This window comes from Haliotis asinina, chromosome 4 (genome assembly GCF_037392515.1).
Source record: "Haliotis asinina isolate JCU_RB_2024 chromosome 4, JCU_Hal_asi_v2, whole genome shotgun sequence".
NCBI classification, from domain to species: domain Eukaryota; kingdom Metazoa; phylum Mollusca; class Gastropoda; order Lepetellida; family Haliotidae; genus Haliotis; species Haliotis asinina.
In genome coordinates, this window is record NC_090283.1 from 81,863,610 (window position 1) to 81,935,698 (window position 72,089).

The following is a 72,089-nucleotide window of genomic DNA, read 5'->3' on the forward strand; positions in this document are numbered from 1 at the left end:
GGACACGTCGGATACTGCTCTAGACACTTCAGGATCGTGTGCGTGCATGCGTGGGTCTGTAGTGAGCGTTGGTCCCTCTCTCCGTTTGTGTCTGTGTGAGTTTGGGTACGTGTGTCTGTGTATGTTTGTCGATGTGTTTGGAGTGGGGGTAGGGGTGGGTGGCTACACGTGTATGCATACAAGAATGTGTTAGTAGGGGGATGGGGGAGGTGAGGGTAGATACTAGATACCGGTTGTTTCCTGTTTGTTTGGCTGTATCCTGTAGATATAACTTTTGTATTGTTGATCGATTTGAGGTGTCGGTTCTCGAAAAGCTGCAACGTTGCCGCCATTAACGGCAATAGACGTTGGGTAAATGGTCGGTAGGACATTGTGTCGGTAGCACATAGCCAGTCATTTAATACAGGAAATACGGTATACCCGTTGTATATCAATTTAAATCCCTTAACATATCTCTATGACCACTGTCTGTCACGAGTCTGGGTTGAACGGAAGCTGACAGGCACATGTATTCACTTCTGCTTGATGTCGGCTAAAACTGAAACTTTAAGGGACGGTACTTATGAACTCATGCACCCCTCATATTTTTGCCTTGGATGCTTTCATACCGAAAGTTGATAAGTAAAAATGCAATACCTCTGCAAAACAAACACATATTCGGGTTTATCGGAAATGTCAGTCTCATCATTATTATATAAATCCTGTGTGGCAGCCATGGAGGCCAGAGATGCGATACGTCTTTGGTGGTGGTGCTGTAGTAGTTTGGGTCGTACACCACACTGCCATCTATACATAGCACACCGATGTAACGTTAGTGAAGAGACGGCTTCAGGTCAAGTCAGGTCAGGTGGAAGGTTAAGACCTACAGGGCCACGTGTTCAATGTCTCTCGTGGAAACTGGGAGGCGTATTTCTGTTGTCACCAACACTGGAAATATTGATAAAGTGGCACAAAAGATTAACTAAAAGTGTTAAAAACTGCTGGGACATATTTGAAAGAGGTTTTCTGTCGCTCTTGGTAATCAGTGTCATCAATCACCGGATCGTCTGGCGGAAAGTCGAATATTTACACGTCGCGGGTGGGAAAGTGCCGAGCGTTGTGTTAAACATGGCACAAACAACTCAAACTAAGACTGTACCTGCTTCTGTTCAGTGGTTCAGTGAAGATGCTGTGTATAAGATGCAGTGCACATGGACACGATCCATCAAGAAAACACTCATCTTCGGATCTGTATCCGATTCATGTAGTTTCCATGGCAACAACAAACTGCGAAGAGAATGAACAACGCCAAGCTCGCAGCATCCACCGCCCCCTGCTTTGCACACGGCCCAGAACTCGGGCACATTTACGCACAAAAATAACTCCACCACTTGTTTGGGGCGAGGAGAAGCGCCGAGCAACAGGTTAGTGTTACTTTCTCAACTTTTCTCACCTGCAATAAAATTGTAATGAATATTGAGCATGAAAAGAATATATATTTGACACGTTTCTCATTGCCCCTTTCTTGGTCAGGCTTGTTATGCGATCTGAAATCCGCCATGTAATATTGTCACACATATCATAACTTTGAATATGATATATTTATAGTAAATAAAGGATTCTTCTGACATCGACATCGTATGATGTGCATTAGCTACTTTATTTGTTGCTGTTACTGTTCTGTAAATCATGTTCTTGGTGTTTAGCATGTGTGTCCGCATCGCCGTGGCTGTTACATACACGTCCACACACTCATCATGTGTATATATGTGCTAGGTATATTAGCATACCTCAACATAAGAAAATAATGGTCAAATCAGCATAATTTTGTGCGGAGTGGCACTTTATAGTTCCCAGAAGTATATCAACTGCCGGGAGGGGTGTTTGTCAGCGGTCCAGTACCAGTTGCAACCGCGTAGAACAAATGTGTTGAAGTGTCAAGGTCTTTCTGAGAGCACATCCTCCCGTCCCACTGGAATCAGTTCCCCGTCTGGCCTGTCGTCCAGGGCGTGCTGGCTCTGTGGCGGGACATGTGCTCCAAACAAACATAGTGAGTTATGCCTGGATACAAATATAAACACTGAACGTACAGGCCAGTGAGCAGGACGAGGTGACTTGTACTGTTATAACGGGAGCATGTGTTCCACAATAGCATCACATCAACAGATCCAGTGGTTGTATGTAGGTGGCCGTCAGGTCAAGGTTTGGATACACAAATATCGGCACTCCTGACTACCGCCCACAATCATTGGATAACTCGGGTTATCCATCATCGGGTAACTCAGGTTATCATTCGCCGGATTTATGTGTGAATGCCTGGTCTTTTAAACTTATATTATCCGTCAGAGGGTTGTATAGATACGAGGCCTATTGGGATATTAGGCCTTATATTAGGTCTGTCAGGTGGTCAGTTACCGGACACAGCTGTAAATAATACGCCTCATTACTGAGCATTTCGGGTGTTTATAGTCCTAGGCCAAATGCTAGAAAAGTCCTTATCTTTTAGGATCTCTCAGCAGCAGTAAACGTGTTGTTCAGTTATTAGTATGACACCTCCCACCCGCCAAAAATTCTTGTTGATGTGGAACTAGCAACAGGAGGTATCAGGTTACTAAAACTACCTGGGTTCAGTCCACTGTTGAGACAGTGTCCACATGTTCATAGACAAACTGTTTGAGAATTGATCACATTGTCTGATGGGTCGTGACAAGCACTGGTGTTCAACATGGTCAAGATATGCAGTATGTGTGATAAGGCTGGGTGTATCATATTACCTGGTTTTGATGCTATCTCTACATTTGACCTAGGAGTATTTATAAGGTAAGGATAGCCAATTATTATTCATCTACGAGATTTACAAGGGATCGGAAAGTTTGTACTACAACAGAGGTCTAACAGTCAAGTATTTGATGGAAAGTCGGTGTGGTACAGTGGGGTAGTCGACTGGTTGGAGTGTTCGCCTAACACGCTGACACCAAGGTTCGATGTACCCCATGTGAATTGTTCTCAGCCCATTTCAGCGAAAATCCCAGATGACTTATTGCATATCCACTTTATGGTACAGAGCGATCGGAATAATCAGCGAGAGAGTTGTGCTTGACACTGGTACAATAGGTGGGAACTGACTTGCAAGGCAGCTGAATATCTACATCTCTGAAGAGGCTCTCGCCATGCCTGCATAACGATGACTGAATACATTACCGTGTTGCTATGTGAACTGACATGATGAAGAGGGCTAGATGCAGTGAAATAGGGGAAAATGTACCACTATAATATATGTGTATCGGCACACACGGAACTGTAGGATACAGATGCTACAGATATGTGTATCCACACGGGAATGTACGGTAAACTACCTGTTACTGTCTCTGTCGACAGGTACAATTAAGCTCTGTGAATGGTTTCAATAGTTCCCCATTCTCAGTGTGCGTCTTAATTAGAAGCAGGCCGGGATAAGCTCCGACTGACGTCCGACTGCAGGCGGAACCCGAAGCCCAGTGATTAATGCCTGAGTGAGCACAAGTAGCAACTGATCATTAGAGACTAAACAGTTATTGGTGTGTTTACCCCGGCGAGTAAATACAAACATTTTTCATGCTTGGGGTCAAAGGCATGTTTACTTTCGGAGTTCACGTATATTTGTGAATGGAGGCTATTATTAGCATCACTCGAGTAGTTTCCGATTCAAGGCGAGCAAGCCCATGTTAGTGTTGATCCCTGGTTTACACTGATAAGTTAATTATGATGGCGAGTGTGTGTTAAATGGGTATATTATATCATAACCACAGGTGCGGGCACGCTTTCCTGTACACGTGACAATGATGGGTAAGATTCCTACACGGAGACACTTAATTCTCTGACCGAATTTCAAAAGTGTGTATGTTTTTTATCATCTCTATCACCGTCTGTTGTGTTGAAGACAAATCAGCAACACAGATGGCCCTAGCTGAGACTCTTGTGTATGGTGAAAAGAACTATCGTAATGTTTGGTTCAAAAAGATGGTTGAATTCAACTGTCTGTTTGCAGAATGCCAGTGTCAATACGAAGGAAAAGCAAGTTCCACAGATAGTCAGCTTAATTCCTTTATTGCAATGAGTTCGATTGACGTTTCGGTGTAGGTATCAATGCTATTATCTACAATGTACGTCTCTCAAGGACGTCTGTGCAATATGGTTGTACCAAGAACGGTTGAGTCAACACGACAGGAATAGTAAAGTTATGATTATACACAGATGTTGAACACAAAGATGGAGAGGAACAGTCGAGATATTTATTACTTCGATTTATAACCTGTGGAATTGATGGAAAACGACTTGTTCGAGAAACTGAAACATGACGACATAGAGGTGGAAGGGGATTTACGGTAGTCAATTAGCGTTATTGCAATACCGTCTCGCCATCTCGTTGGCCAGTTGCCGTCTTGTGAAAACATCCACGCTCCGCGGAGCGACTATTTAACATCCATCACACAACCAAATGGATGTCAGCATATCACGTGACCGGGCTTTTCTTTCGTGTGTAAACAAATTGACTTATTCTGAAATAACAGTAGATTGGCCTGACCGAGGCAGTTCAGTGTTCTGTAATACTGCTGTGTACAGCTATATGTTATACGACTGCGAAAGCCTAATACTGACACTTTTGTAACATAAATTATTTCTTTACAAAAGAGGCATTTGTTTCAAGTATTATCTCGAAAATTTTCTCGTTTCAGTGATTTTTTCTCTCTCGTTTCATCGATGTCCTAAAATATTACGAAATGTGAAGTGTTTTCTCATTCGTTTGAGTAATTACTGTCGAATGTTTGAAAAAAAAACTGGAAAGAGCAAGAAAATAAACAAGAAACGGGAAAATTCGTCTTAAATATAGCTCATGCAATCAAAGGGACAGCTTCCGTGTACAAAGTCACTGCAACTGGGAGGCGAGTAATACTCCTTACAACGTAGAGTAGTCTCGTTTCGTCAGGAGTTAAGGAACGTCCTCACATTGAGCCGCACATGGCCTACACATTCTAAACAAAGGGCGATTACTCTGGGGAAATGGGTTTAATGACATATTCTCAACGAATGACAGTAAGGAGCTCTGGCAATTGGTAAAACATGATTACGCAATGTCATTTAGAAAGCGGTCAATACGGGTGCGGCTTCGAATCCCGTACGCTACTCAACCAAAAATGTACTGGAATTTGCATTTTACTAAGAAAGGGTAATCCCAAATATCACATGTGCTACAGTTGGTAAAACACTAGACTGGTTCCCGAATCCTCCACTTGGTTCCATTCAGGTGCGATCGCATGTGCGAAATGGAACCAGTCTACGAAAACACAAGACCTACTAACCATGACGCCATGATATTTGTTATGATGTTTTTGGGTACCTTGTCACCTTAAGTTAGAATGAAAAGAATGGACCAGGATTTATGATGTCATTGAATATTAAAACGCAAGAAGACTTGATTGCTTAACCTTTGCTTATCCATTTAACTTGCATGGTACCAAGTGACAAGACGTGACGTCATGAGTTTCAAAGCGAGGCTGACAACCAGATAACAGAACAAATGGGTTTATTACAGAATATTTATTTTTCTCATAATGATAATATTAACGAAACGCATCTTGCAATAGTTACTTCTCTTTAGGACCGTTTAAAAGTATCGTTTGAAACGTGTGATATTAATTATTACCGAAAGGTTTGATTCCGTTATTCGTCTGGTTTCATGCAATATCTGCTCCTTGTGATGGATGATGCCGAGGTTTGACACACAAACATACCACGTCCCGTGTTTTCCTACAGCAGGATAAAGCCGAGTCATCAGATGATTAGCAAAATTGGCGATCGTAAATGAAGTGCCGATCGCACTCGTAAATAGTCTATTGAAATAGTAAAGAGCCCCTGGAGATAGTTGGGATTCCATGGAAATACATGATGGAGAATGTCACGTCACCCAGCAGCGGCAGTTCCATCCCACAGTCTCCGTGTCAGCAGATGTAAGGTCCGTGTCCGTGTCAGCAGATGTAAGGTCGCTGTACAACATGACACACCTAGTGCTCGGGGACTGGTTACTCTACCAGTAACCTGGATGTACTGTCTGGGGGTGGCTTGGCCACCATGTGCAACATGGTTCACGTTTCCAGTAGAAATACCGGCTCTGCTGCACGTATCGCATTCCTCTTCTAATATCAACACAATCATCTTAAAACAAACAGCATCACTACATTGCTCGGCTATGATCGCAGCAGAAGTAACTACAGCTTCGCATTAAACAAGCATGAAACATGGTACATTGCCGGAGGATGGAAACTTGCTATATGGCGGAAGTCGTTATGTAGAAACACGCATGAGGATAGGTTGTGTGATTCCGGCAGGTCTTGCTTTGTAATAATGTGCTGAAGGGTGGATGACTGAATGTAGCTTTACGCCAGGCAGTGTTTAGTTTGTACCACGGGAAGTAGAAGGTGTTATCATGGTTGGATGGGTTGGCCTGTGGTTGATACCACGACACCAGTGTACGATGACACACAGCCAGGTAGCTCTGACATCGTAATGACCTGATCCCCATATTCCCGCTTCCCTAACAACTGCACCGTGGCATAGTGGCCAGATTGTTGCCAGGACAAGTGAAGGTCGGTTGACCTTCACCTAGCTTCGTCAGAGGAAACACCTCACACGCATGTTACTTGTTGTTTCCCTGCCTGGTGATTCACAATTTCGGGGTATCTGTGTTGATTTTCAACGCGTTAAAAAACAATTGATATTGTTGTCATTGCTAACCATGGTTCAAATCTATATTGTTATTTACACTGCGTGTTTACTTACACTGCGCTCCATTTACAAGGTGTGTGCACAGAGATATAACTGAATACGAAGTTGAGCAGGTGCCACCTCCCCCACCCGTGTCTCACAAGGAAGCTCGTGTTTGCCTTGATCAGCTGATTAGCTATTACGAGTGTGACAGTGAGAACCTTGAACTGTTACTTAAAGTAAAGCCCTCTCGCTTTTCTACACAGCCAGTGCAAAAGGCTATGACTGATTTCTTCAAGCGAGCATGAACAGGTATGAGACATTGTAATTTTTGTATGCACTGATTTTTATTTATGTGTATCAATAACGATTATGTCTGATGCCGACTATGTTCGTTTCTTTGTACGTTTCTTTCTGCATTTGGCCCGTGATTCAGATATCCGAAAATTCGCTTATCCGGACGATTTCAATAAATACACAGGCGTTCGGATAAACGGGGCACGACTGTATAATGAGTCAATGAGTTCGTGTGCAGTTAATGCCGTGTCGAGTATACAACGCAAGCTGTCTCTGTGGCGCTGGAATGTGTCATCCTACCGAGGACCTAGTTGTATTGCTAGTACACCTGAGATATATACCACGAGCAACAATGTGCCCTAGGAGAAACATGGTCAGGAATCTGGAGTAGGAGTACAGTCTGGATAGGAGTTGAACTGATAAATGTGGTTACCCATCCAACTACATACTGCAACCGACCTTGCTTAACCTACCCGAGTGATACCCTTACACTGTGAAAAGTACTTGGTTACAGTCCTAACTGACTGCCGGAAGTGCAATGATATGGCGCACACAGTGTTAATCAAGGGCACCCCAGGGCAAACACATTGCACGGATACACCGCGGTGACATTGATACAACACGAAAAACACATCAGCTCTCAGTCGTTCTGGAACACGCAACTTTCAGACATTATCTGCTGGATGAAGATGACTTTGTGACTGCTGTGTTGCAGCTACTGCTTCAGCGACAACTACCGCCCCTACGCCCCCTCCCCTTCCGTCAGTACAACCACTACTACATGCATAACAGTGTGTTATTTGTCTTTTCAGAATGGGGTCCGTTACATTCCAGCTAGTCGTGCTGTGTGTCATCACGCTGTACTCGCAAGGTAAGCAATAATCAAGAGACACTTCCCAGTATTGTCAGAAACTCTGCTGAAAGCACAGCCCAGACTGAGATACCGTTAACATGCGTACGCGCATGTGTGTGATGCATGGCGACACTTAATGTTTGGGAAAGGTTGAGTGTATCATGCGTCCTTCCTGACAAATCAGTGCGTCACAAACACACGTGTAGGTGAAGTGTAACATCACTAATCTCGGGCACATCTTCAGTTTCATCACTGATGAGTGGAATATGAAAACATCGTCAGCATATTTTCTTTACATCTTTGTGAAAGCTTTACTTGAATGATATAACCCAATTTAACAGCTCTGTGGCAAACGTAGCATGAAACTGTAGGGATGTCAGACGACTAAACGGGCATTTGAGGGACGGCGGTGAATCTCCAGGCCAGGACAATGACCGGGGCGGGGCAAATGGGGCCAGACGGCATTATAGTCGCTGCTCGCTAAAGCCTCGATAGGTTTCTCCAGATCAATGTGTACACCTAGCTCCTTGTGGTGGTCCCCAATATCACCCCGCTCATGAGTCCATCCCCCGGCCGCTCACGTTCCCTCTCTCAATCACGTTCCCTCTCTCAATCATGTTCCCTCTCTCAATCACGTTCCCTCTCTCAATCATGGTCCCTCTCTCAATCATGTTCCCTCTCTCAATCATGTTCCCTCTCTGTTCCAGTGGAGAGCGAATCAGCGGAGCTGTACGCTCTGGGAAATAGGTTCTTCGACTGGCGCATGAGCGAACGGCCTCTCCAGGCCACCAAGAGGAACATCTACAACTACAACGATGACCTAGAGGTCCTGACCCTGGACAAACTGAAGGACAATAAGGTAAGGAGAGGGCGACAGGGCAAATCAGACCCTGGCGTAAACACCCAGATACACTCAGAAGGATTATGATGAGTCTTTGATGAGTAGATTCTATGGTCACTCATCTAAACACACATCAGATCGTCTGCAGTGTGGGGCAAACAGGCCTCTCTACTGTATTATGAAACATCACTTCATATCTGTAGATAAGCCCCATTGCACTGCTGCACACATCACATGCTTGATAACATTGGTAGATTCTGCAGCGAAAAGTAATACAAAAGTTGCTCATCCATATATGTCAGTGTCATCCTTACTTAGTACTCCAACTGCTAAATTGTTTTCAAAGACGTTAGAGAAAGTGACCTTAGACGCAATGTGGGCGAGACAACCAATCACCTCACACATATGGTGGTGGGGCTTGACGTAGCATACTACATGGCGGGTATATGGCGACGTGTTTGTCCGTACGTGCGTATGCTTGCTGTTACCGCGCTAGTGAATACAACTACGGTTATTATAGTGTGAGCTCACCAAGCTAGACCTTGGATACCCGTGTGGACACACGTACTCTACACTGTACACTATTCCCGAGCCGATTAGACCCAATGTCCTACCTTAATGCCGAGCGTCAGACAAGTTCACAATAAATAGCATATGTTAACGTCTTAAAGATAGGCGGGGCCGTGGTTTTCACCCACACGTATCTGAGCACTCGCACTCACTATTTCACTGTGAGGTTGTTTCCCGTAGCCCAAATCATCAACAACGAGGTTGCCTTGTCTTACTCTAACAGACCAATCATACCCCCAGGCCGTAGCTGACGACATGATGACGCAACTGAAAAATATCTCCTTTGAGGATTTGGAGGAAGCGGACATGACGTCGTACAGCATCCTGTACGACATGCTCAACACCTTCATCGAAGGATACGCCTTCCTAAAGTAGGTTTGCTGCATCCAATGTTCAATGATATTTTTAATTATTGATGTATAACAGACATTATATTCTTTGGTGCCAAATTGATCATGAAATGAGAACATATTTGGCAAATATTCCGTTGGCTTCTTTCAAACCTAAGTTTGGGTTTCATGTGTACGTATTGTATGTGTAATTTCGTGATATGTAATGCGTAGTACGTCATGCCTTAGATCAAGTCTTTCTTCCCTGAGCGTGCAATGAAAGCCATGTGACGTTGGGAAACCCATTAAGAATCCCTGCTTTCGGCCTCCATAGACCTGCGTCATGCGCATTTTTACACTTACTGAGCGTCTGCAAATTCATGCGCTACGGATTATGCACCACGCATCACGCATCACGCATGCATGGAAATCGCTATTACTATTTTAGTATAAAGTGTTGTATACGCATCACGCGTGGAAATCCGACTAGAAACAGTTACCATCAGTACACGTGTTTATGTGCTACCAAAAGATGCTCTGCAAGCAATAAGATTACGGTTTTCTTTTCTAAATCGACTTAACGATTGCAGTTTAATGTAAGACGTAATGGCAGTCTATGCAGGTTTTGCTCACGCAGTGACTCTTGGTATTATGAAGAATAGAACTGATCTTCACCAACTCATGCTTAGTCAGCTCGCTGACGTGTTTGACACGTCATCGTATCCCAATTGCGTAGATCGATGCTAATGACATTGATCACTGGATTGTCGGGCCCATACTGCCGCCATATAGCTGGAATATTTCTTAGTTTTGATGTTGTATCCCAGTTGTGTAGATCGATGGTCTGAGTATCCACTTCTGTGTTGTCTGGTCCAGGGGAGAATAGTCGACGGCCATGTTGCCGAAATATTGCTGAGTGTGGCACAAAATACGTAAACTTACAAATATTGACATGTAAACATAATACATGATTCAAAACCGCCAGTGACCCGTGTCACGGGCAACTTCCCTACAACTGAAATACAGCTGTTTCAGACACCTGAAATATACTGAACAGTGGGAGATACGTAAGTTTCGAAAATGTGAAATTTCAAGAAGCGTTCACATATATGTCTTCTATTTAAACACTTGGCAAAAAGCCAGGGCTGTGTTTCTTTTGATGTTCCGTATACGTTTTAAAGCGGCGATAAGCTCACTCACTCGCTCACTCACTCCCTAGCTCACTCACTGTTTGTAGCTATAGTCTGAACCCAGTGAACTTCATGGAGGGAATACAGAGGAATCCCCTCGCGTTCGTCAATATGATGCCGTTCAACACGGTCGGGGACTTCGAAAACTACATCGCCCGGCTCCGACTACTTCCTCAGCAGGTAAGTACCATGTCGTCGGTAGAGACGTCACAAACACAGTTCATCGGTAGAGACGTCACAAACACAGTTCGTCGGTAGAGACGTCACAAAAACAGTTCATCGGTAGAGACGTCACAAACACAGTTTTACTAACAAATGAATGTGAAACGTTTTGACGTGCTTCTTGTCACATGTAACGCTCCTGTAACATATCTGCTACACACGTCGTTATCATAGAGATGTTCAGGTTAGTATCCCAGCATCACGTTGTGCGTTATCCCGACTAGATATTGATGTGTACATGTATGTTCTATGTGTGATGTATATAGGATTAATGACTTATACATTTATCTGTGTCCTCATCTACCCTAACGCGCCACTGTCATTTACCTCAACCTCGCCGTTTATTAGGAATTGTTTAGATTCAGGAGGCGTCTACCACATATTCACGGGTTATGTTGTTGTTGTTTCAAGTTGAAGCAGATGGAGTCGCTGATGTTGGAGGCGATCAGAAGGAACACGACGTTGCACAAAGTCTCAGTGGTAAGTAGCTGCATCTCTCTCCTCCCTGTGTCATCAACAATACTGTCTGCTGTACTACACTACCCCCCACCCCTTCCCACCTCCCCAGCATCATCGTCATCAGCACCACATCGTCGTCATCCTCACACATCACATTGCATCGTCATCGTCGTCATCATCATCCACATCTGATCATCACATCAGCGTCATCCCCGCCACATCACATCGCATTACCATTGTCATCTACATCACCATCGTCGTCATCCCCGCCACATCACATCGCATTACCATTGTCATCTACATCACCATCGTCGTCATCCCCGCCACATCACATCGCATTACCATTGTCATCTACATCACCATCGTCGTCATCCCCGCCACATCACATCGCATTACCATTGTCATCTACAACGCCATCGTCGTCATCCCCGCCACATCACATCGCATTACCATTGTCATCTACATCACCATCGTCGTCATCCCCGCCACATCACATCGCATTACCATTGTCATCTACAACGCCATCGTCGTCATCCCCGCCACAATCACATCGTCGTCATCCCCGCCACATCACATCGTCGTCATCCCCGCCACATCACATCGTCGTCATCCCCGCCACATCACATCGCATTACCATTGTCATCTACAACACCATCGTCGTCATCCCCGCCACATCACATCGTCGTCATCCCCGCCACATCACATCGTCGTCATCCCCGCCACATCACATCGCATTACCATTGTCATCTACAACACCATCGTCGTCATCCCCGCCACAATCACATCGTCGTCATCCCCGCCACACCATCGTGATCACATTACATCATCATGCTAGTTGTCGATGACAGGTCACTAAATGTTTGACGTGCTCTATTCTTCATGCAAAGGATTTTGGCTTATAGTTAGCAGTAATAATGATAAATTGATTAATCTTTCTACAGTATTAATATTAAATGTAATATTTCATCAGTATTATATTCTGTGTTTGTGTAGAGTCGGCTAGAGCGTCAGATTGAGCTCCTGTCTGTCGGTGACGTCACCAAGTCGGTGTTCTTCTTGCCCTTCATTACGCTGAAAGACTCCAGCATCCCGGGGGAGCAGTGGTAGGTGAAGAAATGTTCTTGCCATCCGTACTTCCTCGGGGAGCAGGGGAGGAGAAGGAGGGGGGAGGAGGAGAGAGGGTGGGGGGGTGACATTGTTCCCAGAAATTTATGCTGATCGGAGCCAATAATATGATTGTCATAGCCATGCGTCGAACGCCAGGATGTAATATGCTTCCATTATATCCCGTGTTAAGAGCCAGCCTTTTAGAAAAAAAAATCATCCCGTAACTTCTCTAACGAGTAAACCTGTAACGGATAACAGTGAACGGGTATGAGCTTGAACGTCTCCCTGTCGGCAGGTAGGAATACCATTGTCGTTCTTGCCAAACCTGCATCAGTACCAAACGATACAGAATTTGTGGACATACCTTTGACACTACATATGGGTGTGCCACGATTCCTGATGTAAAATCATACAGATTTCTATATTGTCATATTAACAGTGACTTATGACAACTCACCACAAATCATGTTATCTTTTCGCATTTAAAATGGGTTAACATAAAATAATGCACAATAACTATCCCCTACAAGCATAACATGCTACAACGTTGTTTTGGTAATATTTCAAACTTAACGCCACTGTAAAACAAAAGCTTACAACACTATTATACTGATTCGATACACATACGCACGAATTAAACAGTGACACCCCACGAGAAATCAAGCCTCAAACCAAACCAAGAATCGCAGCGCCGCGCCGCGCCACGCCATGCCACGCCATACTACACCACACACAACCATACTACACCACATCACACACAGCCACACCACAGAAACACTACATCACACACAGCCACATCACATCACACACAGTTTCACCATACCACACACAGCCACAGTCACATCACATCACACTCAGCCACACCTCAGTTACACCACATCACATGCAGCCACACCAGGTCACACCTCAGCCACACCACACGCAGTTACGCCGCGCCATACACCGAGCGTTAAGTAACGCCACACACGACTGCGTCACGCCATACACCGAGCGTTAAGTAACGCCACACACGGCTGCGCAGGGCCATACACCGAGTGTTAAGTAACGCCACACACGGCTGCGCCACGCCATACACCGAGTGTTAAGTAACGCCACACACGGCTGCGCAGGGCCATACACCGAGTGTTAAGTAACGCCACACACAGATGAGCCGCACCACACTGTGACACCCCACGACAAATCAAGCTACAAACCAAACCAAGCACCACCGCGCCACGCCACGCCACGCCACGCCACATGCAGCCATACTACACCGCATCACACACAACCACACCAAAGGAACACCACATCACACACAGCCACACCACGCCACGTGTCAGCCACGCTACAGCCACACCACATACAGCCGCTCTGTACACCGAGCATTCAGTCACGTCACATACACGAAGCGTTAAGTCGCACCACGCAAAGCTGCCCCCTGTCCGTCCTGGTCCGAGTAGAATATTTAGCTGACTCAACACGCCTGTGTTCTGATAGCGATTGTGTAACATTAGTGTATAGACAGTGTTATTCCTCGTATCGCAGCCAGCTTGAATCCCGACCAGCATGGGGGAGGTATCTACTATCTACACCGCCTGCATATGGGAAAATATGTTGTTAGGAATAGAATCCAAGCACAACTCAAAAACAAAAATGAAACTAGCATCGTATCTTCAAGTAGCAACACGGTGTATTTACATTCAAGCTACATGTCATGTTTTTAACTGTCTTTAAATGATACACACCAGCATCAACTGTATCAATTCCATACCTGACACTTGTGCTCCATTTTCCACTGCAGATTCCAGAAACAGGTAAAACTTCGTGATTTGTGAAACTCTCCTCCACCTCCTACTCCCCCCACCCCGCCACTCCCAATCCCTTTTACCTCCATAACAAAGGCACCTCTCCCTCCCACCTGGACCAGCAAGACAGGTGTACCTACACTTACCCGGAGTAAGCAAAACTTTTCACAGATAATATATATATACATACATTAACTTCGGGTTAAAGATGGCATGAAGTGAGGGCAGTAGTTGGGGTGCGAACATTTTCTATAATTTTGTTACGTTCGAATGAGTTGCTCCTCATTAGTTCCGAGGTTCCGAGGTAAAAGAGTATCTTATCTCACAAACAGTTCAATATCAACACCAACGACGCTTTGCTTTTCTCTAGCAACACGGATGGAAAATTTGATAGGGCATTTATTCACTCACCATGTATTTATTTTGTGGAATGGTTTCATCTTTGTGTTGACATGATGGGCTGGGTTGAATTTCGTCGATATGTCCCTGGCAAAACTTCATGCAATTGCCGTCCAAAAGAGGTAAAACTCTAAATACTTATATACTGGTCATCTCCTTGTCTCATAACATAAACCAAACAACATTGCATAAAACACGATCAGAAGGGCTTATATTATGTTACAAATCAACAGTTTAGATTCACTAGTGTAAATGTAGCCACTTAAGTCAATCAACTGTTCTAAACTAGATCTAACAGATCAACTAGGTGTAATATTCAATACTGTTTATAGGTACTGTTTACACCTGAACTGATGTAATGTAAGACAAATCCGTAACCTTGAAAATATTATCATCATAGGGTCAGTAAATTATGAAACTCGGTGAAAATTGGCGAAACTTTACACTAAAACTCAGCTGTTCACATGCACGATATTTGCACATTTTCCATCAATTTTATACATGATCCTCGTGTAGGTTATCCACATAAGGTTTGAAGCTGGTTCCCCCAAGTTGATGTAACCAGATACGTATATATATAACATATAGTGAGTGTTTTAAGTGCGTCTAAACTTTTGATAGGCAGTATATTTCACCGCTACAGCATCCAGTCGAACAACCCTAAATGATGCAATTACCTTGACAACGGTCCGTGGTGCGAGGAACAGAACGCAGTATACAATTAGAGATGTACCGTGCCAGTGGTTCAGTGTGCAGCTAATGTTATTACCTCGTGGACTGTTCTAGAGTTGTGTGTGAACACCGCACACTATGCATCAGCGGTGCAGACAGACATGGTGGTGCAGAAAGTAGAGCCATGGTTTATCTTGGCACCCCCCACGTTTATAACTGAACACAAAGTTAGACGTTTTCGTGGATGTTCCATTGTTTTGAGGTAGATGAAGGAGGGTAATTGGACAGGATGGCCTTGAACTGGAACACAGGGGTGACATTCTCTGTGACTTATCTCATACCTGCAGCTAGTAGGTATCGGACCTCAATCGTCGTTTCATCGTCTATTAAGTTTGGTATTCTGCCAGTAAGTGGTCTCAGGGCAGAGTTACCATGTTTCGTTAGTGCTGTCGTGTTGTCTATTGCTGTTTCTGGGTTGATGTTGATGGCTCGAGCTCTGTCATCACTGGCAACGATGAAAGAGTTGTATTTCAAAACGGCAGACTATAACAAAGAACTAATACATGTGTATTTCTGCTGCTTCTCGGCTCTCATGTCCGCGCTACCTGGGCGCTCGTTGGTCTGTCCAAGTTTTTGTTGCGCTGATTACTGCTTACTGACGTGCGATTGATTTGGGAAGTGGTTGGTGCAGCGACTGAACGAGACTGGGCTAGTGATTGCGCTAGTGATTAGATTAGTGATTGAATCAGTGATGGGGCGAGCTATTGGGTCAGTGACGGGGCGAGCTATTGGGTCAGTGACGGGGCGACTGGTCGAATCAGTGATGGGGCGTGTGGTTGGGTCAGTGTTTGGGCGAGTGATTGGGTTGGTGAATGGAGGTATCGGCTTAGTGAATGGGGGAATGATTGTAGTTTGTCACTCATAGGGAGACCGATATTCAACCATTTACAGCTTCAGTCATCCACCCTTCAACAGTTCAAGGGAGTTACCAATGTTCCGGTACGAAAGTCAAGGGGAGGCAACTCAGTAGGCCCTGACTTACCTAGGCCAAAGTTACACAACACCTAATGCTTTCTAATATATTTCTGTAGTTACGTTATATCGTTTCTAAAACCACTCAGGCTGTCAGAAACCATTCCATGTACGCATAGGTACAGTCAGGTCTAACTACAATAGGAATACAAATTCCGACTAAGTGTGCCAATTTTGCGAGCGCAAGAATCTGAACACATCAACCCCAGTTCCGCACCAAATGTCACCTACTTGAAACTATCTGTACACACAAGCATGTGTGTGCGTGCTTGTGTTTGTAAAGATTTATTTTGTACATTACATGGAAGGGGTGGGGTTGGGAAGGGGCTGTTCGCGCACACTGTACATGCCTCTCCATTAAAATGATCACGAGTGCCACACCATTGATGTTCATTTGGAGCTGAATGAATCACTGACGCACACATTATTGAGTGACATGTACATGATGGCATTGCGTGACAGGTACATGATGGCATTGCATGAAAGGTATATGATGACATAGAGTGACAGGTACATGATGGCATTGCGTAAAAGGTATATGATGACATAGGGTGACAGGTTCATGATGGCAAAGGGTGACAGGTATATGATGACATATGGTGACAGGTACATGATGACATAGGGTGACAGGTACATGATGACATAGGGTGACAGGTTCACGATGACATAGGGTGGCAGGTACATGATGACACAGGGCTACAGGTACATGGTGACATAGTGTGACAGGTATATGATGACATAGTATGACAGGTATATGATGGCTTAGTGTGACAGGTCCATGATGACATAGGGTGACAGGTACATGATGACATAGGGCTACAGGTACATGGTGACATAGTGTGACAGGTATATGATGGCATATGGTGACAGGTACTTGATGACTTAGTGTGACAGGTACATGATGACATAGGGTGACAGGTATATGATGGCATATGGTGACAGGTATATGATGACATAGGGTGACAGGTACATGATGACATAGGGTGACAGGTTCATGATGACATAGGGCTACAGGTACATGGTGACATAGTGTGACAGGTACATGGTGACATAGTGTGACAGGTATATGATGGCATATGGTGACAGGTACGTGATGACTTAGTGTGACAGGTATATGATGACATAGGGTGGCAGGTATATGATGACATAGGGTGACAGGTATATGATGACATAGGGTGACAGGTACATGATGACATAGGGTGACAGGTTCATGATGACAGGGCTACAGGTACATGGTGACATAGTGTGACAGGTACATGGTGACATAGTGTGACAGGTATATGATGACATATGGTGACAGGTATATGATGACATAGGGTGACAGGTTCATGATGACATAGGGCTACAGGTACATGGTGACATAGTGTGACAGGTACATGGTGACATAGTGTGACAGGTATATGATGGCATATGGTGACAGGTACGTGATGACTTAGTGTGACAGGTATATGATGACATAGGGTGGCAGGTATATGATGACATAGGGTGACAGGTATATGATGACATAGGGTGACAGGTACATGATGACATAGGGTGACAGGTTCATGATGACAGGGCTACAGGTACATGGTGACATAGTGTGACAGGTACATGGTGACATAGTGTGACAGGTATATGATGACATATGGTGACAGGTACATGATGACATAGGGTGACAGGTTCATGATGACATAGGGCTACAGGTACATGTGACATAGTGTGACAGGTATATGATGACATAGTATGACAGGTATATGATGGCTTAGTGTGACAGGCCCATGATGACATAGGGTGACAGGTACATGATGACATAGGGCTACAGGTACATGGTGACATAGTGTGACAGGTATATGATGGCATATGGTGACAGGTACTTGATGACATAGTGTGACAGGTATATGATGACATAGGGTGACAGGTATATGATGGCATATGGTGACAGGTATATGATGACATAGGGTGACAGGTACATGATGACATAGGGTGACAGGTTCATGATGACATAGGGCTACAGGTACATGGTGACATAGTGTGACAGGTACATGGTGACATAGTGTGACAGGTATATGATGGCATATGGTGACAGGTACTTGATGACTTAGTGTGACAGGTATATGATGACATAGGGTGGCAGGTATATGATGACATAGGGTGACAGGTATATGATGACATAGGGTGACAGGTACATGATGACATAGGGTGACAGGTTCATGATGACAGGGCTACAGGTACATGGTGACATAGTGTGACAGGTACATGGTGACATAGTGTGACAGGTATATGATGACATATGGTGACAGGTATATGATGACATAGGGTGACAGGTACATGATGACATAGGGTGACAGGTTCATGATGACATAGGGCTACAGGTACATGGTGACATAGTGTGACAGGTATATGATGGCATATGGTGACAGGTATATGATGACATAGGGTGACAGGTACATGATGACATAGGGTGACAGGTTCATGATGACATAGGGCTACAGGTACATGGTGACATAGTGTGACAGGTATATGATGGCATATGGTGACAGGTACTTGATGACTTAGTGTGACAGGTACATGATGACATAGGGTGACAGGTATATGATGGCATATGGTGACAGGTACGTGATGACTTAGTGTGACAGGTATATGATGACATAGGGTGGCAGGTATATGATGACATAGGGTGACAGGTACATGGTGACATAGTGTGACAGGTATATGATGACATAGGGTGACAGGTTCATGATGACATAGGGCTACAGGTACATGGTGACATAGTGTGACAGGTACATGGTGACATAGTGTGACAGGTATATGATGGCATATGGTGACAGGTACGTGATGACTTAGTGTGACAGGTATATGATGACATAGGGTGGCAGGTATATGATGACATAGGGTGACAGGTATATGATGACATAGGGTGACAGGTACATGATGACATAGGGTGACAGGTTCATGATGACAGGGCTACAGGTACATGGTGACATAGTGTGACAGGTACATGGTGACATAGTGTGACAGGTATATGATGACATATGGTGACAGGTACATGATGACATAGGGTGACAGGTTCATGATGACATAGGGCTACAGGTACATGTGACATAGTGTGACAGGTATATGATGACATAGTATGACAGGTATATGATGGCTTAGTGTGACAGGCCCATGATGACATAGGGTGACAGGTACATGATGACATAGGGCTACAGGTACATGGTGACATAGTGTGACAGGTATATGATGGCATATGGTGACAGGTACTTGATGACATAGTGTGACAGGTATATGATGACATAGGGTGACAGGTATATGATGGCATATGGTGACAGGTATATGATGACATAGGGTGACAGGTACATGATGACATAGGGTGACAGGTTCATGATGACATAGGGCTACAGGTACATGGTGACATAGTGTGACAGGTACATGGTGACATAGTGTGACAGGTATATGATGGCATATGGTGACAGGTACTTGATGACTTAGTGTGACAGGTATATGATGACATAGGGTGGCAGGTATATGATGACATAGGGTGACAGGTATATGATGACATAGGGTGACAGGTACATGATGACATAGGGTGACAGGTTCATGATGACAGGGCTACAGGTACATGGTGACATAGTGTGACAGGTACATGGTGACATAGTGTGACAGGTATATGATGACATATGGTGACAGGTATATGATGACATAGGGTGACAGGTACATGATGACATAGGGTGACAGGTTCATGATGACATAGGGCTACAGGTACATGGTGACATAGTGTGACAGGTACATGGTGACATAGTGTGACAGGTATATGATGGCATATGGTGACAGGTACTTGATGACTTAGTGTGACAGATACTTGATGACTTAGTGTGACAGGTATATGATGACATAGGGTGGCAGGTATATGATGACATAGGGTGACAGGTAATTGAAAGACAATGTGGTAACGTGAAATGTGCCTGTTGTATGTCTCCAGGAGTGACATCAGGCGCCATGGCTACGAGGCGACCCGGAAGTTACTGCAGGCATACCGGATGTTCCTCAGCTGGCTCCGATCGGTAAGATAAATGTAACCCATCTGTTGTCTCGTCATGACCGTTAGCAGTGAAATAACCCTTCAGTTTGCAAACTAACAATAAACGAATTACAAAGATGTAAACTTTTTATCACTCAGAAACTACCACCATCACGATGCCAATGTTTGTATTTCTACATGACACGTATATCGCCCAGATGTACATCCCAAGAACTCGGCGCAACTACGGTGTCAACAAAGACTACTACGAAGCCTGTTTGAGGTGGTACACGTCCGTCAACATCACCGCCGAGGAGGTGCATGAACTTGGCTTGAAGGAAGTAGAGCGAATCAAGGGGAGGATGAGTGAGGTGAGTGACCGGATTTGTCTCCCTTGCTCATGAATGCAAGAGACAGCTGCCCTAGAACTATGGGTGAGTGCAACTGTACGCAACACTTAGAAATATTCCAGCTATATGGCGGCAGTATGGACCCGACAGTCCAGTGATCAATACCATTAGCATCGATCTACGCAACTGGGATACGATGACAAGTCAGCCAGTCTGATCATCCTATCCCGATCATTGCTGCCTCTTACGACAAGCATGGGATACTTAAGATCAGTTTTAGCCCGAATCCTCACGGGTAATATAAACTAGGGAAACCTTTAAAGCTTGTTCATACACGATTTCATCCAAGGTGTTGACTGAGGTGGTCATGACCAGCAGAGAGAGGACCGGCGTCTTAAGAGTTGTGTCCCTTGCTATGGTCACAATCACTTAATTAAGTGAGGAGTATGGTTTGGTAAATATTGCTGGGCGGTCACCATGGATACCAACTGTTGGGAAAACCAATCCTTGTTGATATTACCTATATGTTATTATGAATACAATCCTCTATTGTTTCATTTTTAGATAATGGAAAGGCAGAATTTCACGGGTACAATCGCGGAATATTTCCAGTCACTTAGCGAAGACCAACGTTTCTTCAAGAGTAGTCCGGTATGTCAGCATTAAATGAAACTATACAACGAAGAATGAGTCCACGTTTATCCACAACCCGAGCTGTCGGGGATATTCATGAAGGGTCGTTATGAGGGTTTGATCACTTCCTTGCTTCCATTCACCTCCATACACTTGTTCCATTTGTCCTTCAAGAGTGTGATACTATGTTTATAGAAATCCACAGGACTCCTCTATGGCAACCTCTATGTCCTCGACATCCTTGAACCGTCGTCCACGGAGGACAGATTTCATTTGCTGGAACGGAAAATAGTCACAGGGGGCGAGATCTCGGCTGTAGGGTGTAACTGATCGAATCCATTGTCACGTATAGCGGATTGGGCAATTCTCGTCTTGTGAACCGGGGCGTTGTCATGCAAAAGTAGAACGCCACGGGTTTCACAAATCTGTCATTAGAGTAGAATATCACTGTCCATTGATTGTGGCATGTAATCAGTCAGTAATATGTCTCTTGCTTCCCAGAATATGGTGACCATTGCCGTGCCAGCCGATGGTTGAGTGCAAAACGTCTTCCGAGACGGAGAAGTGTGTTGCCACCACTGCATAGATCTCATTTTAGTTTCTGGGTCCCAATGGTGGAGGATCCATGTTAAATGATTGAATCCATGGCACGTGTCAGCATGTTATATCTAGTGTCACACCTGCCACAAGCTAACATTGTTTAAACATTAATGCCCATGTTGCAAAACGTATTGAACGCCACTCGTACATGTCTGCAGGGTTCGTTGTGCAAATGAATAGGATGGCTCTTGTTGTCAGACAAAAGAAATTATTTGTCTGGCACCGGAAAAAAAACAACATTTGTCTGAGAGAAACATCAGCATTTTACTCATGATTCTGTGTGCAGGCTGACATTCTACAAGAGTATCGGGATATCATCACGCACAGAATCAACCCACACCTCCCACAGATGTTCTACGAAATGCCCAAGTTTGAATTAGAGTGAGTGTCATCTACATCAGGACTGGGTGTGTAGTGATGGGGGTCAAGGTCTCACTGCCACACTAGTCATCACAGTCCTGGCACCGATTTCTCGAAACAAACTTAAGTCTGAGTTTTGACTTAAGTCAGAGTTTGCACTAAAATTTGAGAACATACATTTCTCACAATGTACTGAAATTGACATTACTCTGAAAAATAGAAGACAGTTTGCGTTTTGTGAATACATGTGTATTGCTCAAGTTGTTTGGGCATTTCTATTTTCAAAATGCAGTTTAATTAAAATTTCATCTGTTTCCAGTTGTCAAAGTCAATTTGAAATTTGAGAAATCGGGACCTGTACTTGGTCATAATATCGTCTACTGGTTTGACAGAGATAGTGAAATGATACGGTTACTGCATGATGTGGACGGGTCGCGACTCTAACAGTTCCTGTTTAAAATAGTGATGTTATTAATATCTGGTAGGCCTATTTTCCTGTTTCAAACAGGTGTCAGTATTGTTGTTTCAGAGTGGTGCCGATGATGTCTGACGGTCCAGCAGGCCGCTACTCACGTCCCTCCCCAGACGGATCCATCCCTGCCACCTTCATCGCCAACGTGATGCACCCTCGTAACATGTAGGTGTACACTTCTGGTGTCCCATCTGATGTGACTGTGTTATCCTGAGGGTCATGTAGGTGTACACTTCCGGTATCCCATCTAATGTGACTATGCTATCCTATAACAAAAAGAAATCCTGGAACAGATGAAAGGGACTGTGTGGTGTCTGAGGTTTGTCACATTTATCATTTAACCCACCTGCATCATGCAATCCAGCACACTTGTAAGGCCAGTAACCGGAAGTTATTATATGTGCAGAAATGGCAATCGCTTGTTGGACACCCGGTGTTGATCGTTGTGATTATTTCCAGGCCGGTGTACACGTTCATGTCGCTGGCGATGCACGAGGCCAACCCAGGGCATCACTTCCAGGTAATCGGTTGTGTTGTGAATCCAGGTTCACATACTTCACGTATTTACAGGAATTAGGTAGAGCCATGCAGCACTTGGTCAGAATAGAACCTCAACAGTTTGCATGTAAATGTTAACTGGAATAGAGAGTACAAGGTTCAAACGAAACACTTCACCCATGTTCGCGACGATAGTGAAAGCCTTATCACTGCTGTTCCTTCAGCAGGTCACACCCACTGATCTACATGCTTGAAGAGGACTATTGTGATAGTAACAGAATGTGTCCACATGTTGATATCTGGATTGAGGTTTGTCAGGTGGATATTTCAATATCTTCACTTGACATTCATTACGGAGTATCTAAAGACAAAGGTTACTTGTGTACTTCAACTGTTTGTTTGCCAGATCAGCGCTGCCATGTCTGCCAACACCCCCCGGTTCATGAAGTACATGGAACATCCCCACTACTATCAGGTGCCCTACGCCTTCCCCTCATACTCAGCCTACACGGAGGTAAGTCTGGACATACAGAGTAGCCTCCCTTCTCGCTCACCATCGATGAGTGAGTGATTGTTGTCTTACCCCTCTGTCAGCTAAATCTGGCCAGGATAAATAAATACAGAAGATATATAGTTGGCGAACACTGTTAGTACCGTAGAGTAAGAACAGGAGGTATTGAGGTCACCTTGGCAAAGTCAAGATCGTCAATGTCGAACGGATCTCTTTAACGAACAGTTTAGGTTTCGCCTTGCGTTAGACAAGGACATAAAGTATGCTGTGGCGGTGTGTGATTCAAATGGTACACAATCAGTTGAAGTTGACAACGTCGGTGACGGAGAGACGTGGATAGATATCAATGTTTGGCAGCTAGGGGCCGACGATTTCTAGAATTTCAATTCTACCACACAACGAAGTCCAGATCTGGTCTCACCATAGGCAAGGCAAATGGGTATCAGACAGGGTATGTGATGTGACTATGAACACTCTAACTTCAAGTGAACCTTCTAATTACAAGAATGATTAGATACTGTTGTGAACCAAGAAGAATATGTCCTCGTACGATTAGAGATTGTTGTTTACGTCGGTACATCTGTTGCGATAGTCCTGGATGTAATGTGGACACAGAGATAAGTCTCAGCAGCCTCCTTAGTGTCCGTCACATTAGTCTCTTGTAGTGAATATCAGCATGTGGAATAACCGAAAATAGGAAGTTCGTTCTACAGTGAGTGTACTTGATAGTTCCCATTTTATTTAGGTTTTGAAATATTTGAAACGTTGTTATCCTGCTCGCTTACCAAAGTTGTAGGACAATGCTCAAAATGTATCAGTAAGAATCAGTGGCAGCTGTCCGCCTTCCTGCTTCCCCGGCACACACACACACACACACACACACACACACACACACACACACACACACACACACACACTCTCTCTCTCTCTCTCTCTCTGTCTGTCTCTCTCACACACACACACTCTCTCTTTCTGTCTCTCACACACACATACACTCTCTCTCTCTCTCTCTCTCACACACACACACGCGCGCGCGCACACACACGCACACATACACACACACATGGGCTCCCGACGGCTCTGGATACCACACACTGCGGGACGGATGAGTTCAACGTTCGAAGTAATCGCCGACCCGGAGGCCAAGCTCCGGTTCTTATGGTCTCGGACCGGCAGTTTCACATATGTGCAGGTCCATTTGACCTTCAGTAAATTATTTTCAGGTGGAATGTTTCCCCTTTTCTTCTTTATGAACGCTCGGGAATCATCCACGATCCATCATGTTACAATAACTAAGTTTCACTTCCGGGTATTTCAGCGCTTTGGCCTAGTATTGCCCACAACAGCCCAACAAATAAAAACTTATGTGTGTGCCGTAGGCTTCGCTTAATCTTGTAAAAGCAGTGTGAAACTGTGCACATTGTAGTTTATTTTGTATTTATTGTACCTGCAGATTTCGTTCAGGGCCTGTATATTTTAAAACCTGCAGGTAGCAACAGGCCCTGACGGCCACCTTGTAAATTAAAGTATTGCGAACACGGGGAGAGTTTGTCTTACTTGTCTCTCTGCTCTACTGCAGGTAGCAACAGGCCCTGACGGCCACCTGGTAAATTAAAGTATTGCGAATAGGGGAGAGTTTGTCTTACTTGTCTCTCTGCTCTACTGCAGGTAGCAACAGGCCCTGACGGCCACCTGGTAAATCAAAGTATTGCGAATAGGGGAGAGTTTGTCTTACTTGTCTCTCTGCTCTACTGCAGGTAGCAACAGGCCCTGACGGCCACCTGGTAAATTAAAGTATTGCGAACACGGGGAGAGTTCGTCTTACTTGTTTCTCTGCTCTACTGCAGGTAGCAACAGGCCCTGACGGCCACCTTGTAAATTAAAGTATTGCGAACACGGGGAGAGTTTGTCTTACTTGTCTCTCTGCTCTACTGCAGGTAGCAACAGGCCCTGACGGCCACCTGGTAAATCAAAGTATTGCGAACACGGGAGAGTTTGTCTTACTTGTCTCTCTGCTCTACTGCAGGTAGCAACAGGCCCTGACGGCCACCTTGTAAATTAAAGTATTGCGAACACGGGGAGAGTTTGTCTTACTTGTCTCTCTGCTCTACTGCAGGTAGCAACAGGCCCTGACGGCCACCTGGTAAATTAAAGTATTGCGAACACGGGAGAGTTTGTCTTACTTGTCTCTCTGCTCTACTGCAGGTAGCAACAGGCCCTGACGGCCACCTGGTAAATTAAAGTATTGCGAACACGGGGAGAGTTTGTCTTACTTGTCTCTCTGCTCTACTGCAGGGCTGGGCACTGTACGCGGAGTCGCTGGGTGAGGAGTTTGGACTGTTCCGTGACGACTATGAACTGTGAGTATCTATGCTGTATAAAAACGACTCTGGTTATTTAGACAGCACTGCTATAATCACATTCTCCTGTAAAGCTGGCGTCCTGTTTATGGCAGTGTAAAGTAGGACCTTGAAAGGTTATCACCAACAGTACCCTCCACCATTTTACTATCTTCTGATATTCCTAAACTTCTAAACTTCTGAAAGTTCACCGGAATTTCATACGTGATGTGGAACCAACTACCAAATGTGATCAGATCTTTTTCTTGTATTCAAAATGTACTGTATAATAATATACTTTTGACATAATATTTACTCGAAATAGGCATTTTATATCAATGATAAAACTACTGCTTTCAATTCATTCCGTCTTTCATCTAAACTTTGTTTCTGACTACTATTCCTTCGCGTCCTGTTCGTAGCCCCAATGCCTGCGCCATAGCCTACTCCTGTGAGGACCTGTCAAGCTGGCACTCAGATCACTGTGGTGAAAGTTTGAATCAAAAGCACATTTTTGTAGAAAAAAGCAACAACAACAACATAACAACTATGTAAACTAAGTCAAAACAGAAACATCATAAAATGTATTTTCATAATCAATATTTGTTCTCTGATGATACATCTATGTATCTAAAACGGGATCCCCATCTTTTGACTTTAGAAAAATTTCAGCAAAACCCACTCAAACCCATCTATTCGTCGTGCAAATGACGTTAGTGCCAAATCAGGTTTTGGTGCGTGATCTTCGCATCGAAGTTTTCTTCATTTGCACGTGTTTGCATTGGCCTCAAGAATTGAAAAAAAAAAAACAGTTTTAAACCACAGTCCTAACGGTACTTTAAATGCCACGATTCTCAAATGTGCAACATGAACGTGCCGTTGGCATGTTGCAAGCAGGAAGGTCAGTTACTCACGTCGCAAGAGAAATGAGATGCAGCCGTCGTATTGTGTATGACTTTCGAGGTTGTCTACAAAAACTGGTACCACTTCTGATCGTCCAAGGTCGGGTCGTCCACGTGTGACGTCACGAGCAGAAGACAAATCGTCCGATTTCCGCCGGCTACACGAACCAAGGCTGAGATATATAGAGGTCGACTGTCCTGGCAGGCCATTCGACATCGGATGCAGGGTGCCAATCTCTATCTCGACGTCCATGTCGTGGGCCAATATTGACGCCGTTTCATCAACGTCAGCGTCTGCTGTGGGCCCAACGTTACCTCAACGTTCAGCCCTGAACTCGTTCCTTTCATGGCGCCTCATGACCCAGGTCTACAGTTCCGGCATGATAATGCTTGGCCGCATAACGCGAGGTTGACACGAAATTCCCTTCAAAACCCTGGAATCAACGTCATGGACTGGCCATCGAGGACCTTAATCCAATACAGCACGTTTGGGATGCACTTGGGAGAAGGCTTCGTGGTCTTAGGAATCAACCTCAGACTTTGCAGGAACTTGGGACTGCCTTGCAAGAGCAATGGCGCTGATGCCCCAACCACGTGTTCACAAGCATCAGGCAGTCGATGAGGAGACGGTGTTTGCCAGTGGTGAATGCGCGGGGCGGCCATACACAATACTGATCTGTGAAATTTCGAATTTTTATTCTTGTGACTTGGCATTCTGTATACCCATGTTTTGGAACGGCGGTGTAACCTAATGGAACTGATTATGGCACTGTCAGTGTATCGAGTACAGCACACAGATAGATCTCAGCAAAGAAATAATAACAATTTAACCACCTTACCATCTCTTGTTCTTTTATAGTGACGTGAAGAAGTAATGTGAAATTTCTTTTTGACTCAGTATAGTATCTGATCAGAACCTCTAATATACACTGGCCAAGTTATGAAATGTTGCAAACAACTGTTCAGTGTATTCACGCATGTAAACCGCTTCCACTGAGTAGTGGTTAGAGCGTATGTGCGGAGAAGAGAAGGTCGCGGGTTCACTCCCCGGCTGCGTCATACCAAGAGACGTTAACAGTTGGTCCTTGTTGGTCCTTACATGGCGCTCGGCATTAGTGGGTACAAGGACTGGTCGGCTCGGCGTTGGTATAATGCGTCTGAATGGAATAGTCACGCTAAACAGCGGTATATTATCTCTGTGAGCTAGCAATATAAAGCAGCTTCAGTCGGGGCTAGTCCAAGTGTCCACACATGCACACGCATGCATGTCGTCAAATGAGCGACATGTTCTTTAGCACGACGTTAATCCTCATTTCACCTCGCCTTCTCGCATTTATGGTGGTTGTCTCCCCTGACAGGATGGGCCGGTTCAGCTCCGAGATCTTCCGAGCGGGGCGCCTCGTTGTGGACACAGGCATCCATTACTACGGGTAAGAAGGGTCACCTACAGTTACTGTACGTGATGGTGTCTGCTGTATGGCGAATGTTGTATGGATGTACACAAAGGTGTACATAATCCAGGATGTTCCGAAGTCACAGCCATGTGTAAACGGGATCCCTGTCATAGAATATTCACTCGAAACTTACTTAATGCCACATTAAATGGTATTGTGTTTTATCCAAAGGTCGACTCAATTTGAAATTACTATGATGCATTTTCTTAATGGTTGATGTATGGGGATTTTTCTTTCTCTGGTTGACTCCACGTAAATCGTCTTATCGACTCATCCAAAACACATTCATATGTGTTTATTTTTTTTCTGAAACCAACTGTTGACGATGAGTTTCAGCACGTGTCTTTCACAGGTGGGACCGCGACCAGGCTATCGAGTTCCTGCTGAACATCACTGCAAAGGGGAGATCATTCATCGAGTTGGAGGTGGATCGCTATATCACGTGGCCTGGACAAGCATGCTCCTACAAGATCGGGGAGTTGACCATCAAGAAGCTGAGGAAAATGGCCGAGGACAACCTCGGTACGTGAAACATTCAGCATCCATCCACTCCAGATACAAGCAGCGTCAATGTCGAAGTTAGTCTGTTGAACAGGGCCCAAGTGCTTATTCTAGGAGAATACCTTAATGAGATGAAAGCCTTAACTCTCACGCAGAGAAAGAACTAAAGAGGGTTCATGGGAAAATAATAGAGTAGTTCATTTCTGTCAATGAGGCCTAAGGCAATACAATAATGATACAATCGTAAAATAAATACACTTGTGTTTAAAAAAAATCTGTCCTAAAATAGCAATGAATAACATGAGCCTGAATAACATTGTGAAGGCCACTAAAAGAAGAGGGAAGGTCATATTAACAAAACCTAGGCAGTCGATATTGTCGACAATGATCCATGTACATCTGAAAGTTCATGCATACACAAGAACGCTTAGAAAGTTGTCAAATGTAACAGACGTAACACTTTATATGTGGGATTAAATGTATTTTCCATAAAGTACACATTTTTAACAGTGTTCCCTTTAGCGCAAAAACCGGCGTGTTTCGCGCAAATAAATGAACACTCAGGCACGATATATTCTACCCGCGTGTTCTGCACGCAAGGAGTTTTGTTTTCCGAGAATAAGCAACCGAAAAACGTAATTTCCCCAAGGAACAGCAAATTAACGAAAGTTTCTCTCAGCCGATTTGACTTGCAAATGATGACAACCTGCTCTGAAATGGAAGGACGTGTAAATTTCAAAATGTGTACAGGGCAGCCCGCACATCGCTAGAGACCTCACCACTTTCTGCATGGGGCATTCGCCCGCTATGCATGCACACGCAAGATTTGTGGATCTATGCGCTGTAGGAACGCAAAGCTTCTTCATCCTGCATCGAGCGCTGTTTGAGTACTTTTGTTGCTCTGGCTGAGTGGGTTAGACTGCTGACTTTGTGTGCTTGCGTGTAGGTGACTGACTTTGGGAATGTGGGTTCGAATCCCGGGTGTTACTCAAGCCCACAAAAGTAGTAGCATCTCTACTATACTGTGTGAGTGTGTAATCCCAAATATCACACGTGTTATTATGTGATTATGGACACCTGATTACAATCGTACCTATTTTGTTTTCACCGCAGGAGACCAGTTTGATATTCGCGAGTTCCACTCGTCCGTTCTGGAGTATGGCTACAAGCCCCTGCATGTCCTGACCGAGAAACTGAAAGCCTGGACCGCCAAGAAACTGGACACTGCCGCAACAACGTCCACCAGTAGTCACGTGCAGATTCACACAGTCACGTGTCTAATCGTTACCATAGTAGCATGTTTATACACACGTCTTGTCTGAAATGTGGGACAGAGTTTTATTTTGGAATGAGTTTGTTTTATCCGGAAGTGCATAACACAACACTCGTAACAGAGAGGAAATATCATGGGTTTTTATTCGTAACGGATTGAAGTGGGCTAGTAAAGTCACGGAGATGACGCACTGTATTTGACGAGCTGTGACGCATAACAATGCATCAATATTATTGCACGTTCATGACACGGAAGGGGATGGGGGTGGTGGGTGGTGGTGGTGGGGGGGGGGGCGGGTATGGCAAATCATCGACGTGTTTTAAGGGTGACGAAAGATTCATGGCAGAAAATGCAACATCCTGATGACATACACAAAGTGTTTAATAAGCATGTGTAGATTAAATTGAATGTGATGATGCGAAATAGCTGTACGTGGGGGTAAAAGGTATACGATACTATTAAACAGGACTACACAATCCGTGGCAGCATAGAATTCATGAATTATTGGATCTGCATTACAGCAGCACCTACGGTTGTGTTGGCAACGAGCTTATCGCTTCAGTTGAAGCTGAGCATCGCCTTTCGTGTCATATTACTCCTAAATGTTTCTGTGTTCATCTGACAGGTTCGGCAAGGCAGCATCCGTGATTGTAGCACGTGGTTGTTGCCATGAGATCAGGAAACAAAGGTTTATAAACACCTGTTCATCATCGTCTGTACTAGTAGAGGCGGTGGTAAAATCTCTGCGTGGAATGCCATTGGTTTGGTGCAATGCAATTTCTGTTTTGAAAGTTTTCTGGAGCCTGTAGCACTTCCGGCTGTCCTTCGGTTGAAAGTGACAATATGAGATGATATGTTTTCGTTAATATAAACCCGACTCGTTCACTCACTCACTCACTCACAGTTTGACACAGAATGAGAGTATTCAGTTTGTGTTGTTCCATCAACTTCTTCAGCTTCAGCAATAATGGACAAACTTTCCAAATGATTTGAGGTCCATAAAACAAACACATAGATTACCCAATGCAACACGTGACACCTACAACGTGTATTTCAACTGTAAAATAGGACCTGTTTTAGAAACTTCATAATTGTAAATTATATTTGAATCATGGTTCTCATCACTTAGTAACACGTAGTGTTGGCCATGTTTTTGCTGTGATCAAGGTCCACGTTCTTCAAGGAGTATGAACTGTCTGTGTTTTATACTATTTATCTATACACTCATATACCCAAGTGGTTCGCTGACCACGAGAGGGACGTGGGTTGATGCACCCTTATTGTGCGTTTATATTCTGTGAGCCCGACCGGCGAGGGCAATAAAAACCTAGAGGGTACATCAACCCATGGGCCCGAAGGACCAGTGAACAATGTATTTGTCTTACCGAACGCCTCAGTGATATTTTTGAACTGTTTGAACCACGTGTGGGGGATCATAATATCAAGGCAACAGCCCAAATACTACTAACTCAAGTACTAAGCGAATTCCCCAAGATCGGCATTTTCAGCGTATAACATAGCAGCGGGATACATTGCCAGTCAGAAAACGACATTTATGTGTGAGGTAAGATAAATTCATGAATATATTTTAGAGTACATTCTTCTTACTCGTGTTAAGAGTTATCACGCTTGGGTTTGTGTACATGGACTGAGAGATGTTACGTGCGATTAGATTGTTACATGGTTTATTTAACAGATTCTAGGTATTGGTTGATGTTATTGATGCTTTCTGTGTATACACCGCTGCAGTGTCTGTCTGTTTGTATGTAGAGGCACCAATGGCTCCGTCACATAGATCGTATGTGCTTGACAGACATTTGTATTGTAGCTGGAATTTGGCTGTAACGATATTCGCACCCGGTGCGTCTATTGTTAGCAGGCACACCATGTACTATACAATACCATACCTACAGTAAATATTACACAGTTTGTATACGTTTTTTAACCGTATGTAATACATGTATCGTATCACGTCGATGCAGTATATTTCACTATTTATATCGCCCGTATCTTAAGAAAAAGTGAGTTTCCTCCCTTAGTCATTCCAGGACCCGCTATTCAGAATAGGTTCAAATCACGGATTAGCCCTGCTTGTGATATCCAAGATACCTCGGCACCTAATCCATGCGGGTGGATTTCACAAATATGTACTCCTTTCCCAACACAGTATTGAGCTTACATGTTTTAATACTGTAAACAAAACAACTCACTCAAAGTGATCCATGGTTTCGGTCAATGCTGTCACAAGTCAGAATTCTCCTTATATTGGCCAGTCTGATCCTTGATTGTGTTACCTGCACGACAACGCCTTTTGGTCAGTGGAAAGCCTCGGGCGATAGTGGTTGTGGCGTTAGAATATTTCCCCCGCTAATCTGGGTGTTTTTGGTTAGAATTAAGGGCTATGGAGATTAAGCTCACAAAGAATTCCTGGTGTTTGTTTATTTGAAATACTCACACTGCGGTCGTATTATGTTTACGCGTTTTCTTACAGTAAATACGACGGTCATTTACTTTGTGTGTGAAATAAAATGTGTTTTGTTGGACTTTGTTTTGATTGGTCTCAGAGTGACTCCAGCGATTACGCCAGGTTTCAGAATCTAGACCAAACATCCCGTAGAGACACGGATTACAACTGGTCTTCAGCAACTCATGCTTGACGTAAGACGCGGCTAACGAGATGGGGTGAGCAGGCTCAGTGTTGACTGACACACGTCATCGTATCCCGTCAACGTGTCCCGTCATCGTGTCCCGTCATCGTATCCCGTCATCGTGTCCCGTCATCGTGTCCCGTCATCGTATCCCGTCATCGTATCCCGTCATCGTATCCCATCATCGTGTCCCGTCATCGTATCCCATCATCGTGTCCCGTCATTGTATCCCGTCATCGTATCCCGTCATCGTATCCCGTCATCGTATCCCATCATCGTGTCCCGTCATCGTGTCCCGTCATCGTGTCCCGTCATCGTATCCCGTCATCGTATCCCGTCATCGTGTCCCGTCATCGTATCCCGTCAACGTATCCCGTCATCGTATCCCATCATCGTATCCCGTCATCGTATCCCGTCATCGTGTCCCGTCATCGTATCCCGTCATCGTATCCCGTCATCGTATCCCGTCATCGTATCCCATCATCGTGTCCCGTCATCGTGTCCCGTCATCGTGTCCCGTCATCGTATCCCGTCATCGTATCCCTTCATTGTATCCCGTCATCGTATCCCATCATCGTATCCCGTCATCGTATCCCATCATCGTGTCCCGTCATCGTGTTCCGTCATCGTATCCCGTCATCGTATCCCATCATCGTGTCCCGTCATCGTGTCCCGTCATCGTGTCCCGTCATCGTATCCCGTCATCGTATCCCGTCATCGTATCCCGTCATCGTATCCCATCACCGTATCCCGTCATCGTATCCCGTCATCGTATCCCGTCATCGTATCCCATCATCGTATCCCGTCATCGTATCCCGTCATCCATCGTATCCCTTCATCGTATCCCGTCATCGTATCCCGTCATCGTATCTCGTCATCGTATCCCTTCATCGTATCCTTTCATCGTATCCTTTCATCGTATCCCGTCATCGTATCCCGTCATCGTATCCCGTCATCGTATCCCATCATCGTATCCCGTCATCGTATCCCGTCACCGTATCCCGTCACAGTATCCCGTCACCGTATCCCGTCACCGTATCCCGTCATCGTAAAACGATGCTGCTGATGATGGTCGGTGGTTTGTCTAGTCCAGACTCGACAACTTACAGACTGCCACCGTATGGCTGGGACACTGCACAGTGCAAACAAACCAATTCCAAGCACAAAAATCATGTTCCTACGTTGTGACTTGTTAATGAGAACAAGGACATATTTCAATGTCGCGTCTGACTGATGAGTACAAGGTACATGTTCCAACTTCGTGGCTGGTTCATGAGTACATTGTACATGTTCCAACTTCGTGGCTGGTTCATGAGTACAAGGTACATGTTCCAGCTTCGTGGCTGGTTCATGAGTACAAGGTACATGTTCCAACTTCGTGGCTGGTTCATGAGTACATTGTACATGTTCCAACTTCGTGGTTGGTTCATGAGTACAAGGTACATGTTCCAACTTCGTGGCTGGTTCATGAGTACAAGGTACATGTTCCAACTTCGTGGCTGGTTCATGAGTACAAGGTACATGTTCCAACTTCGTGGCTGGTTTACGAGTACATTGTACATGTTCCAACTTCGTGGCTGGTTCATGAGTACAAGGTACATGTTCCAACTTCGTGGCTGGTTTACGAGTACAAGGTACATGTTCTAACTTCGTGGTCGGTTTACGAGTACAAGGTACATGTTCTAACTTCGTGGCTGGTTCATGAGTACAAGGTACATGTTCCAACTTCGTGGCTGGTTCATGAGTACAAGGTACATGTTCCAACTTCGTGGCTGGTTCATGAGTACAAGGTACATGTTCCAACTTCGTGGCTGGTTCATGAGTACAAGGTACATGTTCCAACTTCGTGGCTGGTTCACGAGTACAAGGTACATGTTCTAACTTCGTGGCTGGTTTACGAGTACAAGGTACATGTTCTAACTTCGTGGCTGGTTTACGAGTACAAGGTACATGTTCTAACTTCGTGACTGGTTCATGAGTACAAGGTACATGTTCCAACTTCGTGGCTGGTTCATGAGTACAAGGTACATGTTCCAACTTCGTGGCTGGTTCATGAGTACAAGGTACATGTTCCAACTTCGTGGCTGGTTTACGAGTACAAGGTACATGTTCTAACTTCGTGGTCGGTTTACGAGTACAAGGTACATGTTCCAACTTCGTGGCTGGTTCATGAGTACAAGGTACATGTTCCAACTTCGTGGCTGGTTCATGAGTACAAGGTACATGTTCCAACTTCGTGGCTGGTTCATGAGTACAAGGTACATGTTCCAACTTCGTGGTTGGTTCATGAGTACAAGGTACATGTTCCAACTTCGTGGCTGGTTCACGAGTACAAGGTACATGTTCTAACTTCGTGGCTGGTTTACGAGTACAAGGTACATGTTCTAACTTCGTGGCTGGTTTACGAGTACAAGGTACATGTTCTAACTTCGTGGCTGGTTCATGAGTACAAGGTACATGTTCTAACTTCGTGGCTGGTTCATGAGTACAAGGTACATGTTCCAACTTCGTGGCTGGTTCATGAGTACAAGGTACATGTTCTAACTTCGTGGCTGGTTCATGAGTACAAGGTACATGTTCCAACTTCGTGGCTGGTTCATGAGTACAAGGTACATGTTTCAACTTCGTGGCTGGTTCATGAGTACAAGGTGTATGTTCTAACTTCGTGGCTGGTTTACGAGTACAAGGTGTATGTTCTAACTTCGTGGTCGGCTTACGAGTACATTGTACATGTTCTAACTTCGTGGCTGGTTAACGAGTACAAGGTGTATGTTCTAACTTCGTGGCTGGTTTACGAGTACAAGGTGTATGTTCTAACTTCGTGGTCGGCTTACGAGTACATTGTACATGTTCTAACTTCGAGTACAAGGTGTATGTTCTAACTTCGTGGCTGGTTTACGAGTACAATGTACATGCTCTAACTTCGTGACTGGTTCACGAGTACAATGTGCATGTTCTAACTTCGTGACCACTTTAAAAGTACAATGTGCATGTTCTAATTTCGTGGCCTGTTCACGAGTACAAGGTACATGTTCTAAGTTCGTGGTCGATTTACGAGTACGAGGTGCATGTTCTAACTTCGTGACTGGTTTACGAGTACAATGTGCATGTTCTAACTTCGTGACCGCTTTACGAGTACAATGTGCATGTTCTAACTTCGTGGTTGGATTACGAGTACAAGGTACATGTTCTAACTTCGTGGTCGGATTACGAGTACAAGGTACGTGTTCTAACTTCGTGGCTGGTTTACAAGTACAATGTGCATGTTCTAACTTCGTGGCTGGTTTATGAGTACAAGGTACATGTTCTAACTTCGTGGCTGATTTACGAGTAAAAGGTACATGTTCTAACTTCGTGGCTGGTTTACGAGGTGCATGTTTCAACAACGTAACGGGCGAGTACGAGGTAGTCTTGCCGTGTCAGTCGTCAGGGGCTGTTTGTTATAACCTGTTCAGTAAACCCGGCGGATACTCGAACGACCATTTGATAAAAGGGACCAAGTCTGTCAAGTGACATCGATCAGCGTCTATTGATCCAGGTTCCCAAGTTCATTTTTCAAAATTACCTACTGATGTCATTATTCCCAAAATAGATGGCATGGAACTTGCACTCCGAGATATACTGGAGATGGTGGTCAGAATGTATGTCGAACTATAGAATTTATTGTGATCACATGTCAACGTGACTTAGACCTCTGCTGTCACTGCGTTTCAAGAGGGTCTTCTGCTTGTTCTGAGTTTTAAGATGATACTCAAGAACTCTTCCAAGAGCCCTCTCCTGTCAATCTGTGGTCACTCGGTTTTAAATCACTCGGTGGGTACACAACCCGTTTGTTGTCTTGTCCCTGGCCTGTCCTTGACCGCTGCTGTCACTGACCACATGGCCCGCTGGAGTTGACTATTACATTTCCATCTGAAACTTTTCTCTTGACATGCAAATATTTCATTTCTTTTTCAGGATTCATGTACGTACCGTGTTTCTTTACCTTGTGTAATTGATTATGGAAAGCTATGATAAAGTGTATGTACAAGAGTCCATAGTCTAGGGTGTCGGCCGCACATGGCTTCTTAAAGATAACGGACACACCGTGTGCTGAATGTCCAACACAGTCCACTATTGAGTCCTATGTGTGGGATTGTGCCAAGCGTTCTGTCAACGGGTAACTACACAATCTTGATTATCGTGTATATACAAGAGTCCATGGTCTAGGCTGTCGGGGCTCATATGGCCTCTTAAAGATACCAACTATTGAGTCCTTTAAATGGGCTTTTACCAACCGTTCTGTCAACGGTTAAGTTCCCACTCTTGAGTGAGTCCATCTTAAGTTCCCGGCACTTTCCTAGATGGGCCTTATAGACCACGTCTGGTCATGGGTAGAATGTTCGCGTCACCGGTGCTGTCCCTGCACACAAGTTTCCCCTTCCGGCAGAAGTGTTCCAGAGGCTACATCTGCTGGCGTTACTCGCACCTCCCGATTCCATCGTTACCATTTCTAGCACGGAAGCAGCCTGGATGCGTTTTCCGCTCTCGATTCTTTTGGCACGCTGTCCCCCACTACGACTGCCATTACTACGATGATTACCAACATTGCTGCTAGAAAGTATTTGTAATAAGACACCTTCCCACTATCCACCGTGGTGGCTATATCCCTTAACTGTTGGACCATATGGTTCATTGTAATACTCACTACTCCCTTTAACTTACTTGGCAACCTGGTCAAAGTGAAATTTGAAAATTGTCTACAGAGTGATATCCTGGACTTTGCCAGTAACTGACTAAGGGCTTCGCACATGTACTTCTTTCTCATTCTTGTTGCAGTAAATATTTCATTCGTTTGCTATAAGCTGCTATCAAATTAGTTTCCAATTTTATAGAAAACATGTTATTAACGGAAGTTGCCATGGCGTAAAATGTTATTAAACGTTATCGGAATTGGGAGATAGTGGACCTGAAGAATCTCGAAGTGACCATTAAGGTCGAGCAGTGGTAATGGAATTGTGTCTAAAATCTTGTTATCATAAATGGTCGTGTCACGTTTCAGGGTCTGATATACTTCCATAAATTTGTCTCGGGATCTCCCGGATATCTGATCGTCTGAGGTAACCCACAGCCTGACGATAACATGTTTAATTGTTGATGGATATGTTCAAGCTACGAGGACATGTCATAGCATCATGACTGGCATATGGTTATGATGGCTCGTTTGCCATATACAGTCTAAAAGGACGTAATTTCTCATCACATGTTCTACAACTACATGCCAACTGCCAAATATGCCAACATAAAATGTGCACACTATAGACATCCTAGTAACCCGTACTATATTCATGAATCCCTCTAATAGTCCTCTTCGACCTTCTGATTTACATACAACCGTATGAACTACCGGATCAACTCGGTCAGATTGTGCATCTGCATGTGCGGCAGTCTGGTCAGATTCTCCGTCTTGGGTGGCGCTACTGCATGCCCCATTTGCTTCATTCAAAGAGTGGTCAAAATTATTTTCCGCTACCATGTCTGTAAGCACCTATCCCTATCCGTGACAAAATACTGACCATTGATAACGAGACTGTTAATCTCACTCATATGTAGGTTATATGTCATTTTCATAGTATTACTCCAACCGCGCGCCCCTTTCTACTCTTTCGAAATCACAACCTGTTTCCATGTTGTTTGTGCCTACCGCACATATGGTGTACTGACTGTCCAATATTGTCAATTATTGAGCCCTATATTATATGGGATTATACCAAACGTTCTGTCAACGGTTAAGTTCACAGTCTTCTCATACAGCACTACCCCATGAACGATTACAGTCACCTGACGTCATATTTGCATCAAGAGATGGCTGTTAATTTGGATAAATTGTAGCAAGAGGATTACTTCTTTCAGTGGCATATTCAGAATTTAGAGAGGAAGATAGGAAGAAAGTTTATGAATGAACAACTTCTTTGTGCAGATCGTGCGACGTTTCCATACAGCTTGTCCTATCTTGGTCAAGTAGGCTGTCATACATGTTTTCATGAATACTGATTCTTGTCTCGTGGTCAAGGAGGTTGTCACACCTGCTTGTGATGCATGTAGATTCTTGTCTCGTGGTAAGAGGGGTTGTCATACCTGCTTGTCATACATACAGATTCTTGTATCATGGACAAGGAGGTCGTCCTACCTGCTTGTCATACATACAGATCCTTGTATCGTGGTCAAGAAGGTTGCCATATCTACTTGTCATACATGCAGGAATTGTTACCGAAACGTCACACCACCTGCATTAAGAGGTTGTTCATTCATAACGTTTGTCCTTATCTGGGATAATGAAACACCTAGCAGTTACCTGTATCAGGTACACAACCACTTTGATCAAACCCATAACAGTTATTGTAACAAGTACACAACCGCTTTGATCAAACACACAACAGTTACCTGTGTAACAGGTAGTCAACCACCATGATCAAATTTGTTTGTCCAAACACCACAAGGACTTCACCCAAAGAAAACTGGCAGAAGCAGTTCAAATCAGGAGACACAAGCCCTCAATCAACAGAGGTTAGGGATATCGCATCCCTACTGCATACAATGAACTGATAAAAATAACAGATTACAGCTCACCAGCATCATTACTACTTACCCTATGAGCCATGTATACTTTGTTACAGCTACAGCTACTATTGGCTTCCTCTTATTGTCACATCATTACTACCATCCATTGTTGTTGTTGTTATTCAACCGCCTTTGATCCATACCTATACATGTTGTTATTGCTTTATCCCTGTCCATGTATATAAGTCTGTTCTGTGATGTATTACTCCACTCTTGCCTGACAACGGTATAAGGATCTATACCGAAATGTCGCATCATATGTAATAAAGAAGTTGTTATCCATAAAGAATCTTACCCTCTATCACTCTCCAGCTTCTAATAATGCCAATCAAACAAATCATCCGCCGTCTACAAGGAGACGTGACAATCAAGACCATCATTTACCTATTACAGAAACAAACAGTCATGATCAAACAGACACAAGGTACAGGTAGAATATGCTTCTCTTCGAAGCAAGACAATGAACACAGGGCGAGACCACCTATGTTTATTGATATGCTTTCCATATCAAGTAGTGTTCAAAAACAAAGAGTTGATTTTTATAAGTTCAACGTGTTTATTTACAAGTTAATCTTCAGTGTATAATACATCATGCCATACTCACTGGCGGATACCTATATTTCCTAAGTGTATTTACAAGAAGGATGATGACAATTGCCATGGATATGCAGCTCTTTTGTATTCTGTGACGTTGATGTACAACGTTTGTATAGCAGATGATGTGTTCACCGGCACACCTTCCCTGCACAAGCATACACTTCCCTGTACAAGCATACACTTCCCTGTACAAGCATACACTTCAAACTAAGTGAATGTTTTGTGTATGCTCGAGATTCAAAACAGAATTCAGATTGTACCCGTATGGTCTCTACATATTCTGTGGTATAGTTGCCAGCACTTCCTGGTGTGCAGTCTGAAGAACTAACCTGTACCTAATTCTAACCTATTGCTTGCCAATTTCGTCATAACCGATTTATGAAACCTGGTGTAATGTCGCCCTTCTGTGCACTGCATGTGATCACTGATCAGGTGGCATATGTCAGTGTGACAAAACTCATCACTCGCTTCCCAGGTATTGCACTGAATCCCATCCATCTGGCACACTTTAGACACTGTCTACATGGTTTAGACTATGTACAATAGAGATAATGATATATGTGACATATATTCTAGTGATTCTAGTGATTCTAGTGATTCTAATTTTTCAGACAGTACCTAACTAAGTAATGTTATGCAAGAACATGTTTTGTCTCCTGAGATAAGAGCGGTAAGATTGGACTTCATGTCTGGCTCACAGACGTTGAAAGATGTCAACATTGGTTGAGTCCCTGTGGACGGATAGACGGGTACAGTAACATAAATATACACAGCATTATTACAGCCCGGGAAGAACCTAGACGACCCCCTGAGCTACAAAACGTCATATCGCCGTCAGTCTCCCCAGTGTACTGCCAACTTCTGCACATCGGGAAGTCTTTAGGGGGGCGGGGCATATGGGACACCTCCCCAGTCTGGATGACCACGCCCATACCCAGCAGACTGTGGAATGTCACGTGACAGTGGAACAGCCAGAAACCTGATAAAGAACAGAAGTGTATCAGTCGACTCATAATCTACCCGGCCTAATTACCTTTTTCTTGATTTCCTAATCTTCCCTCGTGACCTGGCACCCTGGCCATCAGCCCTTGGTCATCTATAACAACGTCTAAATGCCGCTAAAAGACATAAAAACATTGTTGTTCTATACATTTCTTGTTAGCAAATGAAAAGAGACATTTAACCTAAGTAAATTTAGGATTTTTTGCCGAGGATCTTCAAACCGAACACCCACTTTTTGACCGAGACAGGCACTCCCTGACGTCCAGGTACTAAACCAAGGACCACGCAAACAGATCGGATTTCTCACAGAAAATTGGCTTTCATGACCACGCCGCTCCCGGATCCGACTCGTCGACCCTAATGACGTAGGCGTCGATGTTACCATGCCTACCGTCGGGACGGGAATTCCCCGTATATTCTCTCATGAAAAGACTGTCATGTCGAAAGTGAAGTGCTGGCCGTAAATTGACACCCTAGCTGTACACAAGGTATAGATACCGGACGTCACACCGGATCGGAATGCGGCAGTACCAGATGCGTGTTGCCAACAACATAAGACTGTGAGTATGTCACATACACAGGTCACGCCTGATCACGTGGTTAAAAAATCTACTTGACTGTAAAAGGATTTGTAAGTGTGATATCTTCTAGTCCCGCCGTACATACCTGGGTTATCGGCCTTGAATCTGACGACCGTGTAGCCGCCATTTGGAATAGTGACGGTGTCCTTAGCTATTGGCATGGCCAGCTTCCTCCTGATCAAACCATCGCTGTCCAGTTTCATTACCTCCTGGAGAGTGGTGGAATTGTTTACCTAGGGGATCAATCAAAGATAAGAGCTTTAGAAACATCTTCACATATGTCAGCATAACGGCATTCGAAATCAACCATTCGATAATCCGAAATGCGTTAATCGCAACCATATTTCCGAGAAAGGATGAACGGTGTTTTACTACACACATATTGTATATGCTAATTCTAGTATGTGTACTTCGGACGTGGATGACGGCCCAGCTAATAGTTTATGATCAATTCTTTAACACCTACGAACGCATGGACAGTGAACGTGGCGTGATCCGATTACGGACTCCTATCACAAAGCACTAAGGTGATCGTAAGTCATCAAGGTAACCATACTGAAATGTTAAACTTAAAGTAGTTGTGAGAGTAGCCCCAGACGCACAATAACGGAAGAAAACCGACCTGTGTTTGACCACACATGGCTACAATGCATGAGGCCCATTCATGGTGTTGTTTGTTGTCATGTTGCCAGTATATTGACCAAATGGCATGAAGATATATTCATTCGCTAAAGACCCGTGAAGGTTCGGGGTAGAATAGTCCTTCAGCAACCCATGCTTCCATAAAAGCCGATTCAGCTTGTCGTAAGAGGCGACTAAAGGGATCGGGTGATCAGTCTCGCTGACTTGATCGACACTTGACACATGTCATTGGTTCCTAATTGCACAGCTCGATGCTCTTTATGTTGATCACTGAATTGTCTGGTCCAGACTCGATTCTTAACAGACCGCCGCCATATAGCTGGAATATTGCTGAGTGCGGCGTAAAACTCAACTCACTCACTCACTCATTCGCTAAAACTCGCTACACTTGACTAATTCTTGTCCCTGTGTTGACTTATGTGAAGGGGGTATGAAAACTCATCGCACTGATGTTTTACGAGGGCTTTTAAACCCATGTTAAACCCTATACATGCTACTTAAAACTGATCTTTTTTTTTTAAAAAAAAAAAAGCTCATTCAGACCCCTGTATATGTCCCCTGATTTGAGGGCTTTGTGCAGAATGATCTTTCACCCTTTAACGAAATAACTCGAGTTGCCCCAATGTTCATAGTACCACGTACCTTGTCCATTGCAACCACCCGAAAATTGTATCCATGGAGATGAAAGGGATGGTTGGTGCTGGTGAATGAGCCTTCGTCAATAAGTATGATCTCCACAGTGTCGTCCAGGTCGACCTTCAAGATGTTGATGCACTCGCAGTAGCGGTTGCTGCAGTTCCTGGTGTTCTCGGGGGTACAAAACAGTTCCTGAAACAGACATCGCTCTCTCTTGTATTGGATAACTCACTGGATGGGGGTTGGGTGGGATGGGGTTGGGCGGGGTGGGTAATGTAGTAGAGGGCAGAAAGATGCACCCAAGTCGCATTGTTGGACCGTCCATCTATCCCTTCATTGATCTACCAATCCATCCAAAACGATTCGTGAGAATAACGCATGGCCTGTAGGCTCAAAGTGCACCATCTTCGTCAGCGAAGAGTGAAAGAGTTTAGTTTTACGCCGCACTCACCACTATTCGAGGTTAACGAGGTGGTCTCTAAATGATCGGGCATCGATCTGCGCAACTGGGAACCAATGACACGTGTCAGCAAAGTGAGCAAGCCTGATCATCCGCCTCTTACGACAAGAATGGGTTGCTGAGAGCCAATATTCTAACTTTCACTGGCCCATCACTAAAGACAACCTAACGGTATTAATATGGCATTCATTCTGCTTTCTACAACAGTCGCATTGTGGACTTGCGTGTACAATGGAATACATGCTGCACAGTGCATGGATGTATATGTAAACGTTAGCCTGGGGTGGTTTGTCAACTACACTGAGTAGGACCAGCTGAGTTCCTGTACAAATTCTGATTCAAAGATGCTCCCTTTCCAAACTATTCTATACGGCAGACGAGTAGGTTTATGAACAAACTTACCACCTTAAACCAGTCCTAAAAGCATGGGCATCTGGAGTTTGCGCCATTTCACGTGTATGTTTTGAATGAGAAAGCAGTTCCGTCACAACGTGACCAAACTGAGAGGTCATCTGTTATCCAATCAAATCGTTCGAGTCTCAGGTCAAGTTGTTACGACACTCCTGTGACGTACGAGATCAGTATGCAACTAACTCTACGTTAACCAAGTGGGCAGTAAATCGTTGCAGTATGACAGTAGTGACAGCATCGTGACAACATATCTGTGGTAGATGATTGCACTGTGTCAGTAGTGACAACATATCTGTGGTAGATGATTGTACTGTGTCAGTAGTGACAACATACCTGTGGTAGATGATTGTACTGTGTCAGTAGTGACAACATACCTGTGGTAGATGATTGCACTGTGTCAGTAGTGACAACATACCTGTGGTAGATGATTGCACTGTGTCAGTAGTGACAACATACCTGTGGTAGATGATTGTACTGTGTCAGTAGTGACAACATATCTGTGGTAGATGAATGTACTGTGTCAGTAGTGACAACATATCTGTGGTAGATGAATGTACTGTGTCAGTAGTGACAACATATTTTTGGTATATGGTGGTACTGTGACAGTGGTGACAACATACCAGTGGTACATGGTACATATTTGTGGTACATATTTGTAGTGTGACAGTGGTGACAACATGCCTGTGGTACATGGTGGTACTGTGTCAGTAGAGGCGCCGGTGGCTCCTTGTTGTTGATGTTGTTGGCTTGTGGCATGGGTAGATCCGACTCCGTGGCTGACATAGGGTAATACAGTTCATGATGGAAGCGGTGGTTGTCGATCTTGTTGAAGTCAACCGTGAGGTAGAATTTCTTGTCAGGCTTCTCCTTGAGATCAACTGGATCGGCCAGAGTGGCATTCAGTAATGACACCGGCATTCTCTCCGGGGAACCTTTGTCATTCAGGGGATTCAAAAGCTGAAGAACATGGAGACAATGTGAAGATGATATGGAGAAAATGGAGTTTGGTTGTTGATACAACCTGGACCTCTGTTTACTTTTGATGTATATTTAGAGAAACGTTCTAATGAATGACATCTTGTGGACTATTTTGCATCTTGGGGACGGCCGCTAATAGCTCATACTCGAGGTTGCACTAACCACGAAGTAGTAAAGTGGCGTTTTGTATTTACTCTGCTGCTTCCGGAATGTCACCTAATCGGTTCCAAGCGTGGCTCAGTGTTTGTCTGTGACAGGAAGAGTGTATCAACGATGGTTCTGATGTTAGTGAACGGCTTCTGCGCGTCCCAGCAATAGTAGAACTTTATGGCCTGTTCGCCGTCAGTCTCAGCGAGTGGATGATAGCAGCTCAATAACCCACAAGGGCACAAAATAACCCAGATTACAAATTATGACCACCCGCTTCAAACTCCAAATATGGGCTCTGGGATAACATACTGCAGCAGGGGCACATTCCAGAAGCAAGACTGTTGTCTCTCTCAATAAAGACTCTTGTCTACACTTGTATAGGGAAAAATAAAGAACAATAAGTGTTCACGCTAGTTGTCCATATCAGGTGCGTGAATCATATCAGGATATATGTTTTAGGGGACTGTTAATAACTCGCGGCCTACCTTCCCTCTTCGCACTGAGCTCTCGTAGTCGGTAGGTGCGCTGGGCTCCGTCTCTGGAGCGGTGTCGTATCTAAGGATCGCGACCTGTCTGGCCTTGTCCTTTTCGCAGTCGATCAAGCCGCGAGCCCGGATCCAGTAGTTGCCCACAGGCTTGTCCGCGTTCAACACAAAGTCGTACCTGCACACACAAAGGCATACACAAAGTGTCAAGGCAGCCCCACTAAGTCAAGCCTTCACACACATGAGTGTACACACGGTATCAGGGAAGGACCAACCAATCCACACATGGGTATACACACGGTATCAGGGTAGTACCACCAAATACTACCTTCACACACATGGGCGTACACACGGTATCAGGGAAGGACCAACAAATCCACACATGGGCATACGCACGGTATCAGGGTAGTACCACCAAATCCTACCTTCACACACATGGGCGTACACACGGTATCAGGGAAGGACCAACAAATCCACACATGGGCATACACACGGTATCAGGGTAGTACCACCAAATCCTACCTTCACACACATGGGTGTACACACGGTATCAGGGAAGGACCAACAAATCCACACATGGGCGTACACACGGTATCAGGGAGGACCAACAAATCCACACATGGGCATACACACGGTATCAGGGTAGTACCACTAAATCCTACCTTCACACACATGGGCGTACACACGGTATCAGGGAAGGACTAACAAATCCACACATGGGCATACACACGGTATCAGGGTAGTACCACCAAATCCTACCTTCACACACATGGGCATACACACGGTATTAGGGAAGGACCAACACATCCACACATGGGCATACGCACGGTATCAGGGTAGTACCACCAAATCCTACCTTCACACACATGGGCGTACACACGGTATCAGGGAGGACCAACAAATCCACACATGGGCGTACACACGGTATCAGGGAGGACCAACAAATCCACACATGGGCATACACACGGTATCAGGGTAGTACCACTAAATCCTACCTTCACACACATGGGCGTACACACGGTATCAGGGAAGGACCAACAAATCCACACATGGGCATACACACGGTATCAGGGTAGTACCACCAAATCCTACCTTCACACACATGGGCATACAAACGGTATCAGGGAAGGACCAACAAATACACACATGGGCATACGCACGGTATCAGGGTAGTACCACCAAACCCTACCTTCACACACATGGGCATACACACGGTATCAGGGTAGTCCCCACCAAATTCTACCTTCACGCACATGGGTCGCTGTATTTCAAAATGGGTTGCCGTGTCAATTTATTGCCATTGTATCATATTAACCTTTCTCCTGGGAAGACGTTGAATGAACTGACAACTACAGGGTGGAACGGGACGCCATCACTGGCAATCATGGTGACGTCATGGTCGTCCACGGAGATCTGAATGGGGCACTTCAAGATGGCACTGCTGATGACCCGGAAGCGATACTTAGTGTCATTCTGTACCCGGAACACGGAGTACGGGGTGTACACCGTCTCGTTGGTGTTAGGGTGAATAAAGTCCTGGTAGGCGCCGCGGCCTGAGCAAAACGAGAACAAAGCATGCGTTAAGTGTCAGTGTTGAAATATGTTTGAGTGAATTTTAACAATCTGTCTCGATTTCAGGTTCTTTTGGGACTGGTGAACGCTCTGAACACCGGTGTCACGTGTCAGCTTTAAAGTGACGGGATAGGAGATATGGCTTTTTAAAATCTGGTGAAGTACATATGCGTCATTACACGCAGAGGATGGTAATGAGGGACAATCTGTGAGAGACCGACCATCCGTAGATCTGCATGCAATAATCCTCCAGACGACAGCTCGCCGGAGTAAGGTGGTTTCACGTTGTAGTTACCGAGGGAAGTGGACACAACTTACCGTTAATAAGCATTGTGACTTTAGAGGTAAAGGCACCCACAAACAGCAGCTCCGTGTAACGTGTAGTGGATATGTGAGTCAACCAGTCATGCACAATCATGGTATGTTCAGGAAGATCATGCTGGTAGAGGTGAGACGAGGGGTCACGTGATTCAGGTTCCCGGATGATGAAAGCACCAAACACGCCGTCATTACGCTGGAGCCCGGAGTGAGAGTGCCAGTACATGGAGCCTCGATTGGCTGCTTTAAACCTGGAGTACACAGGTAGGCAATTGATTGATAGAGTTACTGATGCATCGTCTCATGACGGCTACCCATCGCCGCGGAACTGAGGCCAGTAGTCACAAGCGCTACAGTTAACCCACGACAAAGGATAAAGATTAAGGTGAGAGAGAGGGACAGGGAGACAGAAGAGATACAGAAAGAGAGACAGGGAGAGAAAAGAGAGAGGGATGCACAGTGGGATCGATAGAGAGAGAAGAGAGACATAGACATATACATAGAGAGAGAAGAGAGACAAAAAGACACACAGAGAGATAGAGGTACATAAAGAGCTTCCCAACAACTTCTCAACATGGCAGGTAAGATCAACGTGATCGCTTGGTGATTATTTCCTGCGAATTAGCAGTCCTCCCAAGTTGGTGTAAGGTGGGGTGGTACGCTGGGTGGACAGAGACATACCTGTACTGGAAGCTGGAGGAAGGTGGGATGGGGCACTAGGTGGACAGAGACATACCTGTATTGGGAGCTGGAGGAAGGTGGGATGGGGCACTGGGTGGACAGAGACATACCTGTATTGGAAGCTGGAGAAAGGTGGGATAGGACACTGGGTGGACAGAGACATACCTGTATTGGAAGCTGGAGAAAGGTGGGATAGGACACTGGGTGGACAGAGACATACCTGTACTGGAAGCTGGAGAAAGGTGGGATAGGACACTGGGTGGACAGAGACATACCTGTATTGGAAGCTGGAGAAAGGTGGGATAGGACACTGGGTGGACAGAGACATACCTGTATTGGAAGCTGGAGAAAGGTGGGATAGGACACTGGGTGGACAGAGACATACCTGTACTGGAAGGTGGGATAGGACACTGGGTGGACAGAGACATACCTGTATTGGAAGCTGGAGAAAGGTGGGATAGGACACTGGGTGTACAGAGACATACCTGTATTGGAAGCTGGAGGAAGGTGGAATAGGACACTGGGTGGACAGAGACATACCTGTATTGGAAGCTGGAGAAAGGTGGGATAGGACACTGGGTGGACAGTGACATACCTGTATTGGAAGCTGGAGAAAGGTGGGATGGGACACTGGGTGTACAGAGACATACCTGTACTGGAAGCTGGAGAAAGGTGGGATGGGACACTGGGTGGACAGAGACATACCTGTACTGGAAGCTGGAGAAAGGTGGGATGGGACACTGGGTGGACAGAGACATACCTGTATTGGAAGCTGGAGAAAGGTGGGATAGGACACTGGGTGGACAGAGACATACCTGTACTGGAAGCTGGAGAAAGGTGGGATAGGACACTGTGTGGACAGAGACATACCTGTATTGGAAGCTGGAGAAAGGTGGGATAGGACACTGTGTGGACAGAGACATACCTGTACTGGAAGCTGGAGGAAGGTGGGATAGGACACTGTGTGGACAGAGACATACCTGTACTGGACGCTGGAGAAAGGTGGGATAGGACACTGGGTGGACAGAGACATACCTGTACTGGAAGCTGGAGAAAGGTGGGATAGGACACTGGGTGGACAGAGACATACCTGTACTGGAAGCTGGAGAAAGGTGGGATAGGACACTGTGTGGACAGAGACATACCTGTACTGGAAGCTGGAGGAAGGTGGGATAGGACACTGTGTGGACAGAGACATACCTGTACTGGAAGCTGGAGAAAGGTGGGATAGGACACTGGGTGGACAGAGACATACCTGTACTGGAAGCTGGAGGAAGGTGGGATAGGACACTGGGTGGACAGAGACATACCTGTACTGGAAGCTGGAGAAAGGTGGGATGGGGCACTAGGTGGACAGAGACATACCTGTATTGGAAGCTGGAGAAAGGTGGGATAGGACACTGGGTGTACAGAGACATACCTGTACTGGAAGCTGGAGGAAGGTGGGATGGGACACTGGGTGGACAGACACATACCTGTACTGGAAGCTGGAGGAAGGTGGGATAGGACACTGGGTGGACAGAGACATACCTGTACTGGAAGCTGGAGGAGGAATGGGGAACTGGGTGGACAGCGTGACGTACCTGTACTGGAAACTGGAGGGAGGTGGGATGGGACACTGGGTGGACAGAGACATACCTGTACTGGAAGCTGGAGGAAGGTGGGATAGGACACTGGGTGGACAGGGACATACCTGTACTGGAAGCTGGAGGAGGAATGGGGAACTGGGTGGACAGCGTGACGTACCTGTACTGGAAGCTGGAGGAAGGTGGGATGGGACACTGGGTGGACAGAGACATACCTGTACTGGAAGCTGGAGAAAGGTGGGATAGGACACTGGGTGGACAGGGACATACCTGTACTGGAAGCTGGAGGAGGAATGGGGAACTGGGTGGACAGCGTGACGTACCTGTACTGGAAGTTGGAGGAAGGTGGGATGGGACACTGGGTGGACAGAGACATACCTGTACTGGAAGCTGGAGGAAGGCGGGATGGGGCACTGGGTGATCATGGGAACACCGTCATGATGCTGCGAACCTTTTTGGAAGACACCGTGCCAGTGGATAGAGGTGCTCTCAGCTCCTTCCATCCTGTTGTCCACGTTCACAACGACCATGTCGTTGAGGCAGACCTACGGAAGCAATGTTGATGACGTTGTGGTCAAATACACTTCAAACATGCAGACAAGGTTAAGCAATGTTGGTGAAAACAATTGCAAAGGTTAATTGTTTAAAACGAATCATTGAACAAAATATTCTACGTAGCAGATAAACCTAGTTTCTTCAGAGAGATTCCAAATCAGCTATATCCTTGGCACTGCATCTCCCGAGACGTGCGACCCACTGACAGTCTTCATAACCACACATGCAATGTCTTCCCTTTTCTGGTAGTGTTCACAACTCCACTTACAATGCCCTCCATTCCCTGGTAGTGTTCACAACCACACTTACAATATTTTCCATTCCCTGGTAGTGTTCACAACCACACTTACAATATTCTCCATTCTCTGGTAGTGTTCACAACAACACCTACAACGTGTTACATACAGAAGTACCTTGCCTTCATAGAAATGCTGCAAGACGAGAAAGTGCTAGCCTACAACCTACATGCAAAGCAGGGCCCGGCAGCATCCTGTTGACGGTGATAACGGGCCTCCGGACACCGTCCGCAGCGACACAGTGAGGTCGACTGCAGTCAGAGATGTTGAAGGGGCACATGAAGCAAGCCTTGCTCAACACGTGATAGTATTCCAGAGTGAAATTATACTCGCACGTCATGGGCGGGGCGCCATCAACACACGCACGTATGCAGGGGTGATCCTCGTACGCTGTGAATGAAATATCCTTCAGCAAACAGTCAAGACCGGAATTACAGAAATGTAAATATCGTTATTAACCTTCAGGGAGACGTTAAGATCATATGAAGGGTAGCGTGTTTGAATGTGACCTTTCGCAGGGCAGTCTAAAGATCGGCTGTCTGGACAACAAAGACTAAAGAACGGCTGTCTGGACAACAAAGACTAAAGAACGGCTGTCTGGACAACAACTAATGAGATGGAACATGGTAGCTCGTGGATGTACAGTTAATCTATCTTCAGTACATCTGAAGGGAGAGTGTAGACGCCTCTTTTAAAGTGATATGTATATTTGTAGGTCTTATCTTTAAACAATAATACTTTACATACTTGAGCAAGTCTACCTCTACCCAACCAGTTTCCCTTCCATGACATCACCCGATACTCTCCAGCATTCTGTTATTGCCTAACTTCAACTTACATGGTGAAGGGACCCATCCTACCAGTAAATATAGTCATTTGGCACGGCTACAAGGCAGACTAAAAACTGCTGTCTGGACAACACAAACTAATGAAGGGCTGTCTGGACAACAAAGACTAAAGAACGGCTGTGTGGACAACAAAGACTAAAGACCTGTTGTATGGACAACAAAGACAAAAGACCTACTGTCTGGACAACAAAGACTAAGGACCTACTGTCTGGACAACAAAGACTAAGGACCTGCTGTATGGACGACAAAGACTAAAGACCTGTTATCTGGACAACAAAGACCAAAGACCTACTGTCTGGACAACAAAGACTAAGGACCTGCTGTATGGACGACAAAGACTAAAGACCTGTTATCTGGACAACAAAGACCAAAGACCTACTGTCTGGACAACAAAGACTAAAGACCTGCTGTCTGCACAACAAAGACAAAAGACCGGCTTTGGACAACAAAGATTAAAGGCCAATTGTCTTGACAACAAAGACTAAAGAACTGCTGTCTGGACATCAAAGACTAAAGACCTGCTCTCTGGACAACATAAACTACAAAACGAACTGTGATGTGGACAAGGCAGACAAAAGACCTGCTGTCTAGACAACATTACATATGTAAAGAACTGTGGTGTGGACAAGGCAGACAAAAGAACGGCGGTCTGAAAAACACAAACTAAAGAAATGGAACATCCATCAAACAGGACACGGTGAGGCGACCACGCCCACCACATACTACACAGCAACGTCTCCTTTCAGACAGTGTCTGTATCCTCTACCCAGAGTGCCCTTGATTCTTCTACCTTAGCCGTGCTCCACCGCTGAAAAGAAGGTTAAGCTCACGGCTGTACAGTACTTCTATCCTTGAAAAAGCCATGTCCAGAAACCAGTTTTTCAAGTTTTAGATTACATCATTTAAACTATATTACTTTAGAGAGACATAAGCACGTCTACCTCTATCCAACCAGACTCCCTTCCACGACGTAACCAGAGTCATAACTCGATACGCTCCACTTGCATGTTGTTATTGTCTAACTTCAACTTACACGTTGAAAGGACCCACCCGACCAAAACGTATAGTCCGCAGGCAGGATGGGATCTTTTCTGTACAAACAAGGCGAAGTATTTCAAATATGCAGTCAGAGTAAAACAATCTACTGTTTCAAATTGTCAAACTCAGTTTGAAACTTGACCAACACTTAAGTTTCTTTCGAGAAATCGTGCAAATCGCACTGTATCATTTTCTCTCAAGGCCCATTAATATAATTCGTTCTTATTCCACTTTTGTGGTTATGGATCTACCTTTATATAAGTAATTGTGAAGCTGAAATTCATGCCTGTTAGAGTCAATAAATGGCAGACTCGGTGATAAGCTTGTCATCGTACCTCAAACCGTGGCCGTTGATTATATCACTGGACTGTCTGGTCCAGACGTGATCATTTACATATTACACAAACATCTGCTGTATTAATAAACCACGAAGGCACATACCAAGGAACGAGCGTGCGCATACATGTGCGCGTTGCCTCAGTATAACCACATGTGTGTAGAGAATCTCACCCAAGTATCAACTGATTTGATAAAGTTGCGAATATCTGAGGCTAGTTGAAAATAGTTGTACTTTTATCAACGAGTGTTGATATATACGAGAGAATGTCAATAAGTTTTGAGCCTTGCATAGAAAAACACAAAATATTGGTATGAACCACATTTATTTTTCAACATAGTCCCCTTGTGAGTCAAGACACTTGTTCCATCGTTGATGCCATCTCTGTAGAAGGCGCCATTTTGGTCCTCAAACCAAGCCTCAGTAGCAGCAATAAGCTCATTATCATCCTGAAATCTACGACCACGCAAGTGTTTCTTGAGATTTGGGAACAGATGGTAATCACTTGGTGCCAGGTCTGGAGAGCAGGGGGGATGCGGCAAGATTTCGTACCCGCATTCCTGGACAGCAGCGGTTGCAATGCGAGAGGTGTGTACTGGAGCATTGCCTTGATGTAGAAGAATACCACGTCTGATCTTGCCCCGGCGCTTCTCCTTGATTGACTGTCGCACTTGCCTCAACAAGTAATATTCCCCATTCATTGTTCTTCCTTTTGGTAAGTAATCTATGTGGATGACACCTTTGCTATCCCAGAAGACTGTCGCCATTACCTTCTGCACTGATGTGGAGGCTTTGAACTTTTTGGTCCTGGGAGAAGTGACATGTTTCCATTCCATGGATTCTTGTTTGCTCTCAGGATCATAGTGGTGGATCCAGGTTTCATCACAGGTTACTAGCCTAAAGTGAAAATCTTCTGGATTCTTGTTGTATCTGGTTAGCATGGAGTTGCTTATGGTGACCCTTGTTTGCTTCATTTCATCTGTAAGCATTCTTGGCACCTATCTTGTGCACACCTTAGACATGACGAGATGTTCATGAAGAATTGTCTCGACGGATCCGTGTGAAATGCCTGTGGTCTCCTCTAACTCGTGGAGTGTGATTCGACGATTTTCCAGCACAAGTCTATGCACTCTGTCAATGTTTTCCTGACTAGTGCTTGTTGTTGGGCGACCTGGACGGGCGTCATCTTCAAGACTCTCTCTACCATGCTTAAAGTCATTGACCCATCGTTTGATGGTAGCAGATGAAGGGGAAGACTTCCCATAAACTGCTGAAAGCCTTTCTTCAATGTTCTTCGCCGAGTTTCCTTCAAGAGCTAAAAACTTAATTACTGCTCTATACTCAATTTTATTCATCTTCACTGCCGTGAGGGGGGCCTCTTTCTGTCAGTGTGAGCTGTTAAATAACTTTTGAGAGTAGGACACCAAAATTTATATATCACATCTGCTACACCCCAAGGTTCAATGTCGTACCATAGGCTGTGACACTTGGGTATGAAAAATGCTCAAGGCTCAAAACTTATTGACATCCCCTCGTATGATATCTCAAGACGAGGATGAGATTTTATTTATTACGAATCATCACTCCTCATTAATTTTCAATGAAGAATGTACATCTCTGAGCACGGTACTACCATTAGAATTTCAGAGCAGTGACGTCATCATGCCATTGTGAGTCATGGGCGTTATGCATTGTCAGGGTATTGTACAAAATGTACTGTCCAAGGAGATATCGTTTGATCTAACACAAGTAATATTTTCTGTCGAAGATTGTTTTGGATGATAAAAGTAGAGAAGTGGATGCATGTGACCTCGCATGGGGTGACATGCTGACAGAAACTGATCCATGTAACACACTAAAGAGCCATAACAAGTACAGAGTCTTTGAATGGCATTTAGAAGTGATACACATAAAGGCACGAGTTTTTTATGGATGACAACTTCTTTATTGTGAAGAGTCACGACGTTTCGAAGTATATATGTTCTTACTTCTTCGTCAGGTGAAACATTGAATGCTTTACTTCGAAACGTCGTGACTCTTCACAATAAAGAAGTTGTCATCCATAAAAAACTCGTGCCTACATAACCAGTATACCCAACAAACATACCCCAACACTTACTATCAGGAAGGGCGAATTACATCTACTTACTCAGCAGTTCTTGTTGAGCCGAGATCGCGGCGACAACAGCGAGTAGAAGCTGCAGTGTAGATGTCATTTTGGTGCTGTCGGCGACAGTAGTCGCCCCAGTAGAGCAGCCAACCAATTTATACCCGTCTGTCACAAAAAGGCGTGTCAGACATGTAAATAACCTTCCACTACTTTGTGACTTATTACATGGGTATTATACTGTGTGGCTTTACGTATCGCTGACACAAGAGATACGTATATCTATAGGGGCTTTCCCGGAATGTAATCGGAGGCACTGCAAGTGAATGTCACCTCTCACACAGTAGCTGGAAACTCAAGATGGCACCACAACACGAACGTCATGAGTGCTTAATTCTTGGTACCAACTAAAGATTGTATCTACTTTGGGAATTAGTACTTCCTTAATCCACATTGGTCTGTGTGTGCGTGATCAACGGATGGAGTCGGGGAATGGTCAATGGTGTGAGGAGACAGGGGTATGGGGTGTGGGGCTATTAAAGAGTTAGCGCTGGGTTCTCCACTAGGTAAGTCATGGTGCTTCCTTCTTGCTTCTCAACCCAGAATGTGTATCATCACAATACAACAAACGGCTCTAAATGCGTTCGAAAGTTCTTATGAGGGCCAACGAATACACAAACATGATCTCTGCACATTATTACTATAGTTTGACCCATTATCAATCCAACATTAGTCAGAGCTCGGTGTGTTTTGTTGTTACACAATACACACAATAGGGAAAGGAAGTACCTGGTTCAAAAGAAACAAGAACATCTCGCGTGTGTGAGTGTGTACCTGTGCGTGTGCGTGTGCGTGTGCGCGCCATCACCTGTGCCTATAACAAGATAAAATACTGTGCAACTGCTTCTGCTACTACTACTACTACTACTACTACTACTACTACTACTACTACTACCACCACCACAACCACCACCACTGCCGCTATCATCACAAACCACAATCATCACCACCAACAATACCACCACCGCCGCCGCTACCAATACCACCACAAATACCACTAACACAACAACCACTATCACATCACTATTCTCAAGACCATCACCACTAACAACAGTATCACCACCACTGTCACCACTACCACTACCACTACCAACACCACCACTACCACCACTGTCACTACTGCTACTACTACCACCACCACTACAACAACGACTACCACTAAAACTACCACCTCTACCACCACTACCACCACAACCACAACCACAACCACTACCACTACTACCTTACCACCACCACCACTATCACCACTACCACTACCACCACCACCACTACCACTACCCCTACGATTACCACTCCTATTCCCACTACCACTACCACTACCACCACCACCATCACCACCACTACCACCACCACTACCACTACCACCACCACTACCACCACCACCACCACCACCACTACCACCCTACCACCACCACCACTATCACCACTACCACTACCACCATCACCATCACCATCACCATCACCACCACCACTACCACTACCACTACTAAAACCACCAATACCACCACCACTACCACCATCACCACCACTATCACTACCACCACCACCACCACTGAGACTACCACCACTGCCATCAACTTTCCCACACCACTATCACCACCATCAGCACTACCACCACCACTATCACCACTACTACCCTACCACCACCACTATCACCACTACCACTACCACTACCACCACCATCACCACCATCACTACCACTACCCCTACCACCACACCAAGACTACCACCATCACTACCACCACCATTACCACACTACCATCAACACCGCCAGCACTACCACCACCACTATCACCACTACCAAACTACCACCACCATCACTATCACCACCACCACTGTCACCACCACTACCACTACCACGACCACTACCACCACTACAACCACCACCACTACCACCACCACTACCACTACCACAACTACCACCACCACTTACAATACCACTACCACTATCACTACCACCACCACAACCACTACCACTACCAAGACAACCACCACCACCACCACCATCACCACCACCATCACCACCAGTATCACAACCACTACTACCACTAACTACCAACATCACTATCACTACCACTATTACTACCACTACCAGCACTGCCACCACCAGCACTACCACCACTATCACCACCACTACCACTACCACTACCAATAAAAACCACTACCACTACCACATCCACCACCACTACAACCACAACCAACAACATTACCACCACCACTATCACGACTACCACCTACTACCATCACCACTATCATCACTACCACTACCACTACCGCCACCACTATCACCACCATTACCACTATTACCACCACCAAAACCACCATCACTACCACTACTACCACTACCACCACCACCAGCAGCACTACCACTACCACCACTACCAACACCACTACTACAACCACTACCACTACCACCACTACCACCACCATTACCACACCACTATCACCACCACCTGCACTACCACCACAACTATCACCACTACCACCCTACCACCATCACTACCACCACCACCACCACTACCACTACCACTACCACCACTACCACTACCACCACCACCACTACCACCACAACCACCACCACTACCACCACCACCACTACCACCACCACCACCACCACTACCACCACCACCACTACCACCACTACCACAACCATTACCACCACTGCCACTACCACCACTATCACCATTGCCACCACCACTACCACCACTATCACCACCATTACCACCACCACCACCACCACTACCACTGCCACTACCACCACCACTACCACTACCGCTACCACCACCACTATCACCACCACCATGACCACCAGCACCACCACCACTACTACCACTACCACTACCACCGCTAGCACTTCCGCTACCACCACCACTACCACCACTACCACTACCACTACCACTACAACCACCACTACCACCACCACCACTACTACTTCCACTACCGCTGCCACTACCACTGCATTGCAACATTTTTCAAGAATATTCAGTTGTGTTTGTAGTCTAGCGATAGAGTTTGATACTAATACTACATCATTACAACGGAAAGAATTAGAAGTTCTGTTCATTGAGGGAACCAGACAATAGCCACCATCATTCAGAATTTTAACGTACAAAATCATTGATGACAGGAAGGAGGAGAAGAGAATATGTCTAAGGATGAAACCTTGACTCATTCAGACAATCAAGAAAATCTGTGAGGTCATATCCACAAGTAATACATGATATAACATTTGTGTACTCAGCTTTCACGATAGAGTAGATCGATGGCATGCTTTATTGATGCATCGTATAGTTTACAACGACCATAAAACTGCTTTTGTAAAATCTTATAATGTTACGCTCAATTATTTTGAATTACTTCATGCCATTTTAATTACTATTTTTCATATTCAGTAAATATATGAAGAGAAGTAGAGTAGTTCATTCAGAGACCAACTTAGAGTTCATGTTGCATGTCAGGTACTTATATATATACACCTGGAAATTAATCAAGCAACACCCCAATTTTTTCTATTGGAGCAACTTTGAAGTGTTCTGACAATCAAAATATGCCGGGTTGATATAGTTTGACACTTTTTTATTCAACAGACGATCTCTGACAAACAACTTAAAGGGAAAAGTATCAAGACTTTGCTTTATTGCAACGAAATCCAAATTCTTAAAACTGTCTTAAATTCATGAAAAAATGGACACAATTTACTATTCATCCACAGACGTTGTTGTCAGGTGTATTAACACAAATGTCACATGGAAAGAAAGAACAGTCATCTGAGAGTCTGCACACCGACTTTCATCAATATCTAGTGTGTCCTCCCTGCGCACGCACCACCGATTCCAGACGCCTCCTCATTCCTTGGATGAGTCTCCGGATCTGATTCTGGGGGATCCTGTTCCACTCCTCATGCAGGGCAGCCGTCAATTCGTTGAGATTATGGACTGGTGGGTCTCTCTGCCTCACACGACGGCCAAGAAAGTCCCACAAATGTTCAATGGGGTTGAGGTCAGGGCTCATGGCAGGCCATGGAATTCTGTCAATTGCATTTTGCCGCAAAAAATCATTTACAGCATGCGCCCTGTGAGGTCTAGCATTGTCGTCCATAAATATGGGTCTCGTTGCCAGAGGATGGTTCTCAAAATGAGGTACCACAGCCCTGTCAAGAACCTCCTGTTGGTAACGAACACCGTTAAGGTTGCCACGGATGGTAATGATATCCAACTTGCAGTTCATGGAAATGCACCCCCATACCATAACGGAACCTCCCCCAAAGGCCACAGTCTCCTGGATGTTCCGTGGAGCCATTGCTGTGTTCCTCTGCCTCCAGACCCGAGTACGACCGTCCACCATGTGCAGCAAGAACCGGCTCTCATCTGAGAAATGGACCTTCCTCCAAGAGGCAATGTTCCAGTGCAAACGGTCATTACACCAGGCCAGTCGGGCTGCCTTATGGGCTGGAGACAGTCTGGGTCGCTTGATTGGCCTCCTTGCCCGGTATCCTGCAGCTTTCAGACGATTCCGAACAGTCCTGTTCGAGATGGGTCTCCCTGGAAGCCACTCCTGTCTCAACCGAGAGCTCGAGTCGAAGGACCTGCGCCGTACAAGTCTCAGTAAAGCTCTGTCCTCCCGGACTGTGGTCTTCCTGGGTCTTCCTGGTCTAGGCAGGTCTTTAACTTCATTAGTGGCCCGGTATTTTTTCAAAAGTTTTGAAATTATGGAATGATGTCGTCCGATTTGAGTCCCGATTTGTCTTAGAGACATACCAGCATTCCTCATGCCGATTATTTGCCAACGAGTGGCCTCTGATAATTTCCTACGTGCCATGACATTGAAATGAATGAAAAACCGAATGCAATCGACAACCTGCGCTTGTAAACACCCCAGGGAAAAAGTGCATTTTTCGAAAGTTGAGGTTAAAGCAATGCACGTGCGCTGTGCAAGCTTCACGCGCGTCATATCAACCCATGAAAAGCTCATGCTGTATGTCAATACATCAAAATTGAATAATCAATCATCAAAATTACTTCGTTAAACTTTGTTAAGTTTTTATGTGTCTTTGAATTTGGTGTTGCTTAATTAATTTCCATATGTATATATATGTGTGAAAATCTTTTGTTATCAATTTGTGTGAAAACCCTTCGCCAGTTGTCGGGGTCCATACACTTTGTAAAAATACTTTCATTAAAGATTTACTTTTGACAGTATTTCTGAGAAATGGTATAATATCAAACAAGGAACATTTCAACATTTCTACTCTGATATTCTCATAACTTCGTACTTTTCTTATTTTCACATGTTTAGTCACCTCGGTTATCATAATAGCGACTGATTCCAATTTTAGCTCATTCACATCATGAAAAGTTCACCAAACATATCATTAGCAACATCAGCGTTTGTATTGGATTTATCTTTTTTCAGCAAATTGAAAACAATTGTTTCGACCAATGCCCCTTTGCATGCATGGGCGTTGTATGGGGATCTTTCCAGAGCATCCCCCCCCCCCTTCAAACCTTGACAAACCGTAATTGGTACATTTTAACCAATCAAGTATGCCTTTACTTACGTCATCATTATACATGATGCATGTACCCTATCTCACACCTATAGTTACTATGAAGATTCAGTTAAAGCGCAAACAAATCTCCCTATAGTTTCATTTAAAATCAAATGGAACTGACTAAATACCAAAACTGATTTATTCTTCCTCGGAAATTTGCTAAAAATAAGTCAGAACTCGAGCTTTCTGTGTGATATTTTGTGTAGTCCTGAATTGTCTTTCATCCATAGCTATATTGGCTGCTCATTTTTCAGAACTGTTTCTTGAACGGTTAACGCGGGCAACACATACCTTCCCGCATAGATTAAAGTGAATACACATTGACAACGTAATCAAACATGATGGTATGAGGCAAACAGAACATCATCCTGGCGTGTGTCCAAATGTTAAGCAAGTCAAGTGTTGTGGACAGAGACCAGAAGTGTGGACGCCACAGCTCTCCGTAATACGACGTGTAAGGGATATTTCCGACAGCAAACGTACATGGATAGTTATCTCACATCCGAAGAAAGCCAAACAACCCTAGAATCACATGAGCGTTCCCCATCAACTGTGTATACATGACCTATCGCCACAAACACGTTGTCTGGAAACAAAGCGTATATAACTTGAACCATATCCCCAGACCAGGAAGCTGAGCTCCTCCCACCCCGAGTCTTCCTCTCATCTGGGAGTCAGGAAGAGGATGTATGTATTTCGCCGTCCGTCCCTGGCTTCGTTCAGGAGCATGTTTCTCACGGAATTCGTACACCTGTGACCTTCACGAGCCCATTTTGGATCCAGCATGTGTTACAGCTCAATGATTGTAGTGACAATCAACACATTAACCAGTCTCGCTTGGTCTGTCCGTTGACATAAGATAAGATAAGATATAGCGTTCCATTAAGGACCAGTGGCAATATTCTATAAACTACAGATATAAACATAAAAGATACAATATATAGAAATACACATAAATGATCCTTATTTTAACAATTAGGCGAGATGCTGCATTGGCAAAGTACAGAATGGATCACAGTAACAAGACATACGACATAATGTGTACAATAATAGCACAACAGTTGGATATCTTGACGAGTTACATGTAGGAGAACATAAGAGCAACATTTGCGTCGAATGGAAAAAAGTGTTTCAAAGTAATCGCTTTAGAGTGTATGTATATGGGTGATCTGTGATCACGTGACCTGTTTTCAGTGTTACTAGTGTATGTGTACTTGCACGAGCCGATCGATCTTCACAATGAATGGCAGACCAGACATAATCAAGACGATCATATGACAAGTATGTGCACGTGCTGCACCCCTACAACGACCGGGCCAGTTGTGTTCTCTTAAAATAGAAACAAGTAAGTCAGGAAGAGCACGTGGGTGACCAGTGAGCCGTCGATATTACACCTCTAGAACGAGCTTTCCCTCCTTTTTTCTTGCGTGTCTCTATAGTAGTCAAAACAGGACATAGGATACAGGAAGTAGGACACATAGCACAGGCTAGGTATTGTCTATGCCACTGACATCACGTGCTAGAGCAAGTTGGGGAAAACCCAGCACAACACTTCCTCATTGCCAAATATCCTTCTCTCCCAGGGCGCACTAGAAATTGCAGACACTATAGAAACCCGTGCATACAACTGGTAGGTGAACGCTGCCGGACCGAGAGATCCGGGAACTGGACATGCAGTTCCTCTCTGTTTTTAACTCAGTTTTTACACACAGACATGGTGTTGAATGTTGGACTTGTTGGAATGGCTTAATGGCGCTGGTCAAACATACTGGAGTAATTCCAGCTGTCATGAAAACGATTCTGCTTATGTTATGTAAATTAGAACAGCCGACGTCAATGGTACCAGGGTGGTGCATTATACTGCTAACAGCAGCTGTTGGTGGAGCCATTAAGTATACTTGTATTGTTGGTTCTGTTGTAACCTAATAGCCACAATGTGAGCGTTAACTGGGGCGACACAGGTCATGAACTTGGTGCTTTGTTTACCTCTCGTCACCACAGGAACCACATATCCTGAAATCCTTGCAGCCCACACATACTCATCATGAATATCTACTATATGCAAACCCATAATTGTATTGTTTTTTGATTCACTTAACCACATTTACAAACTCCTGTGGATTTTGGTTTTGTTTTCTATTTTTTTTTTTTTTTTTTTTTTTTTGGGGGGGAGGGTTGTTTGTTTGTTTGTTGTTGCTTTTTTGTTTTTCATCCTGAGAATCTTTATTGCGTATGAATGCCATCGACCTACAAAAAGTATGAAAGTATTCTACGGTATTTATACTCCTCATAAAAAGTTCAACAACGCCCATTTGTAGTCTCATTACAGTTTCATTTGTTGAAATTGAAAATCATGGAATAGTGGATTAGAAAAGAAAAGTATATAAGCACACTTTTAAAACAAAATATACTGAAATGGCATTTGAGCAAGAATAGTCTTTTAAATCGTCAAAAGCCTGTACCCTTGAAACACTTGTGCAATATGAACTCCACTGATGTACCAAAATGTCAACATTGAGGTTCAGGTCAGTTTTGGACGGTGAAGCTGTGTTCACTAACACGTATGATGATGATGTACAAACACAAGTAGGTAAGGTCAATAGGTCCCATGTATAGCCAGGTTCAGGTCAGTTTTGGACGGTGAAGCTGTGTTCAGTAACACGTATGACCATCATGAGCACGAATGCAAGCTTCTACACTGTTTTATGCATTGACTTAGTGAGCCTTTAAAGTCGCGGGGGCGGTGGGGTAGCCTAGTGGTTATAGCGTTCGCTCGTCACGCCGAAGACCCGGGTTCGATTCCCCACCTGGGTACAATGTGTGAGGCAGATTTTCTGGTGTCCCCCGCCGTGATATTGCTGGAATATTGCTAAAAGCGGCGTAAAACCAAACTCACTCATTCACTCACTTTTAAGTCGCTGTTATTGAATGTTTAGTCTGTGTCACAGTCCCTGAACCACAGCCTAGCCCTCCCAGCAATGATAAAGCACTAAATGAAGCAAGTCTAGATATCTCCAGCTCTGGTCTCCATGGGGCTTCAAGTTATAATAGGTTTGTTACTTCAGAATTATATCTCTTCAGAGACTAAGCATTAGTCTATGGAATGTTCTGCCTTTCTTTCCCTGTTCAAGTTCATCAAGAGTCGTGCGGTGATAATGGAGACCGTAAACACTTCCGTAAACACTTCCAATAAAGCCCCAAGCATTAGGTAAGGACCCGCTTGTTGTAGCAGAGGAACGATTACGGGTAGGTTTACACTGAATCAGCGTGCATGTGTGAAGCACACTCTTGCCACGTATTTGTGTGTTCGGATGATGTTAGCTGTGTTATCAGATATATCAATTTGACAATCACAAACGGCAATGTATTCTTTGAATATTTATCTTTCAGTAACATGCCGGCAAAGATCGCTATAGAGACCGGTAAACCGAGACCGATGCAAGTATATTTTTTCTTCAGTATTTGAATGTCTACCTGCTATCTCCAGCATTCATTTCTTCTAATGCAATGCTCTGTGTCGAATAGTCAAGACGTGGTGTAGTGACTTGGCCTTGACCCTCCTTCAAAACGATTGCCAATTTCCGAAAATAGTCTGGCTTTATATTGCCAAGCAGGACACACTCCTTGCTGAACAACTTCAACTGGAAGGTGATTTCGGTTACGTTGTGGCGATTCCTTTTTAATCTTTGTCAGAAATCTTATCAAAATCAACATGTTTAGGAATAATCGATTTTTAACTTTGCACTAGAAGATAGTAAGTCCTACGTAGGTGGTATTACGTTCTACGTAGGATATAGTAAGTCCTACGTACGAGATCAGTACTAAGTCCTACGTCGGTGGTATTACGTCCTACGTAGGTGGTATTAAGTCCTACGTCGGTGGTATTACGTTCTACGTAGGATATAGTAAGTCCTACGTACGAGATCAGTACTAAGTCCTACGTCGGTGGTATTACGTCCTACGTAGGTAGTATTAAGTCCTACGTCGGTGGTATTACGTTCTACGTAGGATATAGTAAGTCCTACGTACGAGATCAGTACTAAGTCCTACGTAGGTGGTATTACGTCCTACGTAGGTGGTATTAAGTCCTACGTCGGTGGTATTACGTTCTACGTAGGATATAGTAAGTCCTACGTACGAGATCAGTACTAAGTCCTACGTCGGTGGTATTACGTCCTACGTAGGTGGTATTAAGTCCTACGTCGGTGGTATTACGTTCTACGTAGGATATAGTAAGTCCTACGTACGAGATCAGTACTAAGTCCTACGTAGGTGGTATTACGTCCTACGTAGGTGGTATTAAGTCCTACGTAGGTGGTATTAAGTCCTACGTCGGTGGTATTACGTTCTACGTAGGATATAGTAAGTCCTACGTACGAGATCAGTACTAAGTCCTACGTAGGTGGTATTACGTCCTACGTAGGTGGTATTAAGTCCTACGTCGGTGGTATTACGTTCTACGTAGGATATAGTAAGTCCTACGTACGAGATCAGTACTAAGTCCTACGTCGGTGGTATTACGTCCTACGTAGGTGGTATTAAGTCCTACGTCGGTGGTATTACGTTCTACGTAGGATATAGTAAGTCCTACGTACGAGATCAGTACTAAGTCCTACGTAGGTGGTATTACGTCCTACGTAGGTGGTATTAAGTCCCACGTCGGTGGTATTACGTTCTACGTAGGATATAGTAAGTCCTACGTACGAGATCAGTACTAAGTCCTACGTCGGTGGTATTACGTCCTACGTAGGTGGTATTAAGTCCTACGTCGGTGGTATTACGTTCTACGTAGGATATAGTAAGTCCTACGTACGAGATCAGTACTAAGTCCTACGTACGTGGTATTAAGTCCTACGTCGGTGGTATTACGTTCTACGTAGGATATAGTAAGTCCTACGTACGAGATCAGTACTAAGTCCTACGTAGGTGGTATTACCTCCTACGTAGGTGGTATTACGTCCTACGTAGGTGGTATTAAGTCCTACGTCGGTGGTATTACGTTCTACGTAGGATATAGTAAGTCCTACGTACGAGATCAGTACTAAGTCCTACGTAGGTGGTATTACGTCCTACGTAGGTGGTATTACGTCCTACGTCGGTGGTATTACGTTCTACGTAGGATATAGTAAGTCCTACGTACGAGATCAGTACTAAGTCCTACGTCGGTGGTATTACGTCCTACGTAGGTGGTATTAAGTCCTACGTCGGTGGTATTACGTTCTACGTAGGATATAGTAAGTCCTACGTACGAGATCAGTACTAAGTCCTACGTAGGTGGTATTACGTCCTACGTAGGTGGTATTACGTCCTACGTAGGTGGTATTACGTTCTACGTAGGATATAGTAAGTCCTACGTACGAGATCAGTACTAAGTCCTACGTCGGTGGTATTACGTCCTACGTAGGTGGTATTAAGTCCTACGTCGGTGGTATTACGTTCTACGTAGGATATAGTAAGTCCTACGTACGAGATCAGTACTAAGTCCTACGTAGGTGGTATTACGTCCTACGTAAGTGGTATTAAGTCCTACGTCGGTGGTATTACGTTCTACGTAGGATATAGTAAGTCCTACGTACGAGATCAGTACTAAGTCCTACGTAGGTGGTATTACGTCCTACGTAGGTGGTATTAAGTCCTACGTCGGTGGTATTACGTTCTACGTAGGATATAGTAAGTCCTACGTACGAGATCAGTACTAAGTCCTACGTAGGTGGTATTACGTCCTACGTAGGTGGTATTAAGTCCTACGTCGGTGGTATTACGTTCTACGTAGGTGGTATTAAGTCCTACGTCGGTGGTATTACGTTCTACGTAGGATATAGTAAGTCCGCTACCAAATTACATGCATTGAGCAAATACGGTGAACGGCATGTAGTGCTCAGATTGGACATAAGCCATTTAACTCCGGTATTGCCAGACGCACTCTAACTACAATCTTAGCAAATGTTTTCTCAATACAATACGGTATGTGACATAAGTAAGTAATATATGTAACTACAGGGGAGAAGGTACAGGTTTAGCTAGAGTAATGCTAATTTGTTTTATCATGAATTATTTGTGTGACTACGGTAAATGTGTTCCGACTGATGTTGCTATGGACAACGAGCGGTTTCGATATATACGGTGAGTGAGTTCAGTTTTACGCCGCGCTCAACAATATTCCAGCTATACGGCGGCGGTCTGTAAATAATCGAGGCTGGACCAGACAATCCAGTGATCAACAACATGAGCATCGATCTGCGCAATTGGGAACCGATGACATGTGTCAACCAAGTCAGCAAGGCTGACCACCCGATCCCGTTAGTCGCCTCTTACGACAAGCATAGTCGCCTTTTATGGCAAGCATGGGTTGCTGAAGGCCTATTCTATCGCGGGACCTTCACGGGTTTCGATATATACGGAGTTCAGCAATAACGTAGAATACATGTAATACTGTAATGCTATACTTAAAGATGTCGGAATGTACATTTTTGTGTTTTACAAACAAGACAACAACACAGCTAAATGACAATGATAACTTGCTAGGATGGCTCTGATGAAATACGGCGCTAGATGGGAACAGAATGAAGGCTGTAATTACATGCTGAACTATGCGGGTTTGAATGAATAATTTCGTGAAATAGGAAGAGAAGAGAGTGCCATTTTTGAATGATTACGGTATTTGAATTCACGAATAAACTGTTCTGTACCGTATACAAGAGCACGTGGAACTGAACGTTTCAAATCATAAGTGAAATACTTATTCATATTTATGAGACGTCAAAATACAAATGTTGACTGTTGTAACCTGTTCTGTGAAAGCGTACTTGACGTAAATCTACTCGAATATTATTTGATCCACGGACTCTCTAAAAATACGGAATAAGTGACCTGCATATAAATTCATCATTGCTCGAAATAATTGTATAAACTCTCGGAACTGATTTTGTGACTAAACTACAAGCATCTACCCTACTGAACAAGAATCTAACCTGTATGTACAGATGTAACACGCAAAATGAATAAAACTAGACAAAGACTAGGGATATACCTGTACAGCTGTGTGTCGAAACATAGACAGGAAATATTCGTTTGTACAGGAAAAACATAAAATCTGAGAGGAGCCCACGACACAATATCCATAAATAAATACCTCTGGGTAGTGGCTAAGAATTGATGTAGAACCGGCCGCGGCTATCCAGCTCGTAAAGAAACACAGGTGAGCGGCTCTCCAGCTCGTACAGAAACACAGGTGAGCAGCTATCCAGCTCGTACAGAAACGCAGGTGAGCGGCTATCCAGCTCGTACAGAAACACAGGTGAGCAGCTATCCAGCTCGTACAGAAACACAGGTGAGCGTCTATCCAGCTCGTACAAATTAAACATAGGAGCAAACTCCTGCTCGTGGTCGACCATACAGTCGGAATACCTGACTGATAAGTACACATATGACTTACAGGAACAAAAAACAGAATGTGCGTAATGCGTCGTCGTTTGCATTTAAATGTAATATTTGCATCACAACAGTAAGATCTTTGAAATTGGGAGTCTTATATTGGTGAGACCAGACTCGACAAGGCTAGCAGATGTAGATGTGATCTGCACTAAAAGCAGAATTGGCATGAGAAAAAAAAAACCTCACCAACTTCAAAAGTCTAAACCGAAAGTTGATGAAAAATTAATTCAAGTGAAATTGGCTCTCAGATATTTTAGCGAATTGTATATTGTGTGCCAGTTGCCATAGAAAGTATTATGCAGATATCGTGATTAAGCACAAAAACACGTTGACAAAACGAAGAAGTGGGATGTAGACTGGATAAACAGTCTCCATCAAATAAGCTTGGAATGACAAAACGTATTATACTTCTACGACAGGTATTACCACGTTTTTCACAAAGAGTAACTATAGTATTGAATAACTCGCTATAAGCTTTTTTCAATAGTAATTGTTATAGAGGAACAAATTGTTAGAAAAATCCTTGAAACCGGGAGTCTGAATTGAGTGGGACGACTCGGAACCCGCAGATAGCGTTGATCTGCATTAAATGCGTGCATGCAAAGGTTATGTAGTAAAGTAAGAACCTAGCCAATTTCAAAAACTTAATCTAATGTACGCCTCATAACATCACATACAGATAACAATACATACTCAAACAATGAAAAGGGGACATATGTGAGCAACGTGAAACGACAGGAGCGGATTCCACACATCTGGCATAAACAAGAATGTCCGAGAGAAACGTATTAACACAAACGTTTTCAGAAAGTTCGAAGAAAAGTTCACATACACTGTCACACAAACACAATGTGAAGCACTTGATGAAGCATCTTGGGTCTTGTTATGATCTTGAAGGATGACGTTGATAGTTGTATTCACAAATGGACTTTGCTAGGTCTTGTTGTTTTCGCTGGTTTTGTGGAGGCTGATGGTTATAGACTGCTGTCTCGTTGATGATAGTCAGGTCGGCTGGCTGTCTCATGTCTTCGTTCTTCCACCAACATGGAGCCCGACGCTGACGCTGCTCTCGTCAACCACCATCTCTAAACTACCGGTTGCTTTGCTGCGAGCAGGGATACTCTACAGCAGTGATAGGTCACTCGCTTGCTTTCCTTACCATTTATACTAATTAACGTGTGCCTCTTCATGCTCCAATGCACACGTCGACTTGGTTTCTTCTCAGCGCAAATCGGCTGTTAACAGTACTTCAGCTAATTTATTGTGGGAAACTATCGGCAACTCCCGGAGTAATACTCGGTAAATTGGAGTAGGTTCCCTGAATGTTGTCACAGCAAGCTGGTTACACTTCCTGTCGCCGACTGATGCATGTGTGGATTAAAGAGAGGACAGGTGAATGTTTAACGCATTAGCATGGGAGGAGAAGGTAAGTTCGTTAGTGTTTTGTTATATATTTAACAAAATCAAATATGAACTTATCGTCACGCTATGGCGAAGAACAATGATTTTATCGATTGGGAAGATTTGGAGTTAGCAGACTGTTGGGGCGATTTCAGGAGCGACCGTAACTCATCAGACGACGAGGATGTTGAAGACGCGGTTGCAGAAGTCTCGGTTAAGAGAAGGTATACCTGCGACACTGACCAGACTGGCCTATTTTTCAAGTGATCTCTGTATGTCAAGACCTACAAGTCCCAATCAGGTTTCAGAAATCATATACTGAAGAAGCATAACAGGAAGGATTTGAAAGGTAAATTACATGAATCCTTTTATGTATGAAATGAAAACAATATCTCACGTGTGAGAATGCACTTTCCAATCATTGTCGGCAGAGTAGACGCATCTATTATCTAAACATCATGCAAGCAGCTTGGTGAGTGTTAGTGATATATATTGATGGGCATACTTACCTGATATATTCCTAATATATTATTTATTTATATTTATATCAATCCAAAGTTCACAATCCAATAACGTCTACTTACCTAATATATCTGGTTTTATTTCACAAAGTCTATTTACGAAACACTAAATGTTTATCCAAAGTTCACAATACAATAAAGTCATCATATCAATGTTCATCCTTTTTAAAATTGTATATGGTGACGTTTTCGCCATAACATTTGTAGCCGTTTTCGCCAAGGGAAGGTTCCGTTCTGTCCAAAGGGTGACGTTTTCGCCAGGTGCCGTTTTGCTGTGGTGACGTTTTAGCCTGCACCCGTGAGAATATAGATTAGATCATTATATGAATATGAATTGTATGAATATGTGATATTACAAATGTGGACAGCAAAATGTATATATACTTCATATTATTTTGGTCTGAAGAAATTGTCATTTAGTATTAAACGGGCCACTTTTCTAAGTGGAGAAATAGTACGGAAATATAACAGAAATATATGCAATATATGGATGCCTGGATAAAACAATAAACATAATTACATGGGTATCCTTGTTATCCATGAGTACAAATAGGATTTCACTGTAGGTGATCTGTATACAATACAATCAAGGGATTCAGATCACTGCTTGGACCAGAAATCATTTTTTTAACAATGAAGCTCTTTTGAATATGATAACATATATTATGAAGTATTTTTGGAAGCACACTAAATATGATGTTCAATCAACATGATTTTTCAAATATGAACACATTTATATCACTCAGTTTTATGATGATACTAAGTAACAGATAACACCAAATAACATGGCAACATATAAGTATTTCTCATTTTATTCAGACAAATTGACATATTTATTATCAGGATGCACTCACCAAAGGATAGTTTGGAATGTAATTGGAAAATGTGTAAGTAGCTATAACTTAAAATACAGTAACATATATTATGAATTCTGAGTTTTCTATTGACAAACCAAACAAGCCGGTTTCATTATGGACTGGTAAATTGTTCAAAGTTACCAGTCCGTTGGCTGGCGTTTTTAAGCAGTTTCAAAGTTACTTTGTCCTGGGTCATATTGACTCAGCAGGTTACACATTCCTCTTTTGGGGGGCAATGGTTGTTGGTCCACTGTCCCATCAGAGCGGCGTTTGTTGGTAATATTGCCCTGAACAGCTGCAAGAGCTTGAGATCCCACAGTGCTCATAGTGCACAAAGTATTGTGCATTTGATACACTGAGGGATTGTCATTTGATCCACCCTTTTGCCTAGAGTGCGCAAAATGTTCTTCCAGGGCATCTTGGGTGTACCGATGTGTCAGTACAAAATCTGCCCCTTCATTGAGCATGAACCTCACACATTCCACTATTGATCGTACTGATATTTGGAGTCCCTCTAAAGTTTGATGACTAAGCACCAAAGATGATCCTTGTCCCTTTGTAAAGTCTCCTGGACGACTGGTCAAACTTATTCTCCACGAATCAAAGTATCCAAGAAAGTCAATCATAAGATAATTGAGGCGGTCATCATCTGCTTCACAATATATATCACGATCCCTGTTTCTTGTTTTTCTGCCTTCTGACAGACTTCTGACATTCAAGCAGTCAAAGAACCTATTCATTTGCGTATGAATTTCACCGTTTCCATCATTTGATCACCATATAATTCTTCCAAGTTTCTGCCACTGTCTTACTCAAAACCCGTACGGCCAGGTTTACTTTCATCTGTGAGAATGCTGTTAAGTCCAAATGAGTTCTGGTCAGTTTGGGGCAAAGCCTGTACAAATTGGTTGGACAGTAGTCTTAAAATAGGTTCACTACATGCATCCATGAAATGCTCTTTCCATCCTTCCACAATTTTCTGGATAGTTTGTGGCTACTTGAATTTGCAAAACACTTGCTGTAAGTTTTTATTAAATGTGGAACATCGGATATAAAAAATAATTTACGCCTAGGAGTTGCATATGTTTTCCATGTGAAGTAAGTTAGTAGTTGCGAATGTTCTTCTTTGTGCATGACAAAGAATTTCCGATTTGGAGAGGCACCATCACATGTTGCAAACAGTACTTTAAGACCACAATCAATTTCCAACGTTTTAGCACAGTTCCAAATGATATTGTATAGTAAGTCTTCTGTTACACCAAGGGTTGCAAAAGCTGAGAATGGATATTTCAAATTTGTGGTAATTCCACGCACCATTACCACAATCAGAGAGGTTGCAAGTTTTCTTGTTTCATTTGTGAAGACATTTTTC

At 44.2% G+C, this 72,089-nt stretch overlaps 2 protein-coding genes across 2 annotated transcripts; one reads left to right on the forward strand and one right to left on the reverse strand.

Moving 5' to 3' along the window:
- Positions 1-1,376: 1,376 nt before the first annotated feature.
- LOC137281990 (uncharacterized) lies at positions 1,377-32,908 on the forward strand. Its single transcript, XM_067813745.1, has 18 exons — positions 1,377-1,403; positions 7,830-7,888; positions 8,578-8,729; positions 9,522-9,652; positions 10,848-10,980; positions 11,434-11,502; positions 12,475-12,584; positions 20,434-20,515; positions 20,691-20,843; positions 21,387-21,473; positions 22,342-22,436; positions 22,945-23,052; positions 23,347-23,407; positions 23,792-23,899; positions 26,192-26,256; positions 28,496-28,567; positions 28,944-29,113; positions 30,206-32,908. The coding sequence occupies exons 2-18, from the start codon at positions 7,831-7,833 to the stop codon at positions 30,412-30,414; spliced, it is 1,863 nt and encodes a 620-aa protein (XP_067669846.1). The 5' UTR covers positions 1,377-1,403; position 7,830; the 3' UTR covers positions 30,415-32,908.
- An 8,015-nt stretch (positions 32,909-40,923) lies between these two features.
- Positions 40,924-55,002, reverse strand: LOC137281196 (uncharacterized). Its single transcript, XM_067812317.1, has 10 exons — positions 54,936-55,002; positions 50,733-50,953; positions 50,091-50,257; positions 47,446-47,696; positions 46,871-47,108; positions 45,556-45,733; positions 44,624-44,899; positions 43,078-43,263; positions 41,879-42,026; positions 40,924-41,189 (listed from the first exon to the last, which is right to left on the reverse strand). The coding sequence occupies exons 1-10, from the start codon at positions 55,000-55,002 to the stop codon at positions 40,924-40,926; spliced, it is 1,998 nt and encodes a 665-aa protein (XP_067668418.1).
- Positions 55,003-72,089: the final 17,087 nt, after the last annotated feature.

Excerpts from the sequence above, each read along its gene's own strand:
- LOC137281196 (XM_067812317.1), bottom strand. The coding sequence starts at position 55,002 with ATGACATCTACACTGCAGCTTCTACTCGCTGTTGTCGCCGCGATCTCG. Across the intron at positions 47,109-47,445 it reads AGTCACAATGCTTATTAACG|GCCGCGGCGCCTACCAGGAC; the intron begins GTAAGTTGTGTC and ends CGTTTTGCTCAG. Across the intron at positions 45,734-46,870 it reads AACGTCTTCCCAGGAGAAAG|GTACGACTTTGTGTTGAACG; the intron begins GTTAATATGATA and ends TTGTGTGTGCAG.
- LOC137281990 (XM_067813745.1), top strand. The coding sequence starts at position 7,831 with ATGGGGTCCGTTACATTCCAGCTAGTCGTGCTGTGTGTCATCACGCTG. Across the intron at positions 22,437-22,944 it reads ATGCCCAAGTTTGAATTAGA|AGTGGTGCCGATGATGTCTG; the intron begins GTGAGTGTCATC and ends TTGTTGTTTCAG. Across the intron at positions 23,900-26,191 it reads CATACTCAGCCTACACGGAG|GGCTGGGCACTGTACGCGGA; the intron begins GTAAGTCTGGAC and ends GCTCTACTGCAG.